This window comes from Spermophilus citellus, assembly GCF_964194105.1.
Source record: "Spermophilus citellus genome assembly, chromosome: 4".
Classification (NCBI taxonomy): domain Eukaryota; kingdom Metazoa; phylum Chordata; class Mammalia; order Rodentia; family Sciuridae; genus Spermophilus; species Spermophilus citellus.
The window spans coordinates 153,219,365-153,283,245 of NC_138185.1; the positions used below are offsets into that span (position 1 = coordinate 153,219,365).

Here is a 63,881-nt window from a genome sequence, read left to right on the forward strand (position 1 = left end):
TGTGTAGACACTTCTGTTGGAATTTGACTCCTGTGCTGGATGTACTGCAGAGCCAGTTCCATGACTAGAGACCTCGAGACTGGCAGCTTCTGTTTCCTCTTCTTGGTACATTTGCTTTTGGGAGCCCTTGGCTAATAGAAAAAAAGGGCTGATATCCCTTTTCTTCATAGAAAATGTCTCCACCCAGCAGCAGAGGCCATGGGAAGTGGCTCTGAGACTGTATGGAGAGTAGGCAGGGCCCAGCTATTCCAGTGTGCTAATTAAGCTTCCAGATGACTCTAGTCCAGACTCTAGTCTGATTTTAACTACATGGGAGATTTCAAAAGAAACCAGCAGAAGAGTCACCTTGCTGAGCCCAGCCACCCACATAAGGGTGAGACAACAGAATGACCGTTGTTTCAGCCCCTCAGTGTTGAGCAGCAGGTAGTTCTACAGCAATAGTTATCATATATATGATAGATCTTCTAGACAGAAGACTCCAAAATGGTGTCCTGTTTATTAAGGTGAATTGCTTTCCTCAAAGTCAATAAAAAAATCTAACTTGAAGGATAGGAAAACAAATTTTCAGTGCCCCTACTGTCTCACTGAGTGACACTCTTATTCTGCATCAAAAAATGCATCGAAAAGTGGGATTCTCTCTGTCCTGGTCCTCACCAGTCCTCGTGGCTTCTTGTCATCATTTCCCTGCTCATCTGAGTCTGAGCTGGAAATGTCCCAGAGAATCTGTCCCCGGGCCTCTTGTTCACGGAGCCATGCTTCCATTTTCCCAATTTTTCTGTGACAATATTCATTCCTTGCTTGATAGTCCAGAAATTCTGCAGCCTGTGAGTTTCCTATAAAAGATGAAAAACTCTTTTAATTTATGTTTTTCCTAACATTGACTTTTTTGTTTGTTTGTTTTTCAAGTGCCTAGGTTTTTGTGAACACAGAATAATCTGCTTAGTATTTTGTTTGGTGTGTATGTGTGTTTGTGTGTGTGTATGAGATCTCTCTCTCTCTCTCTCTCTCTCTCTCTCACACACACACACACACACACACACACACATACACACATACAGTTCCATGTGGTGTCTCTATAAGGATTAATAAAATATTAGTCTTTATTTTAAAAAGTTTTAAATCTGGGGCTGGGGATGTGGCTCAAGTGGTAGCACGCTCGCCTGGCATGCATGCGGCTCAGGTTTGGTCCTCAGCACCACATACAAACAAAGATGTTGTGTCTGCTGAAAACTAAAAAATAAATATTAAAAAAATTCTCTCTCTCTCTTTCTCTAAAAAAAAAAAGTTTTAAATATCCTGAAAGTCAACCTGTGTACTCCAACCCTTTAACAACACTTTGCCACATATTGCTTTCATCTGAGCCATGTAAGAATTACTTAGAGAGTCACTTTTCCCCTAAATACACCACAAATCTCTTAAGAGTAGACACATTTTCCTTACATGATTATAATACAATTATTATACTTAGGAAACTTAATATTGATCTAATACTATTCTAATATATAATCCATATTCAAATATTCATGGTTGGTCCAATAGTGCTATTTAGAGCAATTTTTTATTTATGTTTTATTTTTATTTTTTTGAATCCAGGGGTGCTTAATCACTGAGCCACACTCCCCAGCCCTTTTTAATATTTTATTTAGAAACAGGGTCTTGCTAAGTTGCTTAGGACCTCACTAGGTTGCTGAGGCTGGCTTTGAACTTGCTTTCCTCCTGCCTTATCCTCCCAAGCTCCTGGGATTATAGGCATGTGCCACTGTGCCTGGCTCATGTTTTAATTTTTAGGCCCAGGATCCAGTCTAGAATCATGCATTCTATTTTATTTTCTTCTCTTTTCATCTCTAATTAGAGAATCCTGGGGCTGGAAGTGTATCTCAGTGGTAGTGGTAGAGCAGTGGCCTAGTACATATGAGGCCCCAGCACCACAAGAAAACAAAACAAAACAAAAAAAACCCTAGCCTATCCACATAAGGTCCTCTCACCTCTCACTTCCTTTCTCCTTCATCCTCTTTCTCCCCTGCTTCTTCTGTCTTCATTGTTTGCAATGCTGACATTTCTTTTCTTTTCTTTTCTTTTTTTATTGCAGTATTGGAGATTAAGCCCAAGGGATGATACTGACATTTTAAAGAGTACAGGTCAATTATTTTGCATAATGACCAATCTTAGGCTTTTCTGATTGTTTCCTTGTGGTTAAATTCAACATTTTGAACAAGGATATTGAACATCTACTGTGTGTTAGGCACATGATGCTTTTAACTTTCACATCAACTCTGACTTCGTATCAGAATCACCTGTGCAGGCTGTAATGCCAAATGCCCGGACCACACTGCAGATCTATGGAACTGGGGAGCTCAATAAGTCAGACTTTGTCCTTTTCTTTTCCTTTCTTTTCTTTCTTTCTTACTTAATTTATGTGTGAGGTTTGATTATGTGCTCATATGTATTTACTTTAGCTTTTTAATTTAAGCAGTACCCAGCCTTCTTTTAGAATGCACAGAGCAATGTGGACTTTGCCCAAGTAAATCTGGCTTTCCAAAAAACAAAATCTTCCCAACCACTTCTGAGCTGGGAAAATAATACTAGGTCAAAGTCTAAAGTCTCCACCAGTCTGGATGGAGCAGATTGAGTCATATGAATGATAATTGCTTATTAAATCTTTTGGCATATTTTATTTAAATCATTAATATCTGAAGTTTTTACTATTATATAAGAAAATCAAGTGTTTCTTTTTTCCTCTATGTATTTTATATATATATATATATATATATATATATATTTTTTTTTTTTTTGTATCAGGGATTGAACTCAAGGGCTCTTGGCCATGGAGCCACATCCCCAGCCCTATTTTGTATTTTATTTAGAGACAGGGTCTCACTGAGTTGCTTAGTGCCTCACCATTGCTGAGGCTGTCTTTGAACTCACGATCCTCCTTTCTCAGCCTCGCGAGCCACTGAGATTACAGGCGTGTGCGGCGCCTGACATCTATGCCTCATATTCTTAAAAACTACTTTATTGAGGTATGATAACATACAAAAACCAGTATGTACATATTTAATGTTAACAGCCTGGTGAGTTGAGAATCAAGTATTGCAATGTAAGGATTCATGCCTGTGACATACCAGTTTTCTTTCTGCCTGAGCAAAGGGCTGATTTTTTTCCTTTGGAGGAATACCATCATCATTGTTATTTTTTGCTTATTTACATAGCCATGATAGATACCTAGTTAATTTATTTCTGCAGCCTTAACCTCTCCTCTAAGCTACAAGCCTTTTTTTTATGGTAAAACTGGACACCTACACTTTGATGTCTATTTGGCAATGTCACAACCTTATCTTTCTCTCACAAACCTGCTCAGATCTTGGCTACCCTAATCCCACAAATGGTACCACTTTTGCCCCATTACTCATTTAGTTATTCAAGAGGAACTCAGGAATCTACCTGGCCTTCTTACTTTTTCCATTTACCTATGTCCAAAACATCACCAGGTTCTGCAAAATTCTCTCATCTGAACCCTCTCCACCCTCATCTTCGCTGTACTCTCCCCATCCACACACCATTTTTCACCTGTGTTACTGCTGTGTTCTTATAACCACATGCACAATTGCATTTCCTTTTGCATTTCTCCACAATGTAGACAGAGTGATATTTAAAAATATAAAACTGACCATGCCAGTCCCATCAATGGCTTTTTCTTGATCTTAAGATAGACTTCAGAATTCTTATTTGACATTACCTGCAATACCTGGGTTGATCTGGCCCTTTTGATGCCTCAGAACCATCTCTAGTCACTCTTTGAACCTCTCTGCTCTGACAAGTATCTAGAACCCACTGTGCTTCTTCCCACCACAGGGCTTTTTCACATGCTGGTAGTAATTACAGTTTGAATGTTTCAGCATTCCTGGTTCTCATTCTCATGGCATTTCAGCCTTTTATTCCAGTTACTTCATGTCTCAGCTAAATGTTACTTCTTTACAGAAATCTGACCTTGCAGGTTATTTTAACTTCCAGTTATACTCTCCCTGAACATCTCCCTATTCATTGGGTATACTATGAAAGCTCCAGAATCCAAGATTCACATCTACCTAGCTCACTATCATAGAATAAACCTACCACACCATGCCTGGCACCTGTTATATGATCAGTAAGTACCCATTGAGTGAGTGAGTGAATAAGTGAATGAATCAATGAATGATCAGAAAATTTTAGGAGAAAGTGAGAAGTAGTGGTAATTAGGACCTGGGAAAGACTTCATTCGTCGGGATTTAGGGGTATCAGTCATCTCTGCTCTGCAAATGAGCCAAGAACTATTCAAGGCATCATCTAAGTAGACTAGGAACATGAGTTTTCTAAAACATCTAAGTAGAGTCAGGAGCTTTGAAACAGGAAGGGAATGTTTGTTATTAGTGTGATGTAATGTAATATTAATGATAGCTTCAATCCCACAGCCCTGTTGATGCTGTGATAATTCAGATCTAGAGTTACTGCATGAGGCAAAATTCACACATTCAGTTTTATCCTTGAAAATCAATCACTGTCACTGTATTATATGCATGGTTCTGTGTACAGGGCATTAAAGTTGAGACCTTCTGAGCTAGATGTTTTATTACTTCTTACATTTCTATAAGATCTTTGGTTCTCTGTGGTTTATAGACTTAAAAAGAGTAAAAAACAAAAACAAAAACAAAACCATAACTTTAAAGAACTTAAATGGGTTTTGAGTGAGTAAAGTAAAGGGCAGGTGTATCCTACTCCAAAATTAACTGGAGAAACCACATAGGCCAAGGGGGAAAACCTGGGGAGTGACTTGGGGAGTGATTTAGGGTGTACAAGGATCACGGAACATGGCCAATGTTGGTGGTTGTGTGCTTTATAATATGTGTTTTAGAAAAGTGTACCACTACTATGCCAGACCCACAATTTCACAAAGTTATATTTAAAAAGCAAAACAAGACAGTCTGCAGGAAAATAGTACAGGTAGTCAGATAAGAACAGAATTGTGAACTAATTTTCAAATGATGGATTTAGGGTGACATTTCTGTGAAGCATATGGTTGTTTTGCTCTACGAGATCAATTCCATCCTCTCTGTTTTGTCCATTCCCCTATATGTCTAAAAAGTATTTTACATTTTATTTGTGCTGTTACACACATAAGGTTCATTTTTACATAAACCCTTCATGGCAGACAATATTTATTCCCACTTTGCTGATGTCGAAACTTAGGTTCACAGAGGTTATGGAAGTGTAATTCAGCTATATTCTGTATGTAGAATAAAACCATGTAGAAAAATATACAGTTACTATTTATTGAGAGGCTAGTTATGTGCCAGGCCCTGTTGTAGGAACAAGAAAACGTGCTGCTCTCTTGGAGCTTATGTTTAGTGAGTGCTCTGTTGGGATTCAGTGAAGGACTTTGACCCTGCGTCCAGCACCTTCCCTCCACTGTATTCAAACCATGGCTTCTGGAAAGGAGAGACACCTCAAAAGCACATCAAAACTCATACACCCCAAAGAGCAATGCTCACTTCAAGTATGTTGTATATAATTATACAGGTCATATGATCTATATATGTAATTTATCAGGGAAATATATATGAAGTATATGCAAAGAGCAGGTGATTTTTAAAGAGGCAGCAGAAGAGATTGTTTTTGTTTTTTTTTCTCACAAGAGGGCCAAAACTCTCAGCCTACCTTCCAAAGGGAAAACAAGAAAGGGTGAATATATCATTGACTAAAAGGGGACTGTTACAGAGGAACCTTAATGGCCAAATGCTGACAAGCAGGATGCTCAAGTACATGTAGGATCTTGGCTATGCCCCACTTGTAGGAGACAGCAAAGTTAAATACTTTTAGAAGGCAGCAAAAGAAAGCAAAGATGCTCCCTGGATAAAAAGGACTCATTGCTAGACCATCTGCCAAGTGCAGTGGGGTGTGTAGGCTCTGGAGTCAGGTGCTCTGAGCGTGCATCCCTTGAGCAGTTTCATGACTTGCAAGGTCAAGGCTATGATCTTGACCATGGACTTGACCTCTCTGGATCTAGTCTCCTCAACTGTAAAAGAAAGGTGGTAATAACTCTCACCTCACAGACCTGATATGTGGAGGATTCAATAATGCATTTAAAATGTTAGAAACTACTTTTAAATACTGGCTTTGCCCATTATTATCCCAATATTCTATATTTTAACATGTACAGTGTACAATGATACTTATAGCATAGAACAGAAGGGTTAACTGGCATGCACTGTAATCTCTCCATCAATGAATAAATGCTCAGTGATATTTGCTTTACTTCCCTTTCCAACAACTCCAGCAATAGGTTAAGTGTGTTGATGCAGTCCATGAGATTCTAATTACTTGTGATTTCATTCTAATGAGAAGAATTAGAGTTTCATGCTAGTAAAATCTACATTTTTCTAGGCTCATTTTGTCATGTGTACCCTCACATACAGGTGCACACACAGGCAAAGGAAACACATACACACATTATAAAGAAAAGATTGTCATAAAATTTAAGTGTTGAGGGAGTTCTCAAGAGTTATTGAGTCCAAGTTTGGTTAATCTTTAAAGTCAGTTCTGGGACTTTTTTTAAAAAGTAGAATTCTCTGGACCCCTATCTAGAGATTCATTCAATAGGATGAAGGCGGAACTCAGGAATCAGAGCATTTGAAAACTCCCCAGGGGTTCATGACCAGGCTGTGCTTCACCTCCCTGCCTGGTGAGTGGCTTGGCTTCTGCCCATGTCACTTTTTCTGTCCCACCCTGGGAGAACTGAGAGGCAGGAGACCAAGCAGGTCAGTTCTGTTCATTTTGGAAGCCCCAGAGTGCAGCCTTCTTCTGAAAGGGAGGGTTGAGGAGTCTCAGCTGATAGGTTTGCAGGCTTTCCTGAGGTGTCTGCACAGAGCTCTGAGTCCTTGGGGTCCTGATGAGCCTGTGTGAGCTGATGGGTAAAAAAGTCCGGACTTTGAATCCTGGCTGTCACATGGAGTGCAAAGTAGTAAGTCCTACATTCTAAGTTGTATGAGAATTAAAGGAGACAATATCTGTTAAGGGAGGAGCACAGACTGGTTTATCATGCACACTCAACAAACCTCAACTTCAACAAAATGGAACCACTTTAAAAAGCCCAGGACAGCAGAGGAAAACCCGCTTTTCTGTGTGCCACAGTCTCTCCTGGGCCCCTTCAGGTCTTGGGGTGTATTCCAAAGCCTTTTCCAATGTTGGTTTCCTTTTAGGTCTTAAGTGATGAGTTGTTGGAGTGTCTAATTTTCACTGAGGCTCTCTTCTTGGTTTTTGTGCCCAATTTTTTTTTAAAAGGGTGGGAGAGATATTGGAGGAAATGTGATAATTTAAGAGTTGATAGACCTTGCCAGCTTCAGTGAGCCAATCCATTGGTCAATGTCTGTTTTTTTGTTTTTTTTTTTTTTTTTTTAAAGAGAGAGTGAGAGAGAGAGGGAGAGAGAGAGAGAATTTTAATATTTATTTTTTAGTATTTGGCGGACACAACATCTTTGTTGGTATGTGGTGCTGAGGATCGAACCCGGGCCGCACACATGCCAGGCGAGCGCGCTACCGCTTGAGCCACATCCCCAGCCCTTGTGCCCAATTTTTTGAATTGTAAAGGTTGTTTATCTCTGTGCTACAAAGCATATGTCATTCTGTGATTTGGGAGCACAGGTTAAATGGATGCCCCAAGTGGATTTTCAGTTATTCAGCCTTTTCTTATTTCATTAACTTATTGATGAAGCATCTTGTTCCTCTGAGCTGGGGCCATGTCTCTTTAAGCAGGTGATTTTGCATCTTAGAAGTTCTAGATCTCCAGAGACATGGTCAATGTTTCTGCAGCTCTCTCCGTGGCCAGTCCCACTGATGCGGGGTTTGGCCCACAGGTCAGCACTGCTTGTGCAAACAAAAAATGTTCACTTTCAACTTCAGGTTTACCTTGGGGAATATGGACAGGGAAAACCAAATAGGGCTCTAATTGGTGGGGCAGCATAGTGTCGAGGTTGGGGACAGATATGTCTCTTAAGAAAGTTATGAATAATCTGAGTTCACAGAGTAATTTGGGTTGGTTGGACAGGAGAGTGGCAGGAGATGATGCTAGGAAGGAGGGCAGTAGCTAGAAAGGCCTACAACCCCGTGTTGAGGACTTTAGTTTTGTCTTGAACACTCACAGAACAATTTTTTTTTTTTTTAAGCAGGAGAATGACATGATCAGATTTGCATTTTATGATTGCATGTAGTACTTCTAAAACTTCAGTGTGTATGAGAATCACCTGGGGATCTTGAGAGTGGATCCTGATTCAGTAGGTTGGGGGGCTCTGGAATTCTACATTTCTAGGCCATTCACAGGCAGTGCCTATGCTGCTGGACCTGAGGTCCTACTTTGATCACTGAGCAGAGTAAAGAAATACTTCAAGTTCAGTGTTTCTCAATCTTTAAGGGCATCAGGATCACCTGTAAGATGGTCAAACCCAGACTTCAGGCCTCACTCCTGCAGTTTCCGATTCAGCCACTGTTTCTGGGGCCTGGGCAAGTTCTCAGGTGATGCTGATGCTGCTGGCCTGAGGACCACACTGAGAACCACTGGAGTGGAGGGTTGCTGGAAGGTGGGTAAGACCTAAGGGGGAGACCTGGTCAGGTGCTATAGCAGTAGCCCTGGTGTGACAGACTGAGGGCCTGACCTAAGGTGACACCACTGAGAACAAAAGAGAGGACAGATTTCAGCACGAGGTGACCTCAACAGGACTTTGTGACTGACCAGCTGCAAGGAGAAGGAGAAGAAAGTCTGGAGAGGGCTCCAGGGCTCTGGCCTGAGACAGACTGGGCATAGAGGCCTCATCTAGTGTCTTGGTTCTGCAAGAAGAGCCAGCTTGGGGAAGGCAATGATGATGGATACATTTGAGGCCTTCTTCATGTGCCCAGGAGAGCTGATCTGCAGAAGAAAGTGTGCAGCCAGGGACAGGGGTTCTGCATATGATGTCAAACCAGCTAATGCAAGTTTTCTATGTGGCTGCGGGCTGTTTAATATTTCCACATGCTTCATTCTAACCATAATTTAAGGCTTTTTTTGTTTTGTTTTACCTCTTCTCTTCCTAGGGCTGGGGTGAGGATTCTAATAAGAATCTAATTCTAATATAAATCATGTTACACCCATAAAAAGAAAGAAACATCTTATTACAGAGCTTAAGCTTCTGTCTTTCCCCGCCAGCTACCCAAAATTATATAACAACCTGCCCACTACATCTGAGAAGTAAAACATCAGCAAGAAACCAAGGATGTTTGCTGTTTTCCCACTCTCCTTCCCACCCCCACCCTGGGAGTATATTTGATGAAGTTTTAAAAATGCTTGAGATATTTTACTAAAAATGCCACATGACTCACCTGGGCCTCTGTTCATGGTTTCATCAGGTAACGTGGTTAGAAGGTCATCATCTTCATTCCCTGGGATGCTTTGAAGAATTTTCTTGACTTTATGGTCCCTCAGGTTTTGCTTAGTAATTCTTTCTTCCCTATGAAGACTCTTCTTCAACTCCATTTGGACCTGAAAATCAGCAATAAATGGTCAATGTTCTCTTCAAGCTATCCTTGCAGGAATAGATCAGCAGATTAGCCACTGTGCAAGTTGTAGATTGTCCACAGACATCTTGTGGTCCCTTAACCACAATAAAATGTTCTTTTTCTGTTAGGTGTGGTGACATTTTTTTATTATCAGGCTTGTTAGGAGAAGGGGAATGTGCCCACAGTCTAAAAGTATCGCTCAATTAAGGTGAGGATGATTGTAGAAGCCTTTCTCTGTGGAATTGTAGTCAGTTACTACAGGCTCATTCCTCAGAGGCAGGAATTTAGAATATGACAGTTATGGGACATCACTGGTAAAAAGGTTTATTATCTGTTATGGTTTGAATGTGTCTCCTAATAAATGAATTTACTCCCCAAATTCATATATTGATGGTATTTGGAGGGCAATCTTATTAAGGCTGTGATCCCAGGATCCTAGGGGTGGGTTTGTTTCCAAGTTTAGTGCCTTAGCTCTCTTTCATTCCTGTCTTCTCACTCTCACACTCTGTCACCGTGTGATGCCCTCAGCTATGTTATGACAGAAGCAAGGCCCCTACGAGATGCTAGCACTTTGATCTCAGACTTCCCAGTCTCCAGAATTGTGAAGCTAAGTTTCTTGTCTTTATTAATTCCTAGTCTGTGATATTCTGTTACAGCAGCAGAAAATGGACTAAGACAAGGTGTTTCTTATAGGAGAATTGTACAGTATGATTTAGAGAAAGAGGCCTAGGTGTCGGAATAAAGACCAACTCTTTCCCAGCCCCACTCCTTTATTTTTTTAATATTTATTTTTAGTTTTAGGTGGACACAATATCTTTATTATTTTTATTATTTTTATGTGGTGCTGAGAATCGAACCCAGTGCCTCACACATGCTAGGCGAGCACACTACCACTTGAGCCACATCCCCAGCCCCCCCCCACTCCTTTTACTAAACAAAGAAAAATGATCTACTCCATTTTCCTGCTGGAGCCAGAATGTCAGAGAAGTGACCTATTTTGAAAAAGGGAGACTTGAGGCATAGATATATTTTCAAGGGGACTGAAAACAGAGAACAGAGTCAGTAGGGTTGTTAGCAGAAGGGATCTTCTTGTCTTCCCAGGTTCAGTAGTTGAATCTTTAGCTCCAATGACTTTTAAGATATTAAGTCAGGACTAGACATGTGCACTTACTATATTCATGTGCCAGGGCAGTGATTATGTGGTATACATTTGGTAAATATGACATTCTTCTTATATTTACCTCTTGTCTTCTACGGTTCATTTCCAGCATTTGCATTTTATGCAAATATTGTCTTTTCCCAGAAGTATATGTTGGAGTTTGCATTTTCTTTTCCAGTTTTTGCTATGAAAGATGACACAGTCATTAGTACAGGGTAATTTGTTACTGACTGCAATCTACAACCTTAAATTCTTCTTGGAACAGAGTGAGATCTTAAGCCATTATAATCCATAGAGATTTCTTGTGATGATAAATGTGGACTACTGTGCGTCCCTGACAAGTCCTTTGTATCACTATCAGTGAGTGAAGTGGCACTTTGCAGTATATATAAGGTAGTTTTAAAGGTTCCTGTAGAGTTTTGCAGACCTCGAATGCAAAAGCTTTGACAATTTCATTTTGAAAATCTCACTTTGACAATACATAATTTTCCCTGCTTATTACGATCCCTCTAGAAATGTGTTCTGATTAAATGACACCTTCCTTTCTCCCCTTGCCTCTTCTACCACTGACTGATGGGCTCCTTGTAGAAGCGCCACTGACTGGTTAAATGGAATCTATTTCCCTATGGTGTATTCTCATCCAACAGGAAAGAGCAGCTGCTGGCTGGAGGCTTGCACACGTGAGAATGGACAGCTCTGAAAGGTTCTCACTGCAAAGGATTTATCTGTTTGATCTGGCTTTGAACCCTTCAGTGCAGACAGGACATGAGAAAGACCGCTTGCCCTGTTCCCATGCAGCCTGTCCCCTGCTAACCACCCCCTCAGGTGACTCCCATAGCTCACCTTTGCTTTGTGCCTTGTCCAGGTTTGTTGCTGGCTCAGGAGTCTTTCGGAGGTAATTACTTGTGGCAGGTCAATGGGTTCAAGCTTCTAGAAGTCCAACATTAGAGTATTCAGCATTCCTCATGCCATGAGATGATGAAACACAAAAGCCCGTCATTAAACTATCTGAACACTTTGCAGCAGCACTTATTCCTGCATAGGGAAGGTGATCCCAATGGCATTACAGTCATTATCTGTGCCAAAGGCTTTTTGACCTATCTGGGTTATTTATTTCTATTGCACTGTTGCTGGTGACTTACCAATTGAAATATTGGTCAGAGAGTTAAGAGACTAAATTGTTTTCTGTCTGCACTGCATATTCAAAGTATCAAATAGCAAGTTCGTAGAATATTAGAGGTCAAAGAGGTACCTGGAGGTTACTTTATTTTACTCATCTCTTGACCACCCAGCTGACCTATTCAACTCCTTAGGGAAGGGTCCTGTTTTTAAGATCTCCAGAGAAGCTCACTCAGACTCCTGCAGTGACAATCACAGGTGATTAGGAGAACCATTTAAAGTGGAAGGGCAATGTGTTAACAAACCTTAGTGATGTCTTTTTCTAGCAGAGTCTAGGCTTCATGGAGGACATCATATTTGAGTTTTGAGGGGTCACTAAGACTGGGTGGTAACTCATGTCCTTGGGTCTGCCTATAGCCTTTTAAAAATCTCAGATGTCCTTATGTTCTACAAGCTGAATAGCAAGACACTGAGAAGGGACTGAGCAGACTTGGGAGATGAAGCTAGTCTCTTTCCAATGTGATGTGCAATGAGGGGCCTGGAGAGTTTATTTTTCACCCAGTGAGCATTTGCTGAATGACTGCTGCATGTCAGGCATGGGGATGCAATGGCCAATGAAAGTGGACATGTCCTTGGTGGAGCTTATAATCTATGGGCAACAGGTTGACTTTTGCTTACGTAATTATCTGACTGATAATTACAAACTGTGATCAGGGCTTTGAAAAGTATTTGACAACATATAACTGGAGGACCCAACCTTGAAAGTGAATGGGGCATGTTATGGGTTGAATTGTGCCCTCTCCCATTCATATGTTGAAATCCTAACCCTTCGTACCTCAGAATCTGATCTTATTGGGAAATAAGGCCAATGCAGAGGCAATTAGTTGAGATAGAATATACTACCGTAGGATGGGCCTCTAACCTAATATGTTGGTTTTCTTATAAAATGGAGAAATGTGGACCCAGACACATTTATAAATAGGACACCATGTGAAGATAATGGCAAAGACCAGGAATGTCTTGTTTCCACAAGCCAAGGAATGTCAAAGATCACTAGCAAATCATCAGAAGCTATGGAAGATGCATGGAACAAATTCTCCCTTACAGCCTTCAGAAGGAACCAACCGTATAGATATCTTGATTTCAGACTCCTTTCCCCCAGCACTGAGTTATAATAAGTTCATGTTGTTGTAGTCACACAGCTCGTTGTGCTTTGCTATAAAAACCTTAGAAGGCCAGCTGGGGGGAAAGGCTAATGAGGCAGTCCAAGATAGTTTCTTGAGGAGGAAATTTTCTAGCAGAATTTGGAAGATTGGGAGTTTTTAGGGAACTAAGGTGTTCTGGGCAGAGTTAACAGCCTATGTATGCTCTAGCCCCAAGGCAGGGTGAAAACATGATCTGTTTAAGGAACTGAAAGAGCTCAGTTGACTGCAGCTCCAAGTGAGGGAAAGAGAAGCTCAAAATGGGGCTGGAGAGCTCAGGCAGGGCCAGCAGGTCATTCTAATGCTGGTCCATCTTAAGGGAAATAGGAAGCCACTGGCAGTATGAAGCACAGTAGTGACATGATTACCTTTGCTTTAAAAAATATGATAATTCTGGGTGCAGTGTGGAAATGAGATTAGAGAAGAGTAACTATGAAGTGGGGAGAGAAGTGAGGAGGACAAAGAATGATGAACTGAGGTTTCAAAGAGGATGGACTGAAGATGACAGAGGAACATTGATGGCTCTGTGAATATATAGACCTGACTAGAGAAGAAGAGCCAAGGCTCCCAATGACACCCAGAACAAGGGATGGATAGTGTTATTTACTGAGTTGGTGACCCTAGAGGAAGACCTCTTTTGGGTGGGATTTAGAGGAAAGATAAAAATTTGGTTTGCAGAAGGTTGAGTTGGAGACATCTTTGAGAAATGTGAGTTTAGGTGTTGAGTAGTAATTAGTTAGGCAAGGAGCTCAGAGGAGAGGTCTGTGTTGGCTGTACATTTGGAAATCATCCCTGGGGAGAGTATGACTGAAACCAAGGTCAAAGGCAAGGTCAAGACTGAGAAGAACAGTGCCAAGGACAGCAGATTTGAGCTCCAAAACTGAAAAACTGGTGGATGGTGATGAGCTGGCCAAGGAGACTGAGAAGTGATGATTCAAGTAGTAGGTGGAAAACCCTGAGAACATTAAGCTGCAGGCTGCAGTGTGAGTACCACTCCCACACTAACCAACACCAAAGACAAATGATCATTTACTTAAAAATTGTTTCATTTTGGTGTGACTTGTTGCATTGTCAAAAAGTTGACCTGGAAGCCAGCGTGGCTTTTAAGGTGACTGTGGAGAGCAGTGGTATAAATCATGGCCCATCTGACTCTCATGGCTGTGTTTTCACTGGGAGCTGCTTGTTTGAAGGTGCAGGTCAAGATGCCCCGGTTGCTATGGTAACGCTGGCCAAGGGTGGCTATGGGCAAAGGCACATGGCTCCATCAGTTGAGGCCTTGAGTTCAGCACCTTCTCCCAGGGAGAATGAATTCTGAGCAAAACAAGATGACCCTAATGTCTCTCCAGTCCTATGTCCTTAAGATTGCCTGCTTCACTGAAACTTTCCCACAAATAACCTTTTGATGGTGAAATCTGTACAACAAACTTGCTGAGCTAGTTCTGGAGCCAATCAAGCCTCACCAGAGCTTAGTAACCCACCTGGCCCCAGCTTATTCTCCCTATGTGTGTCTGTTTGTCTTTTCTTTATCCCCTATCACCCACAGTCCAGTGTCTTCTTAATTAATGGCTGCATCTGAGAGAGATGAGAGAGTTGTGACAGGTGACTAGGGTAAAAAGAGACAACAGAACCATGAAAATAGATGCCGAGTATCCACTTTTCTGTGGACTCATTTCCTGGCTTCTGGTCCTAAACTTGACCTATTCTGGGGACAGCAGCCTTTCTGCTGGAGCAGTCCAAATTTGACCTAGCAAGGAAGAAAAAAAAAAGTCAAAGGATATGGAGACAGGGAAGGGACTTAAGGGCAAGGAGCTCCTCTTTATGTTTCAGGCATTTTGCATTTGTGGTAGGAACTACTTTTCTGTTCCATTTTCATATCCAATAAGGAAGTGGTCTTTTAAACATAATTTAGCAAAAATGTAATGAAAAATAATCAATAGTAGTAAAAGAAGTTCGTTTCCCTGGCTCTCAACTTTGTAGGACATGAAAATGTCAAGCAAATGAATCTTGCTAGCACCGGATGCAGCAAAGGATTGAGTCAGAATGCTGAAAGAAGGGAAGACAAGATAGGAAAAGGGAAACCAAGACAGAGGGGACCTCAAGACACCTGTGGGAGGATGGATCAGCAACAACAGGAAGGAACTCTTGGAGGTCAGAAGAACATAGAATTTTTTGTGCCATACTCGGCACTGGGACAGGGTTCAGGATTTGGGTCTCTCCAATGAAGACTGTAGGATTTTTGCAGCCACTGCATGCTACACCTAGGTAGAAATATGTCACCTCACTCAATCCTCAGGTGCATCTTCTGCATAATTATGAGGATCCCCATTTCAGAAAGGTTAATGACTTGTCCAAGTTTACATAGCTAGAAAGTGGCACGTCCAGGATTCAAGCTCAGGTGTGTCCAGTTCCAAACACCAGGTTCTTTCCTACTTGTTCCCCAAATGATTTATCATCAGAATCTCCTGGAACTAAAAAAGAAATTCCTGGGCAACTCACTGGAGATTGAAATTCAGTAGATCTGAGTATGTCCTGCCTGTGAAGTGAGATGCCTCAATTCATCATCTCCAAAGATAACACAATGGAAGGAGATATATTATATATCCTCTCCCAGGAACTCTGATGATTTCTTTCCAGATTGGGTCCATTTGCCTCCACATTGCCTCAAGTAAGTAAACTACATCAAAATACGCTGTAGAAGATTTGTTTGCAAAGTATTACTGAAAATTTGAGTCTGAAGAAGTCAGGCTATTTTTTTTCATTTTAAATCATCTATCCACAAATTCTTAGGGCCAGGTATTTGCTTTTATAAGGATATGGGTAATAACAGATCCTTCTATTCTTGGTCTTTCAATTTAAATTCGCCTTCCTTCCTTTCTCCTTCCTCCTTCCCTCCTCCCTCCTTCTCTTTCTTTCTTTCTGTACCAGGGATTAAACCCAGAGGGGTGTTAAGCTGAGCGACATCCCCAACCCTTTCATTATTTATTTTGAGACATGGTTTCACTAAGTTGCTTAGGGGCCACCCTAAGTTGCTGGGACTGGTCTTGAACTTGTGTTCCTCCTGTCTCAGCCTCCTGAGCCACTGGGATTACAGAGGCGAGACACTGCGCCTGGCAAAATCACAGTTCTGATAAGGGTTAAGTGGTAGGTAAGCTCAGGAACTCTTCCAGGCAATTACTTTTTTCCTGTCCTTTGGAAAAAAACCCAAAGAACCACACGATTCCTCCGGAAAGCCACTAGATGGCGGCAACTGACATTGCAAATGGGATCCCACCTTGAAGTCATTTGCTCTTGGCCTCCTAAATGTTACAGAAAATATTGCTTGGAAAATTGGTTTCATCTAAATAGTCAAACAGCATTGCCTTAGAATTCTGGGCCCTCGTATGCATGTTCCTTTTCCCTGCCTGTGAAGTGAGATGCTTCAATTCATCATCTTCAAAGAGAACCAAATGGAAGGAATTACTAGAAAATGGGTAAAATGATAATACTTAAAAATCATTTTATAATGTCAAGATATGTATTATTTGTCTAAAGGCTTCTGAATTATTTGGCTTCTCAAACAAAACAAATGGCCAGCCTCGTTGAAATGTCTGCTAGGAGATTCAAGAATCAAGATTAAATCAACCGTAGGCCCCAAATCAGTGAACCTGGTGATAAACACTAAACTTTTCCAATAAGAAGAGGAAGATGGACTGGAACAACTTAACGAAAATGTGAAATCTATATGGCACCATAACTTAAGAATGTGTTTTTCAAGGTTCTGGGAAGCAGAGAAAGGGATCCAGGACACCTTTGAAGTGAGAAATCATAAGGCCAAAAAGGAATTTCTGATCAAGGCATTGCATTGAGCTCCTAGTTCAATAACATTTGCTCCACATAGCTAGCAATGAAAAAATAAAATGCAAAATAAAAAAAGATATGGCCTGGCTTTAATAAAGACAAATATCTCCTTAGACCAGAAAAGGAATACAAACATTTAGGGGAAGCTGATTTATAAGGCACTTAGTGGTCTTGATGGCCATTATTTCTATTGGTTAAGGAGGATCTAAAAATGGTCCATTTAAATGGGAAATCAGAATCAAACTCACAGATTGAAATTAGGGGCTGAATTATTTTCCACCAGCCTACCTTATAAAAGAATTACAGGGGTGGGGGAGTAGCTTAATGATAGAGTATATGCTTAGCACGTGTGAGGTCCTGGGTAATATTCCCAGTACTGAGAAAAATAAAATGAAATAGCAGAATCTAAAGGTAAGCTGAAAGATTTGTTTTATAAGCATTATCAAAGTCAAATATAAAGAAGATAAGACTTTTTGTAATTTTAAACTTTTTTGTGGGTGTAGATGGACAGAATGGCTTTATTTTATTTGTTTATTTTTATGCGGTGCTAAGGATTAAACCCAGTGCCTCACACATTCTAGGCAAGCTCTCTGCCACTGAGCTATAGCAAATTTAAAAGTTTAGGTAAATGGAAAATTTCTTGTAATTATATGGATTAGCAAAAAAGAATAAGATACCCAAATCAACTAAGAACCATCAAAGAAATTCTTAGTAAAAAATTTCTCACTCCCCTTAAAAGCCCAAGTGGCTAAAACTTGTTTTAGAGGCCCATTTTACCAAACATTAGAGGAACAGATAACACCTGTGTTATAACAAATGTTTTAGAGAGTTGAAAAGAGGGAAAGGTAATTGACTCATTTCACAAGACTAATTCAATCTCAACAGCAAAACTGGAAAAAAAACATACAAATATTATATATGTCACTTATTAAAATACATACACATAGCTGTAGAAAACCCAATTCAGCGGTATATTTATATATGTATCTCATGACTAAGTAGGACTTAGGCCAGGAATGCAAGTCTAGTTCAACATCATAAAATTTATAATCTACTCACTGGTTAAAAAGGAAATCCATATGATTATTTTAATATATTTGGAAAAATAAACAAATTTAACATAGCCCCGAGGAAAACTTTTAGCACTGGCGAATAAAGGGGAAGATGATAATTAAAATAAATGGCATTGTGCCAGTTCTCTTTCATTTGTTTTTCTGGATCCACTTGCCACACTTCTCTGCTCTGGTCTCTGTCTGTAAGGACTGAGCAGTTTCCGTGCTTATGACTTCACATCCAGTACAGCCACTGGGGGACCTGGCAGGAGACCAGACTGGGGAAGACAAGAAAGCGAGGTGCTTGTTCTTCTATATCCCTTCCTGCAAAGCCATACTGGGGTGACTCTGTCCCTCAAAGGAAGGTCCCTGCTACTCTCAAAGCAGCTCCCTCTTCCCCAATTCCTCCTTCCAGGCTCCAGAAATCTCTCCCTTTCTTAGTCTGTGGTTACCCTCAGACTAAGTGGCTATGGCAATATCTTTTGTGGTTTTCTTTACCCAAATCTCTATACATAGAGAGTTATAAGGAAAATATTCCTGGATTATTGTAATTTGATTGTGACATTTGTTTCCTTTTGGGAATCTGACTGGTACCAGTATCTTTCAAAATCCCATTGTAAATATTGTACAGGTTGAGTGTCCTTTATCTGAAATACTTGGAATTAGAACTGCCTCAGATTTCAAAATTCCCCCCCCCCCCCAGATTTTGGAATATTGTCATGTACATAATGAGTATCTTGGGGAAGGGATCCAAGTCTAAACACAAAATTTGTTTCATATGCTTCCTCTGCACATAGCCTGAAGGTAATTTCATGTCATATTTTCAGTGCACCTGCATTTGGCTGCCATCTATCACATGAGGTCAGGTGTAGAATGTTCTTCTTGTGGCGTCATGTTGGTGCTCAGAAAGCTTTGGATTTTGGAACATTTTGGACTTCAGATTTTCAGATGAGGGATGTTCAACTTGTACTTAGTTTTAGAACTAGTTCCATTAATGTCATAGATAAGACAAGGATACCCATTATCACTGCCTGTATTCAACATTACAAAGACATTCTAGCTGATGCAGAAGTCAAGAAAACAAGTACAAAGAATAAGAATTGGGAAGAAAGATAAAAAAATTATAGGTGATATTGCCTCTATAGAAATCTAGAAGAATCTACAGACCATGAGAATTATCAAGGTATGTGAATAAAGTTCTGAAACACAAATTACAAAAATTTATAGCTTTCTTGTTCACTAATAATAATCATTTAGAAGATTCAATGGAAAAAAAGACCTCATTCAAAATAGGTAGGGGAAAAGTCCTATCATATCTGATGGTCAGTTGTATGTGGCAACTCGACTAGGCTATGGTCTCCAGTTATGCACACACTAATCTAGGTGTTACTGTGAAATATTTTGAGGATGTGATTGAGGTCCATAATCAGTTGAATTTAGTGAAGATTATTTTGGATAATCTGTATGGACTGAATGAGATCTTAAGCCATCATAATCCATAGATATTTCTTGTGATGATAAATGTGGACTACTGTGCGTTCCTGACAAGTCCTTTGTATCACTATCAGTGAGTGAAGTGGCACTTTCAATATATATAAGGTAGTTTTAAACGTTCCTGTAGAGTTTTGCAGACCTTGAATGCAAAGGCTTTGACAATTTCATTTTGAAAATCTCACTTTGACAATATATAATTTTCCCTGTTTATTACTATCCCTCTAGAAATGTGTTCTGATTAAATAACACCTTCCTTTCTCCCCTTGCCTCTTCTACCACTGACTGATGGGCTCGTTGTAGAAGCGCCACTGACTGGTTAAATGGAATCTATTTCCCTATGGTGTATTCTCATTTGCCAGGATAAACCCTGGGGAGTTCTGCCATTTAGGGGGTACACTCAGGGAGGGGCCCCATCTCTGCAGGTGTTGTCTGCAGTAAATGGCCTTGAGGATCTGACAGTACCTGGACACCAAGTCATCATACCAAGTCAGCCAGCTGCATAGCAGCCCCTGGCTGGCTCTGGGACGACTTAGTGGAACCTATAAAAAATTAGCCCCACCTCACAGCTTTTGTTTCTGTGTGTGAGGAGTCCTATTCAGGAGAGCATTGTCAAAGTATGGAGGGAGAAAACAGAAAACTTCCCCCAGGATCCCCAGGATTCTGGTGAGTTAGGAACAGAAAAGTCAGGAACAACCTGTGGTTAAGATTTCTCCTGCAAACTGAGAATGAAGAGAATGGTTTAAACTGAGGAGAGAAAGAAAGGAAAAAGTCATACTAGATTTTTCACAGATCTGAAAACTTCTAGAGTCACTAGATTCCATGTAAAATTTCTCTTTCTCATTGACATGTTTTCCCCACAAAGGGCCCAGCGCTCATCCAACAGGAAAGAGTAGCTGCTGGCTGGAGGCCTGCCTGCACAAGTGAGAATGGATAGCTCTGAAAGGTTCTCACTGCAGTCCTCACCGAGCCAATTGAGAAGTCCTAAGAATAAAACTAAATCTACCTTGAATAAGAAATTCTGCCAGCGGACAGCAGCTTCAGCTTCTGCCTGAGGGTTCCAGCCTGCCCTTCCTGCCCTATAGTTATTGGATTTGCCTTGCCGGACTCCACAATCACATAATCCAATTCCTTGCTGTAAGTCTATTAATAGATAACTTCTTCTGCTGGTTCTGCTTCTCTTGTTGAACCCTAACTGTTACAAGGGCCTAGAAACAAACTTTAAAAATCACACAAGACTCCCATGGAGAAATCATGAAACGCTATTGAAAGAGCTAAAAGGAAATCTGAGTAAATGAAGGTCTGTGTCATGTTTGAGGTTCAGTAGACTCAATATTGTCTAAGGCCAAAAACAACGTTGAAACCATCCAAGGCAGAACCATCCTCCTTGTTTCTCACTAGCAGATTTACACTCATCATTCTTTCTTCTCCAATTCAATCATTCAATAACCAAAACATACTTACTGACCATGTGTTATGTGCCAGACACCCTTCTAGATATTCAGATACATTAGTAACAACAGAAAAATAAAATCCCTGGCTCTGTGAAGGTCGTATTCTAGCACAAGAGAGAAAAGGGAGCAGTGAAGAAAATACAAGATGAACACAATAGGTAAGTAATGCATTTGATGTATTAGATGGAAATAGGCATGCCAGGGAAAAGACAAGACAGTGAAGGACGGAGGGAATCAGGAGGATTGGAAGAGGATTGCTATTGTCAGTAATTGGTCAGGAGGGTAGGCCTTCTGAAGATAGTGACATTTGAACAAATCCTTGGAGGTGAGGGAATTATCCAAGCAAATCACCTGGGGATGCAGTAACTTCCCAACTTAGGTTGGATTTTAGACGTTTGCAGGAGAAGGTAATCAGACCAGAGGGGGTGCTGCTGATCAACTCTTGTCCATGGGGCAGGCACATTTGATTCACTGTCCTGGCAGAGGCTCTCAGAGCTCAGTTCCAAGTTGAGGAACCTTAGTTCATGACCTGCTCTATACTTGAGGAGTAGATGTTCAGGAAATGGAGAGTGCCAAATACACAGCTCAAATTATTTAGGATGCAATTATATTTGGTTTAATAATTAAAAATACTTTTAGAAATTTTTTTGGGCAGAGATTAGGCTATTAATTAGCATGTCATGGGAAACCAGCATTTATTATTCTCTCAAAAACCCATTTGTGGTGGAAAATGTGCTGAGCCTCATTTGTGAAGATAATTATAGCTGATATCTTTGGGAGTGTCTGCCAAGTTCCTAGTGATTTCCCTCTTTCTGGAAGCTGATTCCAGAATCTAGAGGGTGACTCTTCCACCCACATTTCTACTGCATGAACATGTCCTCTGCCTATAACTCACTGAATCAGAGCTCGAATCATGAGCAAAGCTTAGCCAGTCATATCTTGCCTCCCAGGAATTTGGAATCAGAGCCAAGAGGCTCAGGTCAATCTTCCATTTGACTGGAACTATAAGATGCAATCCCAGGGTGCCCATATTTCATCAAGTGCACCTGAGGAGCAGAGAAAGATGATCTGCCAAGGCATTAAGCACACAGACAGAAGAGAGCTTGGGGGAGAAACTTAGAGAGTTCTGCCTTTCAGTTGCCGACAGGTGTCTCCCTGCTCTGAGGTTCAATAAAACATTCCTCTACCTTTATAATTAACCATATTGGTTGCTCTGGGTAGGCAGCTGGAATTCTAATACAGGGATGCTCCAGGTCTGTAGAAACAGGGAGTGCATTTTGGAGTGTTTTTCCCCCAGCCGGCATGATGTTCATTCATTCACCAACTGACTTTTCTGTGGCACACAATGTTAGTGGCTGAAGATATATGATTAAATGAGACATAGCCTTTGTACTCACATAATCTATTCATTCTTCCTTTCTTCCTTCCTTTCTCTTCCTTCTTTCTTTCTTTCTTTGGTGCCAGGGATTAAATCCAGGGGCGCTTAATGACTAAGTACATGCCCAGTTTTTAAAATTTTTTTATTTTGAGACAGGATCTTAGACTAAATTGTTTAAGGCCTTGCTAAGTTGCTAACGCTGGCTGTTATGGTTTGGATGTGAGGTATCTCCCAAAGCTCAGCTGTGAGACAATGCAAGAAGGTTTACAGGAGAAATAATCTGGTTATGAGAGTTTTAAACCAATCAGTAAATTAATTCCCTGATGGGATTAACTGAGTGGTAACTGAAGGCAGGTAAGGTGTGGCTGGAGAAGCTGGGTCATTGGGGTTGTGGCTTTGAGGTATATGTTTTATATATAAGTGGAGACACCTCTCTGCTTTCTCATCATCATGTGAGCTGCTTGCCTCCACCTCACTCTTCCACCATGATGTTCAGTCTCACTTGAATCCTGAGAAATAGAGTCACTGTCTATGAACTGAGATTTCTGAAATCATGAGCCCTCAAATAAATTTCTCCTCCTCTACAACTCTTCTGATCAGGTCTTTCAATCACAGCAGCAAAAAAAGCTGACTAAAACACTGGCTTTGAACTTGCAGTCCTTTTGCCTCAGCCTCCCAAGGTGCTAGGATGACAAGTACGCAACACTGAGCCCAGATATTTTTCTTGACTTTAATTTTAAGGTGGTTGGTTAGTGTGTGGGGTGTATTATTAGATACTGAAACATCAAAGTCCTCTTTTGAGCTTGACGGACTATTGAGAGAACCAAAACCTGTCCTTGTCTTCTATAGGTTTGATAGATAATAAAAATACTTTGTGGACTATACTGTGTTACACAGATGTTTTTCACTGGTTATAGTAATTTCTTCTGTTTGAGTTAGTCAGCTTCACAGAGACATATTAAACACACTCCATTGAAAGGAAACTTTGGTTTAGGCATAAAACAAGTCTTAAAGTTATTCAGTTTATCCACAGATATGCTCAAAAATTTTAAAATTAGATATTAATTCATTACATTTATACTTTATTTTTCTTGAGCTAAACAATATTTTTGAGGTTTTTAATATTTTGGAATATTTTCTAATAATTTTGGAAAAGATGCTCTTTTTGAATGAAAGCCTATATAATCATTTCAAATGATAATTTTGAGCTTCTGGAGAAGACAAATAAGAACCAACCGAAACAGAAATAATTCTCAAAAATAAGCTTCAATACCCCTGGGGATAGCCCAGGCATCTGGGTGAATTATGCAGCAGGTGGGATTTCTCAAATGTCAATGGAAGATCCTGCTCATGAGAGAGCCCCAAACCCTCCTTTTAGCTGTTGCTTATTTTCAAGGACCCACTCTGATCTCTTTCCCTTTTTAGGATGATACTTTTTTTTTCTTTTGCCATTTTTTATGAGCTCTTTATTATTTTTGCATTACAATTCTTTTTTTTTTTATTATTGGTTGTTCAAAACATTACAAAGCTCTTGACATATCATATTTTATACATTTGATTCAAGTGGGTTATGAACTCCCATTTTTATCCCAAATACAGATTGCAGAATCACATCGGTTATACATCCACGTTTTTACATAGTGCCATACTAGTGTCTGTTGTATTCTGCTACCTTTCCTATCCTCTACTATCCCCCCTCCCCTCCCCTCCCCTCCCATCTTCTCTCTCTACCCCATCTACTGTAATTCATTTCTCTCCCTTGTTTTTTTTCCCTTTCCCCTCACTTCCTCTTTTTTTTCAAAATGTTTTTGTTTTGTTGTTTTAAAGAGAGAGATAGAGAATTTTTTAATATTTATTTTTTAGCTTTCGGCAGACACATCTTTGTTTGTATGTGGTGCTGAGGATCGAACCCGGGCCGCAAGCATGCCAGGTGAGCGCACTGCCGCTTGAGCCACTTCCCCAGCCCCTCTCTCACTTCCTCTTATATGTAATTTTGTATAACAATGAGGGTCTCCTTCCATTTCCATGCAATTTCCCTTCTCTCTCCCTTTCCCTCCCACCTCTCGTCCCAGTTTAATGTTAATCTTTTTCTCATGCTCTTCCTCCCTGCTCTGTTCTTAGTTGCTCTCCTTATATCAAAGAAGACATTTGGCATTTGTTTTTTAGGGATTGCCTAGCTTCACTTAGCATAATCTGCTCTAATGCCATCTAGGATGATACTTTTTGGACTTTGTTGCTCTTAGAATCTGCATCCCTCTAAAGGGAAACTATTAAACATTTATTATGATGAATACATTTGATGCTCTTGCTTTGTTGAGATTTAATGTTCCTAATTTCAACAACTAGTTTATTTTCTGGGAAAATAAAGTTAAAGATAAAAGTCGTAGAGATCATTTGGACTGATGATTAGGAGTAAGGACTTTGATACCTGGCTGGTATTCAGTCTCTGTGTGTCTTTTGGGAAAGTTACTTAGCTCTCTGACCACATGTATAAAATAAGGGTAAGACGTCCTTTCTAATAGGGGGCTTAGTGGGTTAAATGAATGCCATAGATTAAGTTGTCTAGTATAGTATCAGACTTGTAGAAGGTGGTAATTGAATAGTAGTGGTAGTCATTGTTTTTATTATTTATTATAATTTCCCAGAGACACAGTGCTAGATTCAGGCCCCGAAGTCCCCCTACCCATGTACTTGTTAGTATACTTGCTCGTTTTGGAAATGAAACCATTAAAAAGGAAATCCTAAGTAGATTGGTCTTTGTAATTGGCAAAATTATCTTTAAAAATATTCTTATTAATGTTAGTCAATATCCTTCTTTTATGATGATAGTTAAAAAGAGATGTTACTATTAAATCCAAGAAATTCTTTATGAAGCATCTTAAATTCATCTTACTTCAAGTCTTCGAGGTGGATGCCTTTTAATAATACTTGTTTCTCCCCGTTCCAGTGGGATGTCAAAATACATGGCCCTGGGTGCTTGAAGAATTGGGGGAGAAATGAGAATAAGCCATTAAAACAATTTACCATTAAATTAGAAAGATGATCCTTAGTTTGTAGACTTATTAACATAATTTTGTACCTTTTCAGTTATATACGTTTAACCCATAGATTGAATGTGGAGATGAAAAACATGGAACAGGGTCCCTACTTGAATGCAAAAGTTAAATTTTTTTTAATGAATTTTTTTTTAAAGAGAGAGACAGAGAGAATTTTAATATTTATTTTTTAGTTATCGGCAGACACAACATCTTTGTTTGTATGTGGTGCTGAGGATCAAACCCGGGCCGCATGCATGCCAGGCGAGCGCACTACCGCTTGAACCACATCCCCCTCCCGCGAATGATAAAATTTTAGTCTAATTTCTGATTTCATCATTTCCTTCTCTGATAGATATTTAGAGGAAGATCTGCAAAATTAACAATGCATGGACTACAAATGCAACTGAAACACAGAATTTGGCCTATGTAAGAGAAAGTCATAGAAACTTACTTATTTGTTTTAGTTCCATGAATCTCCTCCCCAAAATATAAGAAATCAGAAAAAAATATATTTAACAAATGAAAAAAATCTATCTTATCTATCTTTTGGAACTCTAAATAGGTAATAGGTGATTAAATGCAGAGAAAGGTGACTCAGAATTAGAACATGAGCTTCCAATAAGAGTGTGCAATGCTTAGCCTTGTATGATCACAATTAAATAGTTTCTCTCAAACCAGGGAAATTCCAAGTTGCTACTGTAATACAACATATCGGCATTCTTTCCTGAGAAAACAAACCAGGGCTACAGAGTTAAGCCTCTGCTAGGAAACAGGGAGGCTTAATAGGTCTATTGTGAATTTTATAATCCCGGGCTCTTGTACTGTTGCCAAGACCAAACAGCACGAGTGAAATCCTTGTCCTTTCCCTTGGCAATATGGATGAATCTGATTTCTAGATTGTTAAATAGATCATCCTATACTCTCACTTCACATTTGAAATGGAAAATTCCAGGAGCATTATGCAACTCCATCCTTAAGACTTTTAATGGCCACTTTAATGACTTTGCTGTAACTTTTAGTAGTTTGAAAACTATGTCTTTATTTTCTTTCGATGATGATACCACATTGAGAGTACAGAAACAACACAAAACATTGGATTTAAAAGTGTAAATTTTTTGGCAAATTTTTTTCCGAAGTCTGACTACTTCTTATTTTTATACTGTGATTTGAAAGATATAACCCCATTATTTAGTTAGATTTTCCCCAATATGGCATGTTGTTTTTACCCCTGATTATAGGTGAAGAAAATTGATGAAGTGACTTGTCCAAGATGGTCTGGTTTGGTATTTGGTGGAGCTGGGATTAGTCTGCAGCATGCTCACTAATGCCTTGTTATTTATATTCAATGAGATTTTGTCTTCTCAAAAATAAAAATTTCCAGTTGGAACTCTAAAGCACTAAAATCAGCTTTCACTATCCAGTTACCAAAAATCTTAAAACTCTGGATAAAGAGTTTGGATTAAAAAAAAAAAAAGAATCTTTCAGTGCAACTAAGGGGAAAATTCCCATTCAGATATTAAAGAAGTTGGAGAACAAATAAAATAGGCTGTATAGAACTACTTAACATTGTCAATTCTACAGAAGACACTCATGCAAATCATTGTGGGCAAGTTCTGCTAGGTTCCAAAAGAGAATGCAGGCATTCTGATCAAGACTTCCAGTAAGGGGAGCTTACTTGTGTTACTGATCCAGGATGAGAAGAAAAGAGAAAATTCCATACATATATACTTGCATATACTTTACAAACATATTTCTCTTCCCAAGTTAGAATTTATCTGTTTCATTATCTCGACGATCACCACAACATATTTTACATGTCTTATAAAATATCCCAGAATAATTTATAGCCACTTCAGGCTAAGAGCTTCCAATCAAATGGAAAAAATTATTTCCCCTGAAGATGACCATGAAGAGAAGGGGTGACTCATCTACTCATCTGTTCTACAATAAATCAATTTTGTTTGGGGTGTTTTCAAAAGTCACATTAGAGAAGATTCACTCCTAAAGTGCTGCTTTCAAAACCACAAAGCCTGATGCATTAAACTGTATTGGAGATGATTTAAATTTAGAATCTAACTGAAATACATGATTGTTATCATTCATTACATCAGTGCCTTTATAATTTTAATGATCTGGCAAAGCTCAGTACAAACATGGAAAGCACTATAAACTAAGCTGAAACAAAATGATTTTCCTTCTCATTTGGAATGTTAAAAATGCCTTTGTACACAGTTTACACTCCTATTCTAAGGTGCCAGAATACCTTTGATTGACAGACATTCAATTCCTACTTCAACTGACAAATGTTCAATCCCCACATATTTCCTTACATCTCGATAAATTAGAGACTTGCTGAGATCACAGAGATGGGTCAATCTATCGACAGCTCTATTAGGTCCCGATACATAAATCCCATGCTGAGTTTTGCATTTACCTGTAGAATATCTTCCATACCAGGTTTCTCGCAGAGGTGGCAGCTGGCCATTCAAAATTTCATTCCGGTCCTGTAGTCTTGCCAACGAATATGAGCTCTTTTCTTCTAGGTTCTGATTAAATGCAAAATCCATAGGGCCAGCTGAAGGAGTGTCTGCTCCTTTGTTTTGCAGAGGGGCTACTTTGGTGACCCGAGAGTGAGCCTTAGAGTGACTCTGGCCCATTTCCCATGAAAGAGAGTCAAAGGAAAACCATGCTGGAGGTAGTTTGGGGGTCTTTAATGTAGTTTGTTTTAATTAAGATATTTCAGAATCCCAGCAGTTTGGGAGACCCTAAGCAACTTGGCGAGTCTCTGTCTCTAAGTAAAATACAAGAAAAGGGCTGGGGATATGGCTCAGTGAGTGCCCCGAGTTCAATCCCTAGTACCAAAAAAAAAAAAAAAAAGATATTTTGGAAGCTGACCCCAGCTTTAGAAAGTAGTGGTTTCCCTCACAACATCTCTCTTGCTCTGTTTCACCACATACTAACCCCCTGGCCACTTCCCAGAAGGTTGGTTTCCATGGAGACTTCCCTTCACCTCCTGCATTGCCATTCCAGAGCCAAAGAATCCAGTTAAACATTGACTTGGTTATGCTACTCTCTGAAAAACACAGCTGTAGGAATAGAAACCACTATTGATCATTAAACAAATGTCTAACACCAGGAAGGACATTAACAGAGACGGAGAGCAGAGATTTAGAGAAGTCTTAAACTTGACCCTTTCATTGCAGGTACCCTTGTAAGGACTAGTCATCAAGAATAGCTAAGTCATCTTTGGAAATCAGGGAATACATGCTAATTATGGAGAGTTTTGCTAATCTTTAATTTGAATCAGAGTATATGTTTTTCAAATAGGAAAAAGAAGCAGCAGAGTGGCCAAAGTTTCATTTGATTTTTCTATCAATGATTTCAGTTTCCTTTGAAGGACTACATTGAGAGAAGGCAGGAAGACAATAGGATCCTCCCACCCCAGAAAAGGGAAAAATATCTTGAATAAATTATCCAAATAAAAGCTGTTTTCAAAGCCAGCCTATTTACTACATTTTTAAAAAACAGAAGACTGGATGGGTGGGTAGTGATTTATGCATGGTGGGGCTATGGGTGATTTTTATTTTATGTTTTATACTTAAAAACAAGACTCACTGTCATATTTTAATTGCTCATGATCATAGATTACATATGTTTCCATCATGTCTTCATAGAGAAATTTTAAAATATATATATATATTTTTTTATTTTTGCAAAATCCGTTTGCTAAGGGGATAACATGGTTTTTGGAAAGTCTTGAGAGTCAACAGAAAGATTCTGCTCTCATTTTTTGCCTTATTATTATTAAACTTGGGGAAATTATATTTGTGGGGAATATATATTTGTGAGGAACCAGCATAGTTGATGAGGAAATATTTAAAGAAATGAAAATGTGTTTCTGGCTATTTTTTTAATTCTTTTTATATTTATCTTTTTATTCCTGTCCACTTCCAAGCTTTGTGACTTCCATAGATTACTCAGTGTCCTCCTGCTCTGTAAAATAGGGTTAATAATAATATTCATGAAAATGGAAGAGCTTGATTCCATTTATAGCTCTTAGACCACTACTTAGCAAGTAGTAAGTTCTCCCAAAGCATGGACCCGTGTCCTCTTCCTCCTAAGGAAAATTTGCTGTATGTCCACATGTGCATAGGATAGTCCTGATTGCCCATTGATAGAAATTCATTAAAATAGACATGTTCTATGTGTAAAAATAATTTTACACCTAAGTATAGAAAATCCAGTGAGGATAAAGAAGGGTTAATTAATTGAGTCTACTTACCTGAATAAACAATAGTGCTGAAGAACTATCATTTTAAAAAAATTTCGAAAGGCAGCAGAATACAACAGACACTAGTATGGCAATATGTAAATCAATGGAAGTGTAACTGATGTGACTCTGCAATCTGTATACGGGGTAAAAATGGGAGTTCATAACCCACTTGAATCAAAGTGTGAAATATGATATGTCAAGAACTATGTAATGTTTTGAACAACCAACAATAAAAAAAACAAAATAAAAAAAATTTCATCTGTTGAAAGGATTTAATAAGCATCATGGTAAAAAGTTTTAATTTCATTAAGAGAAAAATGAGAATTTAATCTCTCCTATAGACTTAGACATAGATGTAGTTCCTTAACCACTAGAGTTGGCACACATTAACATTAAAAAGCTCTTATTAACCCAAACCTGACCATTCCCAAGACTACCCATAATCCTTTATAATGATTATCCCCTGCAATTCAAGAATGACTATAAATACACATTATTATATGCAAAAATAATAAATAGGGTGTTATTTGTAATAGAATTCACAAATATGGAATGAGAATACAAGTTTATAAATGTCTCAAGATGAAGCTCAGAAAGGATTAGCCACATTTTTTTCTGAAGCTGAAGATAGTACCCAGAGTAAAATTTATTAAGACAAAAGCACAGATAAAAAGAGAAGGGGGTGAGACCCCAGAGGGAAGGGGAAGAGCAGGGGCTAGCAGTCCCTGTGAGCTATTTCCGCATGTGAGGACAGCAAACCCCCAGCCTGGCACAGCTCCACAGGCAGCAGGACCTGGCACTTCCCACAGAATTGCCTTGCACAAGCTCAGAGTGCTGGGACTTGTCTCCCCTGGTATAAGGAGTGCCCTCCCACAAGACAGGGTGAGCCTAGCTTTGAGGCAAAAAGCTACAGTCAGATTTCTCAGTCAGAAGTCTCAGCTTTTGTTTTTGATTCACTCCAAACTAGCCTTGGGGCAAGCCCGTTAAGTCATCTTGTTTAGTGGATTTAGATTCTATAGAAATTTAATACACGTTCATAATGAGATATGTGGGATTTCCCTGCTTTCTAATAAAAGAAAGTTTAACATTTGAAAGGACAAGAGACAAGATTCAGGGCTTTAAAGTATGAGTTTGATATCACAGAGAGATTTAGGTGCTCTCAATATTTCCTTAAAGCCTTCTATAGCCTAATTATCTAGTCAAAGTCTTTAAGAGAGGAATTTTCTTGCTGGGTATAAACATTTACCTACCTTTGTCCATAGGACTGTGATTTAGCTACTTTGCCTTGGTTTTGATGGACTTGCAGAGTCATCCACACTCTTCTAGCCTCACACCTTGTAAGGTGGTTGCCTATGGTAAAGAATGTGCTTTTGGTAGAGAAAGACCAATTTATTTGATAGCTCACCAGCTACCATGAGAATCAAACAGGGAACCAGTACCACAGTAGCACTCTGTTGTAAGTAGCTACCTATAGATAACCATAGAACCATTTGAGAGTTAATAGTAATAAATCTTAAAGTTGAAACAAACTAATACTGGGTGGATCAGTTTCTTTTTGAAATAGGCTCTAGGTAAACACATTGGATGTTTTATACAGCTGCCACTTATATCTGTGGGGGATTGGTTCTAGTACCAAAACCTATGGATGCTCAAATCCTGATATAAAATGGCATAGTATTTGCATATAATCTACATGTGTGTTGTTTTGTATCTCAAATCATGTCAAAATTACTTATAATGGACAATATGATATAAATGTTACGTAAAGAGTAGTTATACCATATTGTTCAGGGAATAATAACAAGAAACAAGTCTGTACATGTTCAGACAATTAAAAAAAATATTTTCGATCCATAGTTGGTTGGATCTGTGGGTGCACAACCTGAGGATACTGAGGGCCAACTGCCGAGTTGCTCGAGACTTAAACACTCAGGGGTCACTCCAGGGGAACTGGGCAAATTGGGCTGTGCGAAATAACCACACAAGAGACAGAAATACCTTTTTCTTTGTGGGCTGTGACGGCTCCTCTGACCTTAAGGGTCCGCAGAGAGAGAGAGAGAGAGAGAGAGAGAGAGAGAGAGAGAACGGGCACTGACCCCTTTTATTGAGGAGAAGCTATTCAAATGAGGCAAAGGGTCAGGTTTCAGGGGACTGAGTCTAGTTTCATGATGTCTGCAGTCAGCAGGTTGACTGACATCTGGGTAGGCCACACCCAAGGGCACAGTAAGAGAAGGGGACACACAAAAAGCACTTCCATGGAACATTCTATCCCAAACAGGGAAAGGTAATATTACAAAGGAGTAGGTGAGCGTAGCTCCTCCCTTGGGGCTGTAGGAAGACACACCCAGTCATGAAGACACAGACACTCGAACCCTAAGGGAATGGACTCAGTCACGTGCTAGTGGGTCTCCCACAGCCAAATATAATAAGCAGATGACAAACACTAAGGTGACACTCCTTAGGATAGGATGGTAGCTTCCAGGAGCCAGGTTGGTTAAATTGCCTTATACTCCTTTAGTATATAATTTTCTTGGAAAAGTCTCAGGTGGAGTTTCAATGTGCACATAAATATTCCTTAGGGTTAGATTTAATTTCACACATAGGTTAATGATTATGCTTTCCATCGGTGTGTTTTAAATCTTAAATGTTTACAGGATTCCTAAATTATGCTTCTAATAAAGTTAAAGCCTCATCTGCAATTGATCTGTGATGGATAAGCAATCACTGGAGGCTTTTCATCAATGTGAATTATGTGTTTGGATGCAAACTAAGCACAGTGAACCTTCATTTTCCTTCCAGGGATTATTCTTCTCTGTATTTATCTATACATTGGGTGTGGAGGTGACAGTGCAGCAGACCTATCTAGTTTAGAAGCACTGAAGCAAAGCAGGTGGGAAAAAAAAAAAAAAACCATTCTGAAGCTTCTTGTGTAAACTGCTAAATAAGATCAATTGAGCCTGGTGTGGTGGCATACACCTGTGATCCCAGCAACTTGAGAGACTGAGGCAGGAGTTTGAGGGCAGCTTCAGCAATTTAATGAAGCCCTCAGCAACTTATAAGGCCCTGTCTCAAAAAAAAAAAAAATAGTGGGAGGCTGGGGTTGTAGTTCAGTGGTAGAGTGCCTCTGGGATCAATCTTCAGTACCAAATAGTAACGATAATAATGAGAATAATAAAGTTCTGTTGAATGAAATCTGTATTTTTCCCCTTTAAATATACTTTGCAAGTACATCATTGAATTAAATGCTAAAATGAGGCTGTCACATGCCTATGCTACTCTGAATGCAGTCAGTGGATAAATTTGTTAAAATGCATTGCTAATGGATTAATTTAGATGAAAGAATTTTTTGTATATTTTCTCTCCCATTGGGAATATCAATCTAGTTATAATACTTTTTAAGACGTCTTTAGAAAATTTTCTTCCTTTATCTCCTTCTCCTCCTTCTCCTCTTCCTCCTCCTCCTCCTCCTCCATCTCATTTACACTGAAATTTAACCTTTAGTAGATGGTCTCTATCTGGTCTAATGGTCACTCAGCATATAATTAAATTATATGTATTTTTCTCCTAAAAGAAAAATTCTCCTCTTACTAATGCCTGCCAAATTTTTTTCCTCTCCCTCCCTCTCTCTCTCTCTCTCTCTCTCTCTCTCTCTCTCTCTCTCTCTCTCTGTCTTTTTGGTAAATTTAAATTGTGGACCCAGAAGTGGAGACATGAGCTTCTAGCCGCTAAGGGAGCATAAGACCAGGGTAGAGAGGAGTATGGTGAATCAGATGTCCTAGAGTTCAGGGTTGTTCAGAGCAGAGATTCAGCTGTTGTCACAGAACTAATGTCAGCCTGGCCAGTGCTAGTTCCTGAGTTCCAGAGATATCAACCATCAGCTGTGAGTTTTAAAACATTTCAGCTGATTCAAGATAGGAAGTAACCCTGCCCTGGGAAAGTCTTTGCTTTGGGTTTTGAAAAATCACATCAGTATGAAATTTAGAGGACACCAAAGAAGAGACCAGCCCATTTCCTTGTTTTTTCTTGTATTTTTCATCAAATACAATGCCAAGAAATACCAAGATAACATTATTACTACTCAGGCCCTCTGCCTAGCAATGGGATTCTTTGTTCAGGTGGTCTAGGGTCCCAGACCTGGTTCAGGTCACTTGGCAAAGCAGTGAGGACAGAGGATTCCTTTGACCTGTGATTGAGCTTCCATTGGTGCACTTGGGGCAATAACTAAAGTAATAACTCAGACCCTAGTTATTACTTTACTTGGGGCAGAAGTTATATTGATGACATCCAATCTTAACTCTATGATCTCTTTTGGAGTTCTGGAGGGCAAGTTTTGGCATGTGTTTGCTTTCTGGGTTATTTACTTATTTGGTATTGGGAATTGAATTCAGGGGCATATTACCACTGAGCTACATCCCCAGACTATTTATTTTATTTTATTTTTTTAATTTTGAGACAGGGTTTCACTAAGTTGCTGAGGCTTTGAACTTTGATCCTCCTAAATTGCTGGGATTACAGATGTGAGCCACTACACCTCACAATCCATGTCACAGAAATTTTTTTTTTTTTTTTTTGGTGGTGGTACTGGGGATCAAACCCAGGACCTCACACATGCTAGGCAAGTGCTCTACCACTAAGCTATCCCCCAGTTCTTTGTTTTTGTGTTTTAATAGCAGCAGAAAGCAAATCTGCATGATTGCTAAAGGACAGAGGCAAGAGGTTTGCTGATCTTAACCTTGCTTCCTTTTTACCAATTTGCAGCCCGGTAAAGGACATAGATCTTGGAGTAGCTAGCTTCAGAAATATAGGACAATAGAACAGTGTGTTCAGTCCGTTTATTCTGACTACGTCTCATGAGAAGGGAGCAGAACATTACACAAGAGTGTCAGGGACTCGGGCTCCACTTCCACCATAATGCCAGCTTGGACTCTCACTCTTTCTGAAGTAGTTCCAAGAGCAGTGCTCAAGGCCTTGCTGCCATTTGTCCTGCTGCCTGTTCTTATTGCTTCTTGGCTTGTTCTGGGCCTCCTCAGCATGTCCATAGGCACAGGTGTTCATGGGCAAGGTGGAGAGTTTAGGATTCTCTTGATAGAAGCAGTGCAGTCTTTGGGGGTCTTTTCCAGGGCTTTCTCAGTGATCCTGCGGAAGTTAGGTTGCTGAGGCTTTGAACTTTGATCCTTTGAACTTTGATCCCCGGGCTCAGAACTCACAGGCAGTCAGTCAGGTGTTGTCCAGAGCTTCACCTCTTCTAGATGTTTTCTATTACAGAAGTGATGCTCTCTGCAGGATTGAATGCTTAAACTTCAGGCATTTCCAAGCAGCCAATATGTCTCTGGGTAACCAAGGCCTCTAGGGTGCCAGCTTCATAGCCATCACTCCTGGTGGGAAGCAAGGTGAGGAGGCTGTTGTGGAGGGGAGGCTGGAGGGAGCCAGGTGCTGCTCTGGGAGTAACTGTGGAGAATGAGGCATGGTGCTTGCTGCTCTGCTGGGATTCAAACTCTAACACTGATGGTGGAAAGGCAAGAGCAAGACAGCTCCAATCTCTAGAAGAACACTGTGAACTATAGTTTAGTCAGTACCTCATCAGTTGTCACTGCCCTCAGTGTACAACCCAAACTCATGTATGTGCCGTCTTAGTTTTGGTTCCCTCAGACAGCTTTCCATGCAGGTAGTTTATTTGGGTGATCATCTTGGGAAACAGAGGCAACAGATGTAGGGGGTAACTCAGGAAAAGGCAAATAAAGCTAGTCTAGAGGGTATCATCCAGTTTGTTAGTGGATATGAGAAAAAATTACTCTTGCTGCCAAATTCTCAGACACAGTGTGGAACATACTATTTCCCCTGTTTCTGTGTCAGAGATATCTCACCAGAGGGGTGAGGGTGTTGGACACCTATTCTCCAATGCCTGTCACTGGTGGAGAACTCCTGAGGGGAGGGAGCAGAGGGGGTGTTTATTCCCTACCACTTCTGGAGATCAGGGAAGGCTCTAACAGGTAGAGAAAGCCCTGAGGTAGAGAGATGTATGTGCCAGCAACTGCCTTGAAATAGGAAAGTTCCAGGGGACGGGGCAGGGCCCAACAGTGACTGCTAAACACGTTCTTACATACTTCCTCACAAGCAGACCTTGGTTGCTGCTCTAGCCTCACCCTAAGAAGTGTGTGGATGTAATGGGGAGAGTGCCTGGGGAGATCACAGTCCCCCGTGCATGACTATAGGCATCCAATGTGGAGAAGTCCATCATGGTAAGCAGGAAATTAGGTAAGTACGTAAGCAGGTAGGCCACCATGGCCCCAGACCCAGGGTGCTCCACAGGCAGGCAATCGCCAACCCACTAATCTCCAAGAACTGCTGGTTTTGAGTACTTAGTTTGCAAACACTCTATGCTAAATAGTGTTTCCAGAATTTCCCCAGTTCATCTAAACAATAGTTCTATGAAGTAGATCAGTTGCTTAATATCTCTGAACCTTACTCCCTTAGGTTCAAAGAGGTTGCACAACTGGTCTAAGGCCACATGGTGAAAACAAGATGTGCACCTGCTTGTCTCACCCCACAGCTTGTTTTGTCTTGGGTTTGGTTTTGGATTGTTATAGCTCTAAAATGTCAATTTTTAAAATTTTGAGCAATCCTCCCACCTTTTTTCATGCTATTAACTTGTTGAAGAGACTGGAATTATTTTCTTGTGGAATGTCCATAGTTTGGATCTGCCTGGTTGGCTCCTCCTGGCGGGACCTGTTTCTCCAGTCCCTGGATATGCTGTAAACTGGGAGTTAGGCCAAAGGCTCCTTAGATGCAGGTGTGACGCCTGGCCCAGGAGGGCATGTGGATGCCTCCAATGAAAGGCTGCACACCCTCCTCATAACCAGTGGGATGATACTTTAAAGTTTGAGCTTTTTGTGTGTGTGTGTGTGTGTGTGGTACTGAGGATTAAACTCAGGGCCTCTCACATGCTAGGTGAATGCTCTACATTCCCTAAACCTGTGATCTCAACCATAATGTGATGGAACTATTTCAATGCCAGATTAAAGGGTGGCTATGCTAAATCCTGTCAGGGTACTGAGCCTGAACTAAGAGGGTTCAGAAATTAGGCAGCTTTGACCACCTTTTACAAAGATATGAAGAAGAGGCAGGCTCCCTTCCTGCTTCCCCAGACCAGGATGGTGGGGGTTTTCTGACCTCAGGTTCATGTGAAGCTAATAACTAAGCTCGAAGACCACAGATGCTGGGCAGCCAGGTCAAGACAGAGTTCCTTACTGGAGGACACCGCCTTCCTTCCAAGCTGTGGGGCAGCCCCTCCTTTCCTGCACATACCGGATTTATTTCAGATGATGCTGGGTCCCTCTGCATTTCCATGCCAGCTGCTGCAGGTCCCAAACAACCAAAGAAACTTCCAGCTTCCAATTACATTAATGTCAAATGAGACTATGGTTCAGGCGCAAAATAGATCCCAAAGCACCAAGGGACTTAATGGCATCCCCCCACACTCTTTCTCCTTAACCCTTTGCCTGGCCTGCTACTCTGCTACACTCAGGTTTGTCCTGGGGTTTGGCACTATGCAGGGACAGCCTGGAGCTGAGTTGATACAGCTGTTCCCCTGAGGCCCTGAGGCTGGTCCTCTGGTGGTGCCTGTCATTGCCCCTGCATCATCACTACATTTCCTTGACATCTGGGTCCAGAGAAAAGTTCATGGACTCCTCCATGCCACAAAGCAAGAGGCCAATAATAATAATAATAGCAACAACAACAATAATAATAATAAACAATAATAACAAAGAATTCTTAACATCTCTTTCTTCCACCCCTAAATGTTCCTGGGGAAATGGAAATATCTGTGACAGAGAAAAGTCGTTGTCTAGATTTTTGATCTAATTTGTGACATTGGTTTGTTCCAGAAAACAGGTTAAGTTCTGCATAAGAGAGATGAGTTTTCAAGAAAAATTTTAAGGCTAACTGTGAAGAGTGGAAATGTGGCATAGATAGCACTGTGGCCAGGGTAGCAGAAAGATCCAGGAAAACTGCTTTGTGTTTGAGGGGAGATGACCCTAGGAAAGATGGCCATGGAGGTCCAGAGCCCAGGGAGTAGACAGTACATGGGACAATCTAGAGGCAGGGTGGCATATCCACAGCATTGAAGAGAAGAATAATCATAATTTTGGGAGACCACATAAATATTATTCTTTTCAAATATTTTGTAAAACTTCCAATCTCACAGAAGACCAAATCCTTCAAAGTGTATCCCTATTCAAAAACCTAACTGTTACCTTTATGAATATTCATGATTGAAGTGATTTTCATCTGCTCTGGATTATTTTTAATAATAGCAATATCCAATAACAAACACATAACGAATTCCAACTGTGCACTAGGCACACCACAGAACTTTTTAAATACTCAATTTTGTTTAGCTCCTACAGCAATGCTATGAGGACAGGCCTACATTACCCTCCTTTTCATAGTGAGGAAATGGAGCTGAGAGAGTCACACAGGGTGCATGCAGTGGGAATTGAATCCAGGTTCGCTTTTGACTGATCTGAGAACCTAGTTCCATGTCTTATCATGTGCAGTAAATAAAGTCCTGAAAGGTAGCGATTATACATACTCTCACCCTCTCCACCTCCACACAATTAGTGCAGAACCTTCCTTATCGTAGCCTTTGTAAGTGTTAATTGGAAGAATGGATATCTTACTCTTACTTCTCTTCTTTTTTGCCCCAGGCTCTGGGGAAACAACTCTGGGCTTCTAATTAGTGCCAGATCTTCAGAATAACATAGAGAAAAGAATCCTTAAATTCTCATTAAGCTCTTAATGAGTTTTATTGCAGGCACAAATGAAGAGAAGAGAAGTGGCCATTTTAGATCTTGCAGCTGTCGATCTGTAATTGTCTTTATAATTGTCTTTATCATCACATGCATTATGAGTCCTAACCTTTGAAGAAAATCTCCCTGGAAGCCGAAGTTGTTTTTTTAGAAGCCAAAATATGCTCTGGAGAAATGTACCATGAAGAAGATAGCATGGCCCTTCCCAGAAAGAGGGACAACTTCCCTTCCCACAGTTGGCCTGTGCTTTACTGACCTCCTGGCTGCTCACTACAACCTTTACCCCACCTCTGGCTCTTCTACAGAGCCTACTGAGGAGGATATCCATTTCCACACAGTGGAGACCTCCTTACTTAGAAGTTGAAGTGATGCTACCAATATACTTCACAGCTGTTGAACGGAGATGACTGATTGCTGCTACTGAGCTGCATGAACCAGTCTGATGGAAAGCCAGCGTGGCCTGGAGCTATGATGTCATGTTTTTGGATGCCCATGGTAAGCTGCCACCACATAAGATTGTTGCAACTATAAAACTGAGTGAAACTTCTTTACGTACGTAGAAAGGTTACTAACACTGTGTTATGGCTCAGATGTGGTATTCCCCAGAAGCTCATGTGTGAGAAAATGCAAGAAGGTTTGGAGGAGAAATGATTGGGTTATATCCTTAACATAATCAGTGAATTAATCCCTGGTGGGATAGACTGAATGGTAACTAGAGGCCCTTCAGGTGTGGCTGGAGGAGGAGGGCATTGAGGGTGTGGCTTTGGGGTATATATTTTGTATCTGGTGAGTGGACTCTCTCTCTGCTGCCTCATATCATGTGAGTTGCATTCCTTTGCCATACTCTTCCACCATGATGTCCTGCCTCACCTTGAGCCCCAAGGAATGGAACCAGCCACTTACGGACTGAGTCCTCTGAAACCATGAGCACCTAACTAAGCTCTTCCTTCTTTACAATTGTGCTGATTGGGTCTTTTAGTCACAGCAGCGAAAAAATTGATTAAAACACACTTGTGGGAGATCAACCTTGCACGTGACTGAGTCACATTCCCCAGCTGGGTGCTGAGGCGCTCAGTCACAGAAATGTGGCAGAGCTTTCCCCACCCTTCTTGGGTTCAAGGGTCGGTGTCTCGCGCATGGGTGTGCCTTGCTACAGCCCCATGGGTAGAGCTATGCTCACCTGCTCCTTTGTAATATTACCCCTTGCCCTGTTTAGGATAGAATCTTCTATGGAAGTGCCTTGTGTGTGTCCCCTTCTCTTACTGTGCCCTTGGGTGTGGCCTACCCAGGTGTCAGTCAACCTGCTGACAGTGGACATCATGAAGCTAGACTTAGCCCCCTGAAACTTGACCCCTTGCCTCATTTGAATAGCTTCTCCTCAATAAAAGGGGTCAGAGCGTGCTCTCTCTTTCTGTGGACCCTTAAGGTCAGAGGAGCCATCACAGTGACCCCAATGAAAAAGGTATTTGTATCTCTTGTGTGGTTGTTTTGCACAGCCCAGTCAGCCCAGTTCAACTGGAATAACCCCTGAGTGTTTTAGTCAAGAACAGAACCTGGCACACACTGACTTGCAATCCCCTTGGGTTAAGCAATACTTGACTTAGTCAAATTCCAGTGAAATGAAGGAGCTCAGAACATGTCCTGGTATGGGTTTGACCGATAAGTAATGAATCCTTCCCCGTGCTTGGGAAATTCTTGTTCAGAGTCATTTGGCCCTGGTTTTTCTGCAGAGATGGGCACCAGGACACCTGAGTTCTAGTGCTAGCTCTTTCTCTAGTAATAAATGTGACTATTTTTTCACTTCTTGTCAACATGTGAGGCATCATGTCATAGACTTTGCATGACTTAAGTTAGAGTCAGTAGCTTGAGTAAGAGCTTGTACATAGGAACCAGCTGTCTGCTTTGAATCCTGGGTCTATCACTTTCTAGCCATGTGTAGGCCTATGCTTCAGGGACATGAAAAAGGGAATATTAATAATTTTATCTTATAGGGTTATTATGAGGATTAAGTTAATTCATATTAGTGAAGTACTTAAAAGAATGACAGGCATGGTCGATGCTTATAAGTTCATTTATAATAATAACAATTAAAAAAACCCTCACAACTGTGGGAAGTGGTCAGCTTTTATATCTATTCTGAGCATGAGAAAGTAGTGGCTCAAAGCAGTTCCTTTCTTTCTTTTCTTTTTTTTTTTTTCAGTACTGGGGGGTTGAAGCGAGGGCCACATGCATGCTAGACAAATGCTCTACCACTGAGCCACACCCCAGCCTTAAAGCAGTTTCTAAGCTACTAAGAGATGCAGTCTGGATTTAAAACCATAATCTTTCTCACAGCACCTCACTAGGCCTCAGTTTCCCGGAGTGTAAAATATGGGGACAAAGTGAGGTCTGAGCTCTTTCTTTTTTTTTATTAGTTGTTCAAAACATTACAAAGTTCTTGGCATACCATATTTCATACATTTGATTCAAGCGGATTATGAGCTCCCATTTTTACCCTATATATATAATGCAGATTCACATCGGTTACACATCCACTTTTTTACCTACTGCCATACTAGTGTCTGTTGTATTCTGCTGCCTTTCCTAACCTCTACTATCCCCCCTCCCCTCCCCTTCCCTCCCCTCCCATCCCCTCCCTTCCCGTCTTCTCTCCCTACCCCATCTACTGTAATTCATTTCTCTCTCTTGTTTTTTTCCCCCTTTCCCCTCACTTCCTCTTGTATGTAATTTTGTGTAACAATGAGGGTCTCCTTCCTTTACCATGCAATTTCCCTTCTCTTTCTCTTTCCCTCCCCCCTCTCATCCCTGTTTAGTGGTGATCTTTTCATGCTCTTCCTCTCTATTCTGTTCTTAGTTGCTCTCCTTATATCAAAGAAGACATTTGGCATTTATTTTTTAGGGATTGGCTAGCTTCACTTAGCATAATCTGCTCTAGTGCCATCCATTTCCCTGCAAATTCCATGATTTTGTCATTTTTTAGTGCAGAGTAATACTCCATTGTGTATAAATGCCACATTTTTTTTATCCATTCATCTATTGAAGGGCATCTAGGTTGGTTCCACAGTCTAGCTATTGTGAATTGTGCTGCTATGAACGTTGTTGTAGCTGTGTCCCTATAGCACGATCTTTTAAGGTCCTTAGGGAATAGTCCAAGAAGGGCAATAGCTGGGTCAAATGGTGGTTCCATTCCCAGCTTTCCAAGGAATCTCCATACTGCTTTCCAAATTGGCCGCACCAATTTGCAGTCCCACCAGCAACGTACAAGTATACCCTTTTCCCCACATCCTCACCAGCACTTGTTGTTGTTTGAGGTCTGAGCTCTTTCAACCACCAACATTCTGTAACCCGCATCCTTGTTGTCTCTATAACATCTGCAATTACTCTCTTTCCAATGTTCATTTCCCTTCTGACTTCAAATTCAAATATGCCCAGATCTCCCTTAGTCAAAAAGTCTTCATTGTACCTTTCCATGTGCCAGCTTCAGCATCCCTCTGCTAACCTTAAAGGCCAAGTTGTAAGGTGTAGAGACCACACCCAAACAGTCACCTTCCATCTTCTTCCCAGTCCCCAATGTTTCTCCTACCTCTACTGCTCAGCCAGTAGCACCCTCCTGAAGGCCAGTGACAACTTCCTTCTTCTCACATCTGTTGCCTTTTCATAGTTCTTCTCTGACTTGGTATTGCTGCAGAATGCAACGAGTCAAAAGGTGATAATCCGTAATGATTTGCAAGTTTTCTGTCCTCCAGAACCCCTCTGTGTTTGTCACGTCTCTTCTTCTCTCCCTCTTCCTAAAATGCATCAATGGTTTCATATGGTTCATCATATTATTCCACTCCCCTCCTCAATTCAGTGTTAAATTTTGGAGATCTCCCCATATCAGACATTGAGTATTATCTCATTCATTTTGATGGCTATGCATTATTTCAGTATGGGTACCCCTAATTAATTATACCCCATTAGGATGTTTTCAAATCTTTGATTGCTAACAATTTCCCAGTGAACATCTTTGAATAGACTTCTTGTACACAGGTGTGAGTATTTTTCTAGGGTAAATAGCAAGGTAGACTTTCTGGGTTATAGAGTATTACATTTTAATAGATTAGTTGCCTTTATTTTAGCTGTCAGTGTTAGCTCACTCTAGCTCCCATCTGGGATTAAGGCATGCTCCTAGAGAGGGAAGCTGTTAGAGATCCTTCTGTTTATGATTCTCTGTAAGCTAATTTTGCTGGTGCCCCACCTCTGATGGTAGTAATTTGTTTGTCTGAGCTCTTTCTTTTGTTTGTTTCTTTCCCTGTCTCAGTGATTTTTTTTTAAAGAGAGAGAGAGAGAGAGAGAGAGAGAGAGAATTTTAATATTTATTTTTTAGTTCTCGGCGGACACAACATCTTTGTTTGTATGTGGTGCTGAGGATCAAACCCGAGCCGCACGCATGCCAGGAGAGCGTGCTACCGCTTGAGCCACATCCCCAGCCCTTGTCTCAGTGACTTGACCTGATTTTATCCATGTTTGGATCTCTGAACTTTGTACCTGTACCTCTGAGACACCTGTTGTCTACCTGTTGGAATCTCCACCAACCACTTTTCTTTTCTTCTCTCCGGCTCTTGACCCTGCTCTGGCCTTACTTGTAGGATTCTGATACCATCTGTCCTTTTCCTCACTGTAGTGCACTGGTATCACAGGAGGTCCCATTGGTGTCCATATTCCTCAGTTCCTACTGTGAGATTAACATCTCAAATGACATTTTGGGGGCTTCTGCATTATCCTGAAGTTCTATCTGGACTCAGTCACTTCCTGGCCTGCGGACTGTTCAAATGTACACGCTATCACTGGTTTCCACATTGTACACAATACTGATTATCTTCCATTTCTAACCATGTCTATTATTTCCTCTCTGGTAAAAAAAGTTTCTTTTTCTTCTATTCTTTACTTATTCTTCAAGCTGGGTCTTTTCTATTCTTTCTAAGCTCTCACTTCTTCAATATTTACCTACTCTTCCTTACTTTAATAAAACTCAAATTCAGCTTATTTTCAAGTCTACATAGCCAGCCTTCACCTTTTTACATGCTCCATTAATGCCTCTTCAATTGTCTCCATAACATCTCCATTTGGATGTTTCCCATCACTTCAATTTCAATATGTCTAAACTCACAGAACCATCTGCTACCCTCCCACCCCATCTGTTTCCTCTCTCCTTTTCCCTATCTCTCTAAATGATACTGTATTTCCCTAATCACCCAGACTGGAAATCTTGGAATCACATCATATTTCTTTCTTCACCTTTTATATACAGTCCATCACTGAATCCTGCTGAATTTTTCTCATTTAAAAATAACATTGTGGGAGTTTTGGGATGAAGTCAATTGCCTACATTCTCCTTTCTGAAACACCACTAATATGGCAGTAAAGGCATGTTTTTAAAGTCAAAAATCTATGCTAAAAGGGATAGAAGAAAGCCACAAGTTGGAAAGTAGATGGATGAACAATAATTGATTTAGAAAACCTGAAAAGCTGTACCATAAGCCAAGAGCACAAAGATCCTAGGAGCATAACAGTTTTTACATCTCTGAAAGACTCAATGACCAAGAAATTGAAGGCACTGGATACATTAAAAAGTGTAAAGGAAGAGCTAAAGATAAGGATACTTAGCAAGCCTTTTGGAGGCTCCTATAGCCCTAGTTGCCCTTTTCTAATCCTCCCCACTCGAGAAAAAGATGAGAGGACAGTGGATTTCTGGTCCAATAACACTAGCAACTGTTGCAGGTGAGCACCATTCCACATCTGGGTAATCAGTTAAAAGGTTATATTCTGGGTGCTGAGTCCTTAGGTCCTATTCCTCTGCCAGCCCTCAGGTTTCAAACTTCTGTGATGCAAGAAATGAAGGATCCCTATCTGGGGACTCTAGCCAGCTCTAAAGAAAAGACCTAGAGATACACCGGACACTCCTTAGTCATATGATCTGACCACATCCTCTTCCAGAGACCGTAAGCCCCACCCAACTTTTTTTTTTAATCTTAAAACAACAGAAATTTACTGTCTCACCGTTCTAGAGTCTCATATCAGAGGGGTGGCAAGGGACATACTCCTTCTTGAATCTGTAGGGGGGATCCTTTTAACTTCTTCTAGCTTCTCCCCGCACCCCATCTACCTTATAAGGGATTACCAGACTTTTGAAGAAAGACTTCAATATAAAAAAGACAGAAACTATAACTGTTGGGTGCAGAGCAGGCTGAACTGTGTTGTCTGCACGGCAGGCTGAACAGATGTTGGCTGCAAGATAGCCCACACACTCAAACCCCCCTCTATCTGGTCCTTTATCACCAGTTTGTGTCAAGTCCTGCTCAAGGCTGAGCACTCAACCCCCCTTGGGCCAACAAGGCAGCTTGCAGACCCAGAGGCCCCATTAGATTTGGGCTATAAAAACTCCCTCCTGCCAGGCCCCTCTCTCTCTTGCTCTTTCTCTCTTGCTCTCTCTCTCTCTCTCTCTTGCTCTCTTTATCTTTTTTGCGCACGCTCTCTGTCTCTCTCTTGCTCTCTCCCTGTTCATCTCTTCTCTTCTTTTTCTCTCTCTCTCTCTCTCTCTTTCCTTCCTTCTTTTCTCTTTGTTGCACTGCTGCAATAAAGATCTTTTGGTCACTCCGAGTGTTGTGGTCACTTTCCTTTCAATAACAATACAATAAATTAAAAGAGACAGAACCATGCAGGGAAAGAAAAACTGGGGGAAAAAAATCCCAGCTGTCTATTATTATTCTTGAAGATCTTGGTGAATATTTTATATCCATGAAATAAGAAAACAAATGCTATGTGTTCTTAAAAAGAGAACATTCAGAGAACAAAACAATAACAAAAAAGAGCTCTTAGAAACTAAAAATATCATAAGAAAAAAATTTAAAACTCAATAAAAATTTTAGAACAATAAAATTCTTACAAAAAAGAAAAAATTGGATGGAAAATAGTGAAATTCCAGAAGGGAAGAATACCAAGAACAGAGGGGAGGAAATTATCAAAAATATATGAAAATACCCCAGAACTTAGGGAAACAGTTGCTAGACTTAAAGGGTCTGCTCAGTGTTACATGGATTAAAGCGCTAGTCTAGTCATGAACTTTCAAAGCACATGGGACAGAGAAGATTCCAAAATATTCCAGAGAGAAAACTCAAGTTCCAAATAAATGATATTTATTTGAAATATAAATATGGAATAGTTGGAAGCTAAGACAATGGAACAGTGTCTTAAAATTTCTGAAGAAAAGTGATTTTCAACCTAGAATTTTATACCTAATTAAACTAGCACAATTCAGTGTGAGAATATACTAAAGGAGTTTTCAGGCATACAAAATCTCAAAGAAGTTTACCTCACATGTATTATTTTTTAAAAAGATAGTGGCAGGTATGTCCTACTAAAATGAGAGAGCTAACAAAAGATATGAAAAAGCTAGAACACAGAAAAAGGTAATTCAGCATAAAAGACGGACAAAAGAAATCCCTAGGTGAAGGTGAAGGGAAAATTTGAGATAAGAGTTGTGCACCAAGCATGGATCAAATGGTAAGAAGGCTGAAGGAGAGGTTTCTTTGAGATGAAATTGATAGTTATTTTCCCTCTCTGTTTCTGTTTTTTTCTCCTCTTCTTGTAATATAATATGGTTCCTCTTCGACTGTTTTGCCATAAAGTATTTTCCTTTTATTTATTTCGAAAAAAAAAAAACAAAAACAAAATAATAGCCCACATTAATCAACTATTTGCTAAGGGTTAAATGTCCTTAAGCATATTATATGTATTATCTCAATCTTCATCTTAACCCCATGAAATAGAAACTATTGTGATCTCCATTCACAGATAAGAGAAAGAGGCACAAAGAGGTTAAGGAACTTGCCTAGTGACACATGAGAAATGAGAAATGGTAGAGATGGCATTTGAACCTTGTCTGACTTCAGAGTTTATCACCATAACTACTACATTATATATTAAAGAAAAACATCAGTTCTCTCCATTGCCTCAAGTTTACTCCCTGGTAATAGTTTAGTGTGTATCTGGCAGCATTTTTTCAAGCTCATATGAATAAATATATATATATATATATATATATATATATATATATATATATATACACACACACACACACACACACACACACACACACACACACATACACATATATATATATATATGTATATATTTATGGGATTCTTTTCCTTCTTAAAAATGGAATCATAATGCACATTTTTATTTTATTCCAACAAACATTTAAGTACATTTTGTGTTTGGCCTGTGTTTAGATATTGGGATGAACAAAGTTATATAGTACCTGTTTATAAGTGGCTTGTAGGTTAGAAAATTGATTGCCTGATGTATTGAGAGTTATCATCATAAAGCACTATTTTTCAAAGGATAAATATACTCAAGACAAAATTATGCAAAATCTAAGCTTTACTGTGATTCAGACACTACTTCACATTCTTGAAATGCCTTTTTCTTTATTAGGATGAAGAGCAGAGATCCTTGACTAAGATAGCAAAAATCTCATTATTTGAATTTTCAGCTGTTTGGGTTCTAGGGAAGTAGGTCTACAGTACACATTTATCCTACTTCTCTGCCAACACTCTTCCCTTAAATGCCATCCTCCCTCACACTGGGCCAGTTTAGCTCCAAATTTCCTTGGCCTCAGGCCCTATGCCATAGTTTAAAAAAAATCTAGATAATGTTGTATAGATTGCTTATGTGTCTAACTCTTGGGCCAGTGACAAACTTTATGGTTTATTTAACAGGGATTTACTACTGTAAGGATAATGTGGTAACAATGCAAAAATAAAATAAAGCCTGTTTAGTCTAAGATAAATTATTGGCTTCAGGCGATGATTGTTTGCTGAGTGTAGTAAGGAAAAATTAGGGTGTTCTTGCAATTGATTTATCTCAAGAGCTGCTAAATTTTTCTCCTACATGTGTTGTTGGTCCAGTTGGGTTAGAGATAGTTTTAGCTGTGGCTGTTTTTACTGGAATTTGAACATTGTCTCTGAAATACTGGTCTGGCAGTTAACGAGCCACCTTTAGATTTGACTACACGTTCTCATTTGTCATCCTTATCCTGCATAGCTTTCCTATGGTGCTAAGTGCCACAGCCAAGTAATATGATGCATGGCATTTTTGGTTGAAAGGTGACACCAGCTAGCCATTGAGATGATATGATTATGTTAAGATTTGCATTCATATGGATATTGGACTCCTGCTGTTCACCTGGCCTGCTACGGGACTCCTGGAGAGTTCCCATTGGTTGGGGAAGTGCGGTAGGAGGGATTTCCGGAGGAGGAACTTCCTCTTAGGATGGGGGGGAACACCAGGTGGGTCCATCGGGATTCTTTCATGGGGTGTACGGGGCATTGGTGGCAGTTTCAAAAAATAAAGTTTGTTCCTGCTTGAGTGGCTCGTGATTTTGTGCCTAGCCAGACTGCGGCACTATGGTTTTGAGTTTTGTCTGGTAACAGGAGAAAAATTGTTGATGTAAGCTATAGGAGAGAGTGAGATAATAGATCAGTCTCCAGCTCGTTATCTGTAGAAGGCAGTGTTCTGTCGCAGGTGGTAGTGGCCTCTGTAAGGTCAAGAAATATATCACATCTCCCAAACGAGTGTTGAAATATGGTCTCTTCAGCATGACTGATGTTCCAGCTTCTGGGAGCATGTTTACCAGCTATAATCTCATTCCAGAGGCTGTTGCTGAATCACTGTGATTGTAAACCACAAATGATTTGTGAAGAGAAGTGTTTGAGCATGCTGGGCGTACAGCAAGTGGTTCTGCTGGGGCTGCAGCTGCTGCTTTTTTCCCCCTGATCAACTTTATTGAGGTATAATTTACCAACAATGAAATGCACAAATTTTAAAGGTGCATCTCAACAGCTTGAGATAGACATGTGTATTTATGGCTATGTAAGTACACCTTCATCAACATACTGAATATTTCTATCACCCCAAAGAGTTTCCTTGTGCCCAATCCCCCTCAATCTCTCCCATCCTCCACACCCCTAGCCTCATATTATCCCTAGCTGATGGACTTCTGTTGCTATAGATTAGATTTTTATCTTGTTTTCCAGGTAACATTTTCACTTTATACTTTTATTCCATCATCTCTAATCTGTTCGACCTTAAGTACCCTTTTAATTAATCTCCATATCATAACCTAAATTTATTTTTCCATCTAAAGTTTCATTGCCTCAAACCATATAGTACATACTCTTGTGTCTTTTGTCCATAGCTCAGTATAAGTGCTTTTGAAATTTATCTGTAGTGCTTCATGGATGTGCAGTTTATTCCTTTATGGAGTTAAGTCATATTCCATTGTATGAGTAAACCAAAGTTTGTTTATCCATTCACTTGTGGATAGGGTTGTTTGTATTCTTGGCTATTATGACAAGTTCCATTATTCTAGGCTTTATGACTGTTCAAGGGTGGATGCACCCTTATCTCTTGTTTAAATGTCTAGACATGAAATTTCTGAGTCATATGCTGAGTTTAACTTTTTAAAAGGTTGTCAACTTGTTTTTCAAAGTTGTATCACTTCACATTCTCACTAAAAGTACATGAGTGTTCCAGTTGCTCTACATCCTTGCCAACATCTGATATTTTCAGCCATTTAGATTTTAGTTATTCTAATGGGTTTGCAGGGGTATTCCATAGTTACGTTTAATTTGCATTTCCATTTGCTTAGTTTATATCCATCTATGCTCTTTGATAAATTACCTGTTCAAATCAGTAACCCACTTCAAATCTTTCTTTGCTCATTAAAACTTATTCTGGCCATTTTATTCTTGAGTTCTGTGTGTTCTTTGTGCATTCTGGTTAAAAGGTTTTTTTTATTAGGTATATACTTTGCAAACAATTGCTCTAGTCTGTGGCTTGCCTTTCTGTTTCCTCATGAGTATCTTTTGAAAAGCAATAATTTTTAAATGTAGATGATATCTAATCTTTCAAATTTGTTCTTTCTATTTATTATGACAAATCTTTGCCTAACTGTTCTGCTATTTATAAATGTTTCTTTTATTGACCAAAATGAATTATTCACAGATGATATTCAATTATATACTTAGAACAAAGCAATCGATTTAACTATTATGAGAGCTAAGGAGAAAATTAAGTAAGGTGACCAGAATGAGATTCAAATCTCAATTTTTTTGTATGTGTATTAGTCAGGGAGCTGGCAGAATGCCCCCCCACCCCCATTCAAAAGAGATGGCTGAAGAGTTTGATGAAGAGAATATTCACACGGGTGTACGCAGGGTGGAGCTCTCTTAACAGCAGGATGCGGTTACTAACCCTAGGCCTGAAGGATCAAAGGAGCAATGCAATATCTAGAACAAAGGAGGTTATTAGCCACAGAAGGGGTCCATCCAACAGATGTAGCCTTTGGTAGAGAAATGTGGTCACTGCCAGCTGTAGACCCATGGGGAGAGAGTTGGGTAACAAATCCCTCAGTCTCTCTTCTCATCCTTTGAATCTTCTGTCAGTGCCTTGATGGGTCAAACTCAAGTGAAGCCAGATTGCAAGGAAGCTTAGCTAATGCAGTCCATAAAGATCAACCTCTAAGAGCTGACTGTTGGGTCATTGGCACGAGGAACCCATACTGACCAGGGGAAAATCTCAACTCCAACTCGATGGAATTTAACTATTTACAGATGGAACTATTTTTTCGCTTGGGCAGGATGTCTTATAGAAAAATTAAGTTCAAAATTGAACTTATATGGATTATTAAATCTAACAGGGTGAGTAGCCACTCTCACTTCTACTCCTTGCTTCCCCAGCATGAACGTTCTAGCTCTGAGGCGATGCACTATATATTGGCCTCTGGTTTAGTGCTTGTAATCTGTCAACATTGTTGGAAGGCACTCCATCTGCAGGATTTTGATTCTGGGCCTGGCTTATAGTTATCTCAACCTTGTGGCTATAGGAGAAATGGTGTTTTTCAGAAAAGTTATAGAAGCTTTCTGAAAACCTATGCTGATCTTTAGCTGGAAATGTAAAACCCTAAGCTCATCTCACGTCTTTTTACTTCCAAGTTCTTTAACTCTCTAGAAGCAAGCAAATAGCTTCATAGTCTTTCGAATATATTTCCATTTCAAATAAAATGTTCTATAACAGTAAATATTGGACACCCAAATTCTGATCTTCTATAGGGATATGATCCAGCTAACTACAGACAGTACTTTAGGTTATTATTTTGTCACTTTATGCCAGGGATTCACTGTGTAAATTTTACCAATGGAAATACAGCCATTGATATGTATAAAATTAGTCATATCATAGAACTAATTCCAGATTTCCATCACCATTCTGTTCTTTTGGAAGCACTTTTAGTTCCAAAAACTTTTTCAATCAAGATTGAGGTAGAAGAATAAAGTCCCTCTGAAAATGGTGGGGGGATTTATTATAAAAATTAGGCTTTCATCATTATGTGGGGAGACACAGAGTGAAGATCAGGAAGAGGGAGTGGAAGGTTAGGATCAGAGGAATCACCAGATCAAGGAATTTGAGAAACAGATTCAGCTGCCAAAGTAAACAAGCAGTTCATGGAGAGGTCTATAGGCAGTGGTTGCCTCTGTCTACCTACCACCTCTGGAGGTGGCAGAAGTGGGTCTGGAATCAGTGCTGGTTATTAAGACCGTCAGTTAGGAAGAAGAGTTGGATGTGGACAGCATAGAAACTGCTGGATACCTGTGTGAATATGTTAAGATACCTGACACTCAGAAAAAAGACATTCATTGACTAATGACTAAGGTTTCACATCTGCCCTCTGAATCTCACACATATCTCTCTTTTATCTAACACTAAACTGAAACCATACATAAGGAGTGGGATTCTAGAACACGTAAATCCAAAACTGGCCAAGCTACCATGTACAGTATAGACAGGTTTCTTTGTTTGTTCAGAAATAATCAGATTTTTGACTTTTCAGATCAGCAAATTACTTTTAAAATGGGTAAGGGGTGAGGAACCATGAAAACACTCTATTTTATAAAAGAAAGAACATTTTTAGTGCTAAAATTAATGGAGGACATAACATCATATTATAAAATAATTTTTAAAATTGAAAACTGCAGATTTACGACACATTTATTAATATTCTCTTTCTTTTTATTACTTTACACCAAAAACTTCATTTCGGACCAGATTGAGGGAATTTCTTAGGTAACATGAGGGATTTTTCTTGCCTAATAACAAACCAAAAGATGAACTCAGTGATATTTCAAAGGGACCAATTCTTCAGCCCATGATTCGTGCAGATAAGGTAAATTATCGGAACAACTCAACATCATTTAAAAATTGTCCATTTTTAAGACAGTGATGAAATTTCTCTGAGCAACTAGATTTTGGTGACCTAGAAGAGAAGACTAAGAAGCAGATAAGACTAGGAAAATCAATCCCAAACTACTTGAGAGCATGGAATTATGTGAGTTTGTCACCAAATGTATACACTGGTACATTTAAAACAATTTTTTTTAGATATACATGACAATAGAGTGTATTTTGACATATTATACATATTTGGAGTATAACTTATTCTAATTAGGATCCCATTCTTACAGAAGTACATGATGTGGAGTTTCACTGGTTGTGTATTCATATATGAACATAGGAAAGTTCTGTCAGATATTCCGCTGTCTTTCCTGTTCCTGTACCCCATCTTTTCCCTTCATTCCCCTTTGTCTAATCCACTGAAATTCTATTTCCTCCCACACCTCCCTTATTATATGTTAGCATCTGCATATCGGAGAGAACATTTGGCCTTTGGTTTTTTGAGATTGGCTTATTTCACTTAGCATGATAGTCTCCAGTTTCATCCATTTACTAGCAAATGCCATAATTTTATTCTTCTTTCAGGCTGAATGATATCCATTGTGTATATATACCACATTTTCTTTATCCATTCACTTGTTGAAGGGCACCTAGGTTGGTTCCATAGCTTAGCTATTGTGAATTGAGCTGTTATAAACATTGATTTGACTGAGTCACTATAGTATGCTGATTTTAAGTCCTTTGGGTGTATACTGAGGAATAGGATAACTGGATCAAATGGTGGTTCTTGCCGCAGTCTGGCTGGGCACAAATAACCGAGCTGCCACAAAGCACTTTTATGTTCAAACAGGAAACTTTATTGCCCGAACTCCACCAGCACTCCACGCATACTCCCCGGGAACTCTCTTCCACTCCACTGAGCTGCCCGCGCACTCACTCTCAGAACCCCACGAGAACTCAACTGGGAACTCCAAAGTAGCGGGCACCTGAGGCAGCAAGAGCTGCCCTATTACCGGACAGTAAAGGTCTAATATACAATTGAATACACAGCTTAACATAACTATCCTCATCTCAATGGCTCGCTGGCATCACCTCTCAACCACTCCCTTCTGGCATAATGCCATGCTTCATCCTTACTAGGCTGTGGCCCTCAACAGGTTCCATTCCAAGTTTTCTGAGAAATCCCCATATTGCTTTCCATAGAGGCAGCACCAATTTTAATTCCCACCAGCAATGTATGAGTGAACCTTTAACCCCACATCCTCGAGGACTAGCACATTTGAACTAGCAATTCTGTTTCCATGATTTTCTGACACCATTAATCCCACTCAACCATTTTGATTGAGCTGACTTCAGCTTTTCAACTTTAATATTCTTAACATTTTGAACTGGATCATTCTTTGTTGTGGGGATTGTCACATGCAGTGGGGACATTGAGCAACTCTCTTCTTTCCTTCTTCCCACTACATAACAGCATCACCTTCCCTCTAGTTGTGACAACCAAAACACACCTCCAAGGCATTGTCAAATGTCTACCAGAGAGTAAAAATGTTTTCTCTCCCTCATTGAGAACCAACATCCCAACTTTAAGTTGTGTACTGGCAGAGGGGAGGATGTTGACAACTCTGAGGGCATGCAACTACTAGGTTCAGAAGCCAGGGCATACACTGCCTCCCCATTCTTAGGGCTGGCAATTCTGGGAGGACTCTCAATGTTCCTTTGAAGGACCCCATGCAATTGAGCCCTCATTGTCCATGGTTGGTGACCTCAGTGTTCTACCCTTATATTAGTTTTCTCTCCTTCTATCTAGCTCTCCTTACTCCCTCACCCTTGACTCACCCCACGGTTGAACTCAAATTCTATTTCAGGGAAACCTGAACAAAGACAACAACTTTCCAGTGACTACAGCAAACTACATCCACTACCTAAAAACATGCATTCAAAGTCCAGCCACCAGAGGAAACTGTTGTTTTTCTTCAGTTTGTTTCTACAGCAAAATTAAAGTCTCTGTCAAAGGGAGATAAGGAAATGCCTTCCTTCTCCCTTTCAACCCGCTGCATGTTATTGAATTTGTTCATTCATTAAACAATATACCTGAAGCACCTATGATCTAGGAGCTGGAGGGTACACATTATTGAACAACATGGTAAATATCTATGCCTTAAGGAGCTTGCATTCTAATAAGACTACAAGCAATTCAGTTGTCATAGGTTAGAAGATGAAGGGAAGGGACTGCTGGAAGTGGGACCAGTAGCCCTCTAGAGCTCCTATTACCAAATTGGGTGTTTCTGCTTCTCACTTGGTTGGACATCCACTGTCTTGCTCAGGCTTACCACCATGTCTTATTTTTCTCTGCTCCCCATTATCCGCCCCCATTCTTATCAAATGTGTCTTTTCTTCCCATTTTTCCAATAGCCTTAGTTTTCCAGAAAATTGAGGTCCTCATCTCAGCACCAGTTTCAGTGTCTTCCAGTTCCGGCTACTCCCAGTGTCCCCTGAGGTGCCCCTCTTCACTGTGGGCTGGGATGTGTTCTCCAGCCATGGTTTCTGCTTTGTGTATTCCTGGCCCATCTTCTCCTGTCAACAGATGCTTTTGCCTCTCCCTCATGCACGCAGCATTGATGGCACAGCCACTGCTTCTGATCCTGATTTGCCCGATTACATTTTCCATGCGGCCAATCTCAGCAGGGTGTGCAGAGTGAAGCAATAACATCTCACTTGGAAAAAACCATGACAGGCTGCTGGGGCTCGGAGAATGAGCGCATCTGGGAAAATTCGAATAGCAATGGCTGCAGGGAATAGACTGGAGTCCGGGAAGGACAATGGTGGACAAGTGGACCTCACATATTTTCCCTATGAGAAATTAGCAGGTCTCATCCCCCACCCCCAATGGGATTTGGATATTAGTTTTAGGTGTTTTTTTTCAATTAGATCTATTTATTAGATTTATTTAGTTTTTCTTAGATTTAGTTTTGATCTAGGAAAGAAAGGGTGATTGTCAAGGTGCAGAGTGACTGTTACCTCCTTGACAGGAGAAGCGGATGCTTTCCAGTGTCTGGCACAAGGGCAGGCTCAGTCATGGTTTTGAAGCAGTCATCTTGGGGACCATACTTCTCATGTCCTGGGTTCAGGGGGCGATAGGTGGCCTGCGTGTGTTTGCAAGACATGGAGGCAGCACATATCCCAAAGCCTTGGAAACTGCATGGAGCCACACACTGGACCTTGTCCCTCCTGGTCACTCAGGGTGGTGAGGGGCCAACACTGACTCATGAGCTCATCAGAGTGGGTGGGGTGAGAGTGGAGCTGGTGTGGAGCTGACTCTGTCCTCTTGACTGCCCACCTGTCTCAGCCCCCAGGAGTGGTACTTGCTATTGGGGTGCAGGGGAAGGTTCTTAGGCATCGAAACCAGGCTTAAGCTTTCGTTGAGACATCTAACGACAACTCAGACCTCTCTCCTGGGAGTCTAAAGAAACAGAGGAAAATCCTAAGTACAGACTTCTTCCCTAGTAATAGTCCCTGTTAATATCTGTAGAATGAAAAAGTAAAGCACTCTCACAATTCAGGTCAGGAAGAACTTTCCAGATGAGAAATAGGCTCAGAGACCATAAAGGTAATATATGGAAGAGTCAGGACTCAGACCCGGGTTTCTAACCCCCAAACCTATGCTTTATGTGCTGTATTACACTATATTTTTGTCTAAATATTTGCTAAGCATTCTTCCTGGGACTATTATTTTGCCTGGGTGATTGCAATTCTAATGTGATGGGAATAGTTTGGTAGAAAGGTAGGAAGTCACATATTTTATTGAAAGGTAGGAAGATGGTATTAAATTAAAACTCAAGCTGTGAATTCAAGTTTGAACACTACATGGCTGTGTGACTCTGAGCCAGTTTCTTAACCTCTCTGGCCTTAGAGGCTGTTAGACAAAGGGCTCCAATGTGATGATATGTGTGCTGTTTTACAGCTTTCAAATAATCAGGTGAACCCCATCCTGTTAGGGAAAACCCTGAGGATGCTTGTGAGGTCAGCTTTTCTGAAAAACAGGCTCTAGTTCTGAGTGTCCCATTAGGGGTTGATTTATAAAGTCAAAGATCTGGCCAAAGAGTCCTTTGGTCTGGCTGCCCATAACTGTGGATGCTTTGGTTATCTAGTACTATGTAATCTGAAAGAAGTAGGTTCAAAAACAATTCAGGATTTCATAACTCTGTGGGTTGGCTGGGCTCTGCTGTGTAGCTCTGCTCCCTCTGGGGCCATGCAGTTTAGGGCTTGGAGGAGGTGAAAGTGCAAGCTGCAAGGCATACTGCATTGCTGCGTGTGGTGGTGCACACCTGTAATCCCAGCAGCTCTGGAGGCTGAGGCAGGAGGATCACAAGTTCAAAGCTAGCCTCGTCAGTTTAGCAAGGCCGTAGGCAACTTAGCAAGACTCTGTCTCAACAAAAAATGAAAAGAGCTGGTGGTGTGATTGAGTAAACTTGAATTTAATCCATGGAAGTTCCCCCCACTTCCCCCGCAAAAGTTGTACTACATCATTTTTGCTGCATTCTAGTGGTCAAAGCAAGGTAGAGGGCTGGGGTTTTGGCTCAGTGGTAGAAGGCTTGCCTAGCATGCATGAGGCATTGGGTTTGATACTGAGCACCACATAAAAAGCTAAATAAACAAAATAAAGGTATTGTGTCCAGCTACAACTAAAAAAAATGTTTTTAAAAAAAGCAAGGTAGAGCCACCCCAGATTCAAGAAGGAAAGGAAACTGATGTGTGGGAGACCAACCTTACACGTGACTGAGTCACACTCCCCAGCTGGGTGCTGAGGTGCTCAGTTGCAGAAATGTGGCAGAGCTTTCCCCACCCTTCTTGGGTTCGAGGGTCAGTGTATCATGCATGAGTGTGTCTTGCTACAGCCCCATGGGTGAAGTTATGCTCACCTGTTCCTTAGTAGTATAACTCCTTGCCCTGTTTAGGATAGAATCTTCCATGGAAGTGAATTGTGTGTGTCCCCTTCTCTTACTGTGCCCTTGGGTGTGACCTACCCAGGTGTCAGTCAACCTGCTGACAGTGGACATCATGAAGATAGACTCAGCTCCCTGAAACCTGACCCCTTGCCTCATTTGAATAGCTTCTCCTCAATAAAAGGGGTCAGCATGTGCTCTCGCTCTCTCTCTTCCTGCAGACCCTTAAGGTCAGAGAAGCCATCACAGCGACCCCAAAGAAAAAAGTATTTGTGGCTCTTGTGTGGTTACTTCATGCAGCCCAATTAGCCCAGTTTTCCTAGAATGACCCCTGAGCCTTTTAGTCGCGAGAACAGAAACCCGGCACTGATGCCTCCAAATCTTGGTACCATTGCAAAAGGGTAAGCAGCATGTCATCTTTAGAAACAATCTGTAAAAGGAGAAGGAAAGTATCCTTGGAAGATCTGATGATTCCAGAAAATGGTAGGGGACCAACAGACTTGGGGTCTGTGAGTGCGCTCGCTCTGTGTCTCTGGGGTCTCTTTAGTGTGCACGGGGCTTCTGGAAATGCATTGGTAGAATGGGTTAACTGTTACCAGCTATCTGCCTTAAGCCACCACCATCACCCTGCCTAGTCCTCTCTCCTCCTCATTCCTTTCTTTCTCTTCCTTCTTCCTTCACCATTATTCTCTCATGCCCACTCTTACTGGCTTTCCAAATCCTACACTTGAATTACATTATTTTTCTGGGGAAAGAAGTCTCCCATAGAGTTGTCTCCATTTGCAACTTAAATGCAGGAGAACAAACACACTTGAGAGGCTGTACCATGGATGGACATTGTATGACAGAGTGTGTGATTTGGGAGCCACGATCTGGCTGTCAGAGGGTGTTTTTGTTTGTTTCCATTTTAAATTGGATTTGGTATCTTCAAAAGTTTGCACTGTCAAATTATGCCATGATCCTGAACTAACTCTACTATGCTATGGTAAGGCTTTCCCTCTTTCCTTTATTTCTGTTATCTAGCAGGCCTCTGAGGGTGTTTATGTTTGCTTCATTGATCTAATCCAGAACCCCAACCTACAGGCAAGGGAAAGGAGGTCCAGGAAGGTAACACAATTGATTTTTCTAAACAAAACAAAATACTACCTAACCTCTGCTTTCTCATTTATTATCTGTTTTCACCCTTTCAACAACCCTGGGGTAGAATTCATAGGTGAAGAAGTTAATATGTGAGCATTAAAAACCATCTACAGCCTGTATCTCCCGGCTCCTTTTGCAGTGTGCTTTTCAGTACAGAATGCAGGGTCCCCTGGAACATAAGGAAGAGGTTATTTGCATTTTCCCAGGGTGCCACAAGATCATGTTGACTTCCATAGACTCAGCCTCTAGGCACAGAGTAGACATCGTTTGGTGTCCTTGAAAAACCTCAGGCAAATGAAATTGTTTACAGCATGATCCCCCAGGAATCACTTCATTTATTATCTTAAAGCAAATAACAAAAGCAAATGTGAGACTCAAGTGAGCAATGTCACTGGGCAAACACAGCAGAATACATCTTTCATCTTGCATTATAGACTCCTCCAGAGGAGGGGCAGGTCCTTCAACTGCTCAGAATCTAGAATAGACTACAAAATAGCAGGTGTTCAATAAACAGTCAAAGGCACAAGTGGAGTTTTAGGGACTCCCTAAGTGAGACTTCTTTGCTTCCTTCATGGATTAGTAGTTAGAGATTTGTATGCAGGCTGGCCCCTTCCTCTAATTGACCCTATAATCTTATGTGGACCATTGTAACTTCACTTTTCTCATCTCTACAAGGAGGCTACATAAGGTAATCTCTTATGCTCTCCTAGGTTCAAAATTCTATATCTTCTTCATAAAATATTGGTTCAGGAGATGAGAAAATTCTCCAAATCTTTTCTAACTTTCTGTATCAGTTTCTCATTTTCTGGATTTTAGAAGTTACACCCTTCTCTTAAAAGAAGAAAAATCAAACTGCTTCTTTCGTGTATCTTCAGCAGTACTAGTTGTTCTTGGTTGGGTAGTAGAACTATCCTTTTATCAAATTGTGTCTATAGAGGTTTTACCAGGGACCCAGGCCATTTTTCATGGTTATGTATGACCTTCAATGTCTGCACCTGTGTTTTGGTCTGCTTTTTTTTACCGCTGTGACTAAAAGATCTGACCAGAACGAACATAAGCGGAGGCAAAGTTTGAGGTTCACATTCCTGCATGAACACAGGATTAGGTTTCGGGGGAGCCAGGAGCAGAATGTTAGGGTTTGAATATGAGGTGTCCCCCCCCCCCAAAAGATCCTGTGTTCCTTGAGAATCAGTATTATTATCATCCTCATTTTACAGATGTGGAAATTGAGACTCGCAGAGGGTAAATAATGCAAGATGGAAGGGGTCTTACGTAAGCATGGGGTTAGGGGAGTGGGGACAGAGTGCCCTTGACGAGGGAAGTGGTGCCCTCTCTGCACTGGACACCGGTTATACTATATAAAAAATATTGAGTTCAGACTGGGGCATCTCACTTTTAAAGGGATTTTTTATAAATGAAAGTGCCTATGGGGACATGATTATTTAGCCTAAAGAGGAAGTCCAGGGGAAATATGGCATTCCTTTTAGTGCAAAGAATTTGATTTATTTGTGTGACTTCGGATGACAGAGAACCATCAGGTGAAGATTCAAGAAGGCAAATGTCAGCTCACAGGGAGGATCTCTAATTACAATTAAGAGTTTCAAACAATTAAACTTGAAACAGAATGGGCTATTTCAGACAGTCACGCTTCCTTTTTCTGGGGTGCTCAGGCTCAGGCTTCGTGGCCACTCCTTTGAGGCAGTTTGGAGGAGAGCTGGGCATCAGGCAGAGCTGGAATGATGATCAGTGAGGACATTTTCAACCAAGATTGTGTGATTCTGGACATTGATTTGAATTATGAGGAGCCTAGACCCACAGGAGAATCACGAAGAGGTGTTGCCAATACCAGGAGGATGATGCTTCCTTTCCTCACTTTCCGTTCCTTTTCATGTGTCCAGCCAGGACTCTTACTGAAGGGACCAAGCTGAATATCATATCGGAAACAGATTCTTTTTTCCTATGGTTTGGGCTGGTTCATGAGCCCTGGCTCTAAGTATAAGAGCAGGCTTGTCTGCAAAGAGAGCTGGATCCCTGTCCTCCTGGTTGGCCTGGGCCACTTTAGGGAAAGCAGAACATTCACAGAACCACTGGCCAACTACATTTTCATCACTTTCCTTCCTCTCTCTCTCCCTCCCCATGACCCCTAGTTCTTGACAAAAAATGAGAAAAATATTATTAAATATTTGTTTAGTAAATTAAATATTTGTTTAGTAAAAAAACCCAAAAAACTCACTTCTGCCAACTCACTATTGGCAGAAGTGAGTTTTTTTTTTTTTTTTTTTTTTTTACTTCCTTCCTCCTGCCTCCTTTCTCCCCACTGAGTACCTTTTCTTAGCTATTGCTGACTATGAAAAGATGAATAGAATCTCTGTTCTCAAAAGCTCACAGGTGCTTTTCCGAATTACCTAGTTCCATGAGGTTTTTATTATTTGTCAACAGATACCAGAAAAGATATGACTATTTAGCAAAATAACTAAAAGACTGAATCTTAGTGCCTTGTGATATATTCTATAATTATAATATTATGGCTCGAGAACGGATTGTTTTCATTAAATAAATGTTCTCCTTAACATATGGTTCTCATTTAGAAGAGCTAAAGTGCAATTTTTCTAAGAATTATAGTCCATTCAAATATGCAAACTCCAAAACTATATCAAACAACAGTTATTTTACTGAACATTGGTGACTTCTCCTGGGTAGATGTCATTTTATAAGACATTTTGAAGACTAGCTAATTAGACTGACCCTGGAGACGGCCTCACCTTTGGGAACATCTTTTAATCATTGACCAGGCCAAATCTGTCCTGATCTTATGATTTATGACAAGATCTATGTGCTACATAAACACAATGAAAAAAACATTCAGGCATAAAAGGAATGAAATCTTGTCATTTTCTAAAACACAATGAAACTGAAGATCTTATGTTACATGAAATAAGCCAGGTCAGAAAAACAAGTAGTACAAGCTCTCACTCACATGTGGAATATTTTTAAAAAATGATTTTAAAGGAGTTGAGAGTAGAACAGTAGTTACCAGAGGCCAGGGAGATACAGGGGAGAGGAGAGGAAAAGATTGATCAATAGACTCTAAATTACAGTTATGTAGGAATAAGAAGTTCTGGCACACAACAGGATGACTATAGACGATGGTAATACACTGCATATTTGAAATGCAATTCTGTAATAATATATTGTATATTAAAAAGGGGGAATTAGATTAATTCTAGATAGGGAAGAAGGGTGGGAGGGAAAGGAATGGGGAAGGGGATTAGCAAGGATGGTGAAATGTGATGGTCATCATTATACAAAGTACATGTATGAAGACTTGAATTGGGTGTCAACATACCTTATATACAAACAGAGATATGAAAAATTGTGGTATATATGTGTATTAAGAATTGTAATGCAAAAAAAGTACATGTATAATGGCATAAATTGGCGTGAACATACTTTATATACAGAGATACTAAAAATTACGCTCTATATGTGTAATAAGGATTGTAATGCATTCCACTGTTGTTGTGTACTTAAAAAAATAATAAAATCAATAAAAAATTTAGAAAGCGAGTTTGAAAGTTTTCACCATAAATGATAAATGTTTGAAGAGACAGATATTTTTTAACTTGTTTTAAACATTGTATAATGTATACACGTATCAAACATCACATAGCACCCCACTGATATGTCTACTTTAATGTTTATACATATTAGTTAAAATAAATGTAAACAAAAATAAGAAACTAATAAATTCCTGGTTTTCACCTGGAGTACTTGCATTTACTGAAGTCATAAAAGCAGGCAACTCTATTACATTCTAAGGAACACAGTCTGTCTTCTTTTCTGCAGGTTAATTACACTATCTGGAAGTTGAAGTGAATTTTTCCAATTTCCTGTCTTCCTTTGCACTCTAATCCCCATCAGTGTCTTTATGCCGTTCATTATTCAAAGCAACTTCTGCATCAGTAAGATGAAATGCTCTTCTTACTTTCATTTCTTCCCTCTGCCCATTGCAAACAGTTCCACTTGCCTGACACAAAGAGCACTCAGTACATTTTGTCTTGACTGAAAGAATCTGACCAAATAGTTATTTCTTTTCAAAGCTGTTTTGCCCTCCTGAGTTTATCCCATGGTTCCCTCCATCCCTCTGCTATGGTCTGAATGTTTTCCTCAAATTCATGTGTTGAAATGCCCCCTGCCCCAAGCCCCAAAGTGATGGCATTGTGGGGGAAGACTTCAGGGAGGTGATTAGGTCATGAGGGCTCCACCCTCAAAAATAGGATTGGTGCCCTTATTAAAGGCTAGAGGAAGCTCATTCTCCCCTTCTGCCCTGTGGGGACTCAGTGACAAGACTCCTATGATCCAAGCAACCCTCAGTGGACATGGAACTGCAGCTTCCTTGACCTTGAATTTCCCAGCCTTCAAAATTGTGAAAAAAGTAACTTTTTTTTTTAAAGTTACCCAGTCTAAGATACTTTGTTATAGCAGCCTGAACTCATAAACATAAATATACCCTCCCAGGAAAGCAATTCCTGTTAGAGTCATGCTGTCCAATAGAAATACAATACAAGCCTCTTAATACGATTTAAAAACCAAGTAGCTACAATCAAGAAGAAAAAAAACCAGATAAAGTAAATTTAATTTAACCCAACATATTCACGTATTCTCATTCCATGTAATGAGTATAAAACTAAAAACAAAATAGTTTTTTTTTTTTTTTTTTCTGTATGAAGCCCTCAAATCCAGTGTGTTTGACATAGCACATCTCAACTGGCACTTGCCACATTTTGAGAGCCACACATGGCTAATGGCTAATATATAGGACAATGTAGGTTTTCAGCCTGAGTTCTTGGAATTTATTCCTCCAGAATAAAGCAGCCCAGTTCATGCCATTTTGAAAACTCTGACAAGGGTTTCTTGGAATGGCCGCTCAAGCCAGTCCCTATAGTTCAGGTTAATAATTCTTACTCTTAAGATACACAAGTTCCAAAAGGATGGGGTGCTTCTGCAAGTCACCTTTGCCTTGGTGGCATACATGTAGGGCCATATCAGCCAACCAGAGCATTAAAGTGTGGGACTTCCACTCTCTCTGCCTCTGGGTTCTTGGAATTAGCACCCCCACACCATAACCTCCTAGACTCTCCCTGTCCCTTCTTCACCTCTGATTGCCACAGATGTAGAAGAAAAAAGACACAGAACTAAAAAGAACTAGAATTAATAGAGACTTCTTGTTCTAACCTGCCAGATAAACCAGCACATTCTAGGTAGTCCCAGCCCTTAGTAGGTGTTTTTGTATTTCTGACAGGGGTTTATGGATAAGTAGGAAAGAGGATTTGTACTTAAATATCAGAAGCCTTCTGAAGCTTGGCTGCTTACACCAGTCACTCTTTTATTTGTCCTCTGGATCTTGACAAAGCATCTGCACAAAATTAACAGGCGTGCAAAGCCTGGATGAGCAACATTGATTTGCCTATAATCTGTTTGTGAAGAGATCAGGACGTGGTTGAAGTGATTTTAATTTCAGAGCCCAAGTCGCTAGTCTGTCTTTTTGTCAGGCAATTAGTTCCACTGACTGGGCAAGAGTGGCGCCACGAAGTGCGGAGGGGAAACACACTTGTGGAGATGGCTGTGCTTTTCTGCTTCCTCCCCGTGTTGCTCGTTGCCAGCCTTCTTTTGTCTCTTTGGTTAATTTTGGGTAGAATTCCCTGCTCAGCACCACTGCTTAGGGCACAGTGCTGTGAACCGGTTGCCAAAGGATGGGTGTGGGGACCAAATCTGTGTGTCAAGTTCTGGACAAGGTCCTGGAGGGACATAAACAAACCTAATAGGATTTCTGCTTCTGGCCTGACAGGCAGTGTGTGAAGATCCTCACACATTATTTTTTGTAATGTTCCAACAATCCCAAATGATAGTTATTAATACCCTCATTTTGCTGATGATGGAATTGAATAGCAGAGCGAGGTGAGCCGTTTGCCAAAGTCTCACCTCTCAGGAGTGCAAATTGGGGTGGGACACATGGCTACTCTTCATCCCTGAGCTGTGCTGGCCACTCAGTGATCCACACAAGCCATTGCCTCTGGATACTGGAGAGGAACAGGTTTGGACAAAGGTGTATGATAGGACTAGGGATATAGCTCAGTGGTAGAGTGCTT

General features: G+C 40.3%; 1 protein-coding gene across 2 annotated transcripts; it reads right to left on the reverse strand.

The window, feature by feature from the left end:
- Positions 1-597: 597 nt before the first annotated feature.
- Positions 598-27,945, reverse strand: CCDC198 (coiled-coil domain containing 198; the record flags this gene model as incomplete). 2 transcript variants are annotated; one of them, XM_081291531.1, is made up of 6 exons in its annotated part: positions 598-833; positions 9,382-9,541; positions 10,800-10,898; positions 11,561-11,647; positions 25,144-25,226; positions 27,723-27,945. In XM_081291531.1, the coding sequence occupies 6 exons, from the start codon at positions 27,943-27,945 to the stop codon at positions 598-600; spliced, it is 888 nt and encodes a 295-aa protein (XP_081147657.1). The 2 variants fall into 2 exon arrangements, with proteins under 2 accessions (XP_081147657.1, XP_081147656.1); XM_081291530.1 differs by having other exon boundaries at positions 10,800-10,901.
- Between the last annotated feature and the right edge of the window lie 35,936 nt (positions 27,946-63,881).